The 70562-nt window shown below is 45.0% G+C and overlaps 1 protein-coding gene across 2 annotated transcripts; it reads right to left on the reverse strand.

Annotated features, from left to right (window-relative positions):
• Positions 1-38611: 38611 nt before the first annotated feature.
• LOC108493794 (protein LBH) lies at positions 38612-60456 on the reverse strand. Of its 2 annotated transcripts, none has more exons than XM_017807607.1 (5): positions 60325-60456; positions 51054-51154; positions 46932-47022; positions 42972-43176; positions 38612-41855 (listed from the first exon to the last, which is right to left on the reverse strand). In XM_017807607.1, exons 3-5 carry the CDS (start codon positions 47019-47021, stop codon positions 41779-41781), a joined length of 372 nt encoding a protein of 123 aa, XP_017663096.1. In that variant the 5' UTR covers position 47022; positions 51054-51154; positions 60325-60456; the 3' UTR covers positions 38612-41778. The 2 variants fall into 2 exon arrangements, with proteins under 2 accessions (XP_017663096.1, XP_017663097.1); XM_017807608.1 differs by lacking the exon at positions 60325-60456 and adding an exon at positions 60253-60271.
• Positions 60457-70562: the final 10106 nt, after the last annotated feature.

Consider the following 70562-nt stretch of genomic DNA (forward strand, 5'->3'; position numbering starts at 1 on the left):
AGAAGCTGCACATCAAGTGCTCTAGGTACTTATTTTAAAAATGGAAGATCTAATCCTTCAGTAAAAAAAAAAACAAACAAAACAAACCAACAAAATAACAAGACAAAAACTTACTTTTTGTGCTGGAGCCATTTTGATTTATGTGCTGTTCAGGCCCAGTGGCCCTGGCTGTTCCTCCATCAGTTCTGGGACCATTTGCTTTGTGCCAGGGCTGTGAGGATGCTGAAATGTCACTTTGTGGACATTTTAGTGCCTGTGTATCCCCATGAAAATTAATTTACTCTAGAATTTTGCTTACTGCTGTCTGCATACTTACTTTGGAGTTTATTTCAGGGTAACTTCTTCTATTTCTCAAGCCAAATGTTTTGCCGGAGATGCTCAGAATGTTCTGTGAATGAGCCCAAGGAACAGATTTCCTGGCTGATGGAAAACTGGCAAGGCTCCTCCAAAGTCAGGCAACATTGGGAGACAATAATTTTGGATTGCTATTAAAAAGCTTATGAATCTGTAAACTATTGTGTGAAGTTGTCTAGCAATATTATTTTGTGAAGTTACATAAGCTTGCAATAGAAGATACTTTAAAACTCATCTCCCTTCACTTTCCTAAGGGTAATGCTATACCATGAGACTCAAGGCAAAGTAACTCAATACTCCCATTCAAAGGCAAAAAGGCGGTTTTTTTAGGATTATATTTAACACTTTATATATATATATATATATGGATAAAATTAGGCCCTCTAGTCAGCCATATGACCAGCTGAGACCCTTTTTATTATGGTATCATTTGACACTGAGTGTCATGAGATGGGACACAGGACTGGGGCATCTCAAAGCACAAAAGCTATAGACGTAGCAAGCCAGGAAGGTCAGGCAGCATATAAGGGCTTTGCTCATACTAGAGGGATTGTGGTACTTGAGATCAGTTTGGTTCTGATGCTCCTGACGAGCTCCAATCCAACCTCTGCTCATCCTGACACATATATCACTGCCAGGTGCAGGATGCAGAGCTTGTCCCTGCCAGACAGCCCCACAGTGGACAAAAGCTTTTTGTTTTTTCAAATTGTTCCTATGTGAAATCACCGATGAAGGGTTTTTCTTTATTGCAGGGATGACACTGGACTGGTTTTCGTTTGGGGTTTTGCCTATAGCAGAGTTTGTTCAGACACCCTGTTGCCCAAGTTTTGCAGGACATACCCAAGAAAATCCTTCTCTCCTGTGCTACTCGTACAGCTGTGTGTGGACTTCTGTATTATAAGATCTCAGCAGTTTTCATTGTGTCTGACCATTCTGTTCTGAACACCTGCTGCAGGCATTCATGATAAAAGCTATTTCACTACTATTGGCTGGATTTACCTTTCCTCTAACATTCTGACCTGTGCTTAGGGCAGTACTGATAAAGAGCTGTAGCTTGGTGCTGAGGGAGTTGGAATTCCATTACTGATTCAGAAAAAAAAAAATGTGCTATCCACTGTGGATGAAGTCACCAGATTCAGGAAAACTGCTGCCTAGCTAAATAAATGCAACAGAAATTCTAAAGAATCCTGTTTCTAGGAGATGCTATGAGGACAAACTCACTTTTTCCCCTCTGATTTTAAGATTTTTTCATTGCGAGATGGTTCAAACCAGGCTGTTGGTGTGCTGTTACATCCTGTTTATCACTCAGGACATAAATATTGTTAGATAAGCCCAGATCACCAACCATGCTGTCCAAACCTGGAACTGTAGTTTCCGTGAGAAAGGCCAATTCCTTGCAAGAAGGGAGTATTTGTTCCAGCTCAGGGAAAGAGACACATTTGATCTTGTTGCTCAGTGGTAGCACTGAGCATTTCTTGGTGTCTGGATGGTTCCTCTAGGTTTAGGTAACTAAATATTTCTAGCATATCAAAATCTTCAGGGGAAATGTAAGAGAGGTCTATGAAATCACAGGAGGCGAGGGAAGAGTTGAATGTGTGATGATCATATCCTTTCTTTTGTCAGAATGAGAACTGAAGATCATCAAGTATAATTAGCAGGAGGTTGGCTCAAAATGTAGAAAAGGTTAATCATTTACACACCACACAGTTGATCTGTGAATTGCGTTGCCAAGGGATGTAGATGACAGAATTTTACGAGGATTCACAAAGTGAGTAGGTAGTCAAGGAAAATTAAAATCCACTGAAGGCAATTAAATACATTGATTTCTGGCTCAATAAAACCCTAAGTCATAGGTGCTTGGGATGGGAAATGAGAGTAGTACACCTAGGGAGGAAAAAAATAAATCACTGTGTGCATGCTCCATACCTGTGTTCCTTCCCTAAACATCTCTTGCTGGCTGCTGTTGGAGCCAGGTTGTTGGGCTAGATGGACATTCCATCAGACACAGTGTGACTGTTCTGGTATTGGAGAACATCTGTCATGTAAAGTCTCTGTCTGCCCTGTCAAAGACTTTCTAAAAGCCAATATAAAATGGACACATGATAGCTGCTATTCTTCCATTTGTTTAAAAGATGTGGAAAATATGGTCAATGCAAGAATAGAACAAAACCCAAGTTGCATTCAAAGCCTGTTCCTGACAGTGTCAGTTTTGCTTCACGCTGGTATGCCAAAAGAACATGCATGTTTTGCTGGTCTTTTTGTCTCAGTGTCACTCAGGGGCAGGGCAGTGTCCCATCTTCCTCCAGCCAATGTGTCTCAGAGGTTCATCAATTTCTCATTCTTCAGTTTGATGCAACCTGCTCCTGGTTGTTTGTGCTCACTCAAGCAGAGCAGATCACTGTTCTCTCCATCTTGCCTATGACTCAAGCTGAATTTCCAGCTGGTGTCTCTGTAGGTATACAGTGGAAACTCATCTGTAATCAGTCTGTTTCTCCGGGTTTGCTCTCCATGATACCGACTTCTGGTCAGACAGTTTGTTTAGGATCTGTCAGTAGAGGACCACTAACTGGTTCAAGGATCATAAACAGCCATCAGCAGGCTCTTCCCTCCACCCAAGAAATACCTTGTGACAGGCTGAGTTGTCAGCTTTGTCCTCCATCCAGAACCTCCAATCCTCGTCTCCATTTCTAGACCTGAGAAATCAGTTTTGCCTGGCCTATACTTATATCTCCTAGAGCCCTGTCACTGTCAGAAATCCCCCTGGTCCTGTGCACTGGGAGTATGAAGAGGGTGAGGCATCTTGCACTGGAATGAATTAAACTGTAAGTCCCATGTGCTCCCTTCTCATGCTTACAGTAAGAGGAAGAAGTAGCAAAGAATGTGCAAAGTTAAGGAGAAATGGGCACTCAGTCAACTTCTTTGTTGTGTGAGGATGGTACAAAAATTGTTTTGTTTCTAGCTTTCACACGAGCAGTACAGGTCTTATCTCTCTTGTTTGTTTTTTTCTTCACTGTAGAACTAATAGTATTATGACAGTGCAAGTAAAAGCTGATGAATTTTGAGTAGAATTGCTTTTCCTACAAAATGTTTTAGGCCGTCTGTATTTAGCTAACATTTATCTAACTTCACTCCTAACCAACAGTTGGAAGAAAAAAATCTTTGCAGTTTGACACCTCCTCCTCTCCCCATTTCACTAGAAACTGCAAAACCTCCCACTCCACTTCCATAGATCTTCCAAGGAGACCTCTGCCAAAACACAACTTGATGTTTGAATTTTTTTTTAAGTAAGAAAAAGCAGAAACAAAACACTCCATCTTCTCATACACAAAGAATCAGAACAGGGCACGAGTCCAATATGTTTCCCTTCATATATTTCCTGGACATATACTCACAGAGGCAACCAAGGTGCTCTGCTTCATGCTCTACCCATCAGCCCTGCTATGGCTCTCTGGCAGGAGCTGTATCAAGGATATCTACAGTGTGACCTGTTCTTCAGGATGGGCATCAAAGTAGGGACTTTCCCAGGCTCCTGAGTGTTGGGCACAAAGGAGATCTTGTCTTTGTCAGCTTGGGACGAACCCATCAGCGATGACACCAGCCTACAATGAAGACTGGTTCTTCCCTGTAAACATTGTTTCTGCAGCCATTAACCATTTCTCATGCAATTTGTGCGTGTAGAGGGATTTTCTTGGTTTTTTTTTTTCTTAAGTAGAGCATGGACAGGCTTCCCAAGATCTTTTCCAGGAGATGTCAGGCAGAAAGCATCTGCCTCACAGTCTCCTGGCAGCATCAGGGAGATGCTGTACTGGAGCAAAATGGGCTGTGCCCAGGGCTTGGGATCTGGCCTCCTCACTCCACTGTGGACAAAGTCTGCATGAAGGAAATGAAAGAGGCTCCCAGTCCTGGCTCCCAGCCAGCCTGTGGGCGAGGTCTCAGCTGGGACAATTGAACAAGCCCTGTGTAACTAGACCCTGGCTGGCAAGGGACAATGCCTGTGACAGGGCCACTGGGCAGTCTGCAGGGCACCAGCCTGCACATACCATGTCAAAGCCAGTGGCAGGAAACTGGAATAATAGTCTTTTTAAAAGAGCTTCTCTTTCCTGTCTAGAAACTCTTTTCCTTAAAACCTGCTGATCAAATGGGACACTTTACTGCAGGCTCCTAACCCCTAACAGCAGCCAAACCTTCTTTTTTCCTACCATGCATGAGAAGCTAAATCCTGTTCCCATTGATGTGTAGGCAATGTCAGTTCCAAGAAGACCTCTAAAAGCTCTTTTTTTTTATCCACAAGTTTCTTTACCTACAAGACCACAGCTTCCAGAAAGGCTGTTACCTCTCTCCAGCCTTTAGCAGCACAGGTGAGCAACAGCTGTGGTATCTCACTCATGCTGCACAACTGGCCCCTGCTCAGCTGAAGCTGCAGGTACAGTTGTGGACAACTCAAAGCAGATTTGCCTGGGAGGCTTGTCCCTGCCTTGTTTTCAGTCTCTAGACATCCTGTAGGATGTCATAGGATGCTTTCTTGCATGAGAAATCTCTGCTGCACACCTATGAAATGGCTTTCCAAACTCATTGTCTTCCTGCTGTTCCCTCATAGGGCAGCTGCAACCATAGTTTGATTGATGGTCAAGAAATACCAGTACTTCCAGTTAACTCTTAACAAAGTGGTGTGAATTCATCAAATTCCCACGAGACACTCATCAGGTGCTGCAAAGTAAAATGAAAGTTTCAGCATGTGGTAAGCAAGGGAATGCTGAGTCCTGGTGCATCTCTGAATTGAGCACATGTCCAATTAACTGTGCTTCTACTGCTGGAAAATGAAATGTCAGCACCTCCTGCTCTTCTGCTTTCTCCTGAAATACGCCTTGATCCCACTATGTGAAACCTGCTTCAAGCTTGAATTCTGCAACCTTTCCACAACAATAATGGAACCTGCCAAACATCCCACATCACCCAGACCTGTCCCAGGACAACTTGGATGCCACTCTAATGCTCCCAGGCTAAATACACAAGTGTTTACAGAAATATCATTACTTTAGGAAGCATGGGCAAAAAATCCCCCAGTCACTGATAGCTTACACCAGTGGTAGGACCCTTCTTCCACCTCACAAAGGCTGTACAAAGAGCCCCTCTCCAGAAATGCTTTCTCTGAGTTTGCAGGTTGGAGGTGGTGGCTGCTGCCTTCCTGAATTGACTGTTCTCTGGAAATCATGCTGGTAACTTGCAGGTGTAGATGCTGAATTTCCTGATCTATTCTGCCTGCTAGGGAACAGAGAGAGAGAGAGATTAGAGACTGAGCTCCAAATGTATGGCCTGGAATCTTCTTGCCTAGTATTAGGCACCAAACTAGGGTCTCAAAACTAGGAGCAGGGTTCCTTGTATAGTTGGTTAAGAGAGAAAGGAGTCCCCCTGTGCTCAGCCCTGAGCAGGTATAAGGCAGGCATAACTCTGGCTGGAACACCCTGCTCAGCACTATCCCAAAGCACTCGAAGCAGTTAAGGGAAGATGGAATCACTCTGCACATACACCTTTACCAGGATCAGGCTGCTCAGTGGAGGTGGTGACAGATGAGCGTGTGACTACATCCATCCACTGCCACTGCACTGCCCATGGTGTGCTGCAAATTGAACTGCCATTAACCTCTGCCCTGTTAACTGCTGCTCATCTGTTTTAATTACACGTAGAAGAGATGATGGTGCCTAACGGAGGGGGAAGTGGTGCACACAGTGGTTATGGAGCACAGAACTGATGTGCACTCCACCCAGCATGAAACCAGAATGAAAAGGTGATTCCCTTATGAAACAAAATCAAGCTCTTTAAAAACAGAGGGGACTGGAAAGCAATGAGAGTAACCAACCTGTCTGGCTTTGATGGGAGATTTTGTACTGGACTGAAGGTGAAACTTCGTCAAGAACTTTAATGGCCCCAACCAGCAGTAGAGCATTTGCTGGGAAAATGGTGTTCCATGACTGCATTAAGTGCCTAGTCAGTTTTTGGTTGTTTAATGTTATTATTTTATTGGATAACACAGATTATCCCCTCTCCCTGCTGTAGGGGGTGTACTGTGGAAACTACATGACATGGAGACGGAGGGAGGGAAAATTCTGTCTGACCATGTGGTTCTTCACCTGTTGACTTTCTTTTTTCATGAAAAAAAGTCAGTTTCAAACAAAAAATACCGTTTAGTGCTTTTTGCTAGTAATGCCAATATAAAGCTTTGTTCTTTTTTTAATCCTTTTTTTTTTTAACAGGAATTGTTGTGTTGAACTTGGCATGTTGTCATGTAGAGCAGCACAATATGTCAAACTTACAGTTCACTGAATTAAGTTTTTGTGACCTGCTCTGACTAAAGAGCCTCCATCCCAGAGGCAATGAGACAGGTGAGCAGCCCTGCCTCTGGGACAGCCAGGATGGGAGTGCAGCAAGGCACAGCACACCACCAGGACAAGCTCAGGGTGCTCAGGGTGATAGGAGTGAGAGGGGGTGTCTCATGGGTTCATGTTCATCATCTTGAGGAGTGACCACCAAGGGAGGGTGAAGATGGAGCTGCCAAAGCTCTGCACCAAGGTTAATTAGGGACTAAATAAGACACTGATCAAATTCAGCATTGAGAGAGGTTAACCAATAGCTCCTCAGAAATATTTTGAAGTGTTTGTACTGTGTTGGATTTCCCAATTAACTGTGACAGCCCAAGGAGAGAATAAACCAGTTTGTTGCTGCAGACAACCAAATCCAGGGGTGCAGCAAGCAGGGTGTTAGGCTGCCCAGGAGACAGGGAAAATGAGGCTGGAACGCCACCGACTGCAGGACTATCTAATATCTGTGATCAAGCGCGTCTCTGATCTTTATTCACAGACTGGTAGGGGTGACAGATGTACTGAGCACCTCTTTCCCCTCTGAGCGCCTGGTATAGCCAGGTGCTGTCACTTGATGGCCAACATGGCCAGCTAGCATAGCCTTGCAAGTCAAGCCCAGACCAGCAGGAGCCTTGTCCAGAGGAGCAGTGAGTGGTAGGATTTTTTGGGGATTGTAATCACGAGGCTAGAGGGATTAATTGGCCATAGCCTCGAGAAGGAAGGCAATATTTCTGCTGTCCATCAGGGATAGAGCTCATTGGAAACTCAGACCTGCTAACAGAGTACAGCTTCAGACAGGTGAGGCTGATACTCCTATGGCATCCTGACATCTATGCTGGCATCCCTTCCACCTCCTTCCTGATCCCCTTGGCAGTCTGATCAGATTCTTCTTATCTTAGACAAGTGAGGCAGCCCTGCAGCACCAGGGGCCAAGGCTGTGGGGAGGCAGGGTGGCAGCAGCCTCAGCTATAAGCTGCCATGGCAAATGGTACTTTTGGCAAATGGGAGGAAGAAAATTGCTCTTTTTGTTGTTATTGCCTTTTTTTTTTTGTTCTTCCACACTTGACAAAACAAGGCTTTGTGCTCAGTTGCCATAAATAAACAGAATTGCACCTGGAAACATCTTAATTAGAGTCTCAGTTTTTCCAGTGGAGAAACAACCTTATAAAGTCCTGAGTATTAGCTAATAGTTCACTCTCAGAAAGTAAGACTATAATAATGCTATTAAATGTGTTGCTTTCAGTGTTTACCTACAACTAGGTGTGCAGCTCTGTGACCATGCTCTCCGCAGGAGCACCTCAACCAGCCTCCTGGAGGTAAATGGGGTGATCCCAGGCTTTGCTTCAGACCAGATTTCTCTCCAGATTTGGACACTTGTGAGTATCAGTGGAGGTAGATAATGTCTCTAGAGGTGAGGAAGGACTATGCTGGGAGGCTACCTCGTGTCCCCATCTCAGAAGGCAAGTGTAAAAAGAGGTCAGGACTGCAAAGCAGCAAGGCAGGCAATAGGTGTGTAAAGCCAAACGTACAGAGGAAGCAGGTCAGAGATAATTAACCTTATGTAATGAGGCTGAAAGGTAATACACATAAAACCGTTGAAGGGAAAGTCTTTCCCTGATCCGTTGGCTGTGGAAGTCATTAGCTCAGTGCTGTGGTGGCAAGTCTGAGAGCTGAGAAGGTATGTGCAGCCACTCATCCCTGCTGCAGGGGTCAGATTCAGGCTAGATGAGGGAGGAATCCGTTTGAAAGCATTGCCTTATTTTCTTCTATATAACAGAAAAAGATAAATAACCGATATTTGATGCTAAAGGTTTCCACACAAGTCGCTCTCACTGACGCACAACTTTCGAGATTCAATTGCAGTTGCAGGAAGGTGGTTTCCTGGGATTTGTTGGTAAGGTTAGTAGTCAGTAGGGACATTTGAATACTAGACCTAAGAAGTGATGATGTGTGGCTGATTTAGGGCAGGTTGGATAGCTGCTCCTCCTGGCATGTTGTTACATCGCTGGGTGCTCAGCCTTGTCACCACTGTGCTGGCCTGGAGGGGTTTAAGGGTGATGCTCCCTGCCATGCTGACATTTCAACTGGGTGCAAATGGCATGAAGTTGTCCTCTGTTTAATAGGGAAGGTCATGCCTGGACACTGTTTCAGGCTCTCTGCAATTCCCGGTTGCTTTAGCAAGTGGAACAGCTTGGGAATGATGTTTCCATTGCAGCGTGGGCTGCTAAAATAGCTGTCTCCTGATGCCCAGTGGAGACAGGGCAGCAGGCTGGGGGTTAATCCACAGTATTTGAGGGGGGTTATTTTTTTTAATTACCTTATTTTATATTTTATTTTATTTTAGGTTTTTTTCCTGCAGTCCCCTGACATGGTGTACCTGGTTTTACAGGAATGTGATGGGGCTTTTAAAATATCAATGGCAGAGGTGGAATGGAGCTGTATGACTGGGTATGGCTCATGTGCAGACAAAGCTGGTTCAAAAAACTCCAGAGGTAAATCAAGCATGCGAAATTTGAGGTTTTGTAAAAAATTTGGCTGAGTTTGCAAACAGTATAGCTAGCTCTAAAAAGACTTGAGGGGTTTTTGGTCGTCAAAATAGCACAACCAGATGGCAATAAGCTATTTTTGAACGCCGGTTACATAATTTTGCTAAATATTTTTCTTTCCCCTTCAATTCAAAATTATCTGTAACTCAGACTGTGCTGGTGCTGTGTATGGCACTCTCCTGATAGAAAGGCATTCCTGATGTGCTCCCTGTGTTAGGGAGCAGCCAGGGCCGGTCTGCCTCAGAGAGGAGTGGAGCTGGGAGCCAAGCTGGCCCCAGGTGGGTTGTGCCTTCCCCAACAGCGTGGTTCTCTAAGGACTAAAGGGATGGACAGATGGTCATGGGGTCCACAGACAGTCCCAAACACAGCAGGTGATGAGTCATGTCCAGGCAGAGCGTGGATGTGGGTCCCAGGTAAGGAAAGTTGGGGCTAGGAAAGAGTTTTGGTGTCTAGGGAGAAGGCGCATGGACATCTGAGGGGAACAGCAACACTTGGGAGAAGAGGTGGTGGATATGCAACTACAAAGGGCCCTGAGGGGTTCACAAATGTGACCAATGTAAAGGGTCACTGCTTTGAGGGAAAGCATGAAGCTGTTTGTGCTCCTCACACCGTTCTCCTGCACCAGAGTATGATGACTTTTGGAAGAAAAAGCATTTTGTTTCCCTAGTCTTAGGGATCCATTTCCATAATTTGAATGGTGAGAAGGGAAGAAACTGCCTCTTTCCACCTCTCAAGTGACAGGACTGCAAAGCCCCAACTGGAGCAAGCCTTGCCTGAGGGCTTAAGAGCCTGCTGATGAGGCAGAAATCTCACTTCTCTGAAAACAATGTAAACAGATTTTATAGAGCTTTTTTCATCTTTGAGAGACCCCAAAGGTCTTTATGAAAGAGGTAAGTATATATTTTCTTGTTTCAGCCTGACAAGAACTGAGGAGTCAGTTCAAATGAGGAGGGGTTTTCTATTTTTCAGTTTGTTTTTTGCATGTAGCTGCAGTGGGTGCAGTTTGCTTCACTGCTTCCTTGATGTAGTTGACCACCAGCTTAATTTTTCCCATGCTGAAGGTTCTTGCAGACCTTCAGAGGAAATGAAAATGCAGTTATGTTTTTAAAGGAAATGACTGAAAAAAAAGTTAATAAATACCGGTCAAGGGGTGCTTTCTAAATTTTGCTTTAGTAATGTAAAAAAAAACCCTTAGGTCCTCAGCATCCTATTGCTTCATAAAAATAATCACAACTCAGGATAAGACAAATAAAATTAACAGCTGTTTTTCCCTCTTCCTAATAATATTTTCATGTTGACTAGGTCATATGCATGCATTTGCCATGGGTTCCCAGTTCCTCATAGAGAACACCAAATAACTCCTAGCACTACACCAGCTGAAAAAAATACCAGTAGATGACTTTCTACCAGAAAAATGACTTTTTTTTTCAGGAATACTTTTTTTTAATGACAGTATTTTGATAATCTAACCGAAATTACTGGAAGGAAATTGGTGAGGATGGAGAATGGTTCAGAAAGGCTTTGTTCTCTAATTTGGGGTTTTTACCAAAAAGGATGCACGAAAACTCTGTCTTAGGTATTTGACTCAAATTTTGGATTGAAGTCTGGTCTATTCTCGAGATTTTTAAATAAAACATTTGCTACAAAGCAGAATTTTGGTTTTCAGCCCAGTACTGACAAGTTCTCTTCCTCAGGTGCCCCGATTTTTACTTCTTCACACCAGTACTTCTATATAATCACTCAGTGATGACTCCTGGGTCATGTCAGTACAAACCCTGTTGGTTTTTGGATTAGTGAGACAAGGGACTCCTTTTAAGCATGGGATCAATCTTGATTTCTCCCTCTGTCTAGACTCCCTAACAGGTTGCCATTACCTTTTGTGTGCTTGTGAGTTTAGCCCTAGCTCTAGTGTTCCTGACCCTGATCTACATGGTGATAAAATCTTGATAGGACCAAGAGCCCCAAGACACCAGCCACTTGCTGACAAGCCACTTGCTGACAAGCTCAGGGAGGGAAGTCTCCTGCAGTTATTTGCAGTATGGGAGAAGGCAGCCCTCTCTTTATTTCTTTTTTTTTTTTTTCCTTTTACTTCAAGTGACCCAAAATAAATGCTTCCATACAAAATATTTCTGCAATATCACTGGAGAGAAGGAGAAGGATGGGTGGCTCAAACCAGTCTACTTAGCCCAAAACAATAACAATCTTTTTCTCAGGTTGTTCTGATTCTGATTTCTTAAAATATTTTGATTTGGGATTAAAGCCAAAAAAACTCATCTCTTTGCATAGCCCTAATTTGTGCTCTCTGAAGTGGGGTGTTGCCTCCGTCCACTGGAAAGAGAGATGATTCATCAAGCTACAGAAGTCTCAAATCTCCTCATAACATGTCTCTGCTGTCATCCACAGTGTAATATTACCCCACGCCACACATCATGTGTGGATCTGCCAGTCTCTCAAGGTCTTCTGCCTTCTTCGTATCTTACAAGACTACTGTCCCTCTACAGGTTGGGCTGTGTTTATATTTGCATCTTGAGCACCTTGTGAAAGCTGAGGGCATGGTAAGGTGACCATGCAGCTATGAAAATCTTGTGTGGATGTCTAGGTCTGTCCTCTTTCCTCACCTCTTCCCATTGTCTTCTGTAGTTTCATGGCCCAGTTCTGCCCATGCTGCCAGTGGCTGTGCCAGCTGCTGGCATTTATCTCCTGGAAGCAAAAATATAGACCCTCTGGAGCTGATTTGGCTCAAAAAGGTCACCCAAAATCGGTGGCAGCCACATGTGCAGGAAATTCTCTCTAGAAAGGAGGTGGTTATGGTTGGTCCTACTGCTGGCACACCACGGCTGCAGGAGCAGCTGAAGCAGCGTGCTTCGCTGCTTTTCCAGCTCTCCTTGCTCATTTGAGTCATTTGGAAGGTGATAAGCAGGCATGCCTGCTTCTTCCCCTTGCATTTCCTACAAGCCCTTTGTCCCTATGTCACACTTAGGCTGGACCTTCCTCCTCCTTCCTTTTATACGACAGGTAGCCACAGCCACAAACCAAAATAATAGGGCTTGTGATTGGCCAGAAAATTTAAAAAGGAAAAAATAATAATAATAATAAAAAAGTCAGTGGTGCTGGATGGGAAAACAGGGACAAAGACACAGGGATCTACAACAGCATGGGAGGACCACAGCATGACACACTGTTTCTGGGATGCTGATGCGATCAATCTTGCAGCCAAAGCAGTGGGGATTTGCACTGGAGAAAGGAGGGCCTGGTCCACTGCCTTGGGGTGTAGGAGGAGCTGTGTGAGTATCAGCACCTTCCCTGGGGCTGCTCACCCCAGTACCCAGTGACAATCAGTTGGGGCAAGGGAAAAATTTGGGTAAGAGCGCATGACAAGGGTAGGACTGGGACTGCAGAGAGGCTGAACTGGGAATGCAACTCCTCCAACACAGGCACACTCAGAGTTTTGGGCCTGGTGGATGACTTCTCTTGTTTTAGAATGGGGAGGCTCATAATTTTTTGGGTTTTTTGTGTTTAAACCTGTAGATGAGATGAGAAGACTGCTTATTTTCCAACTGTGAGATGTGGGCTACCTTCTGTCTGGTGAGGATGAGTGTGTGTGGCAGCAGCAGTCAACATCTATCTCTGTGAGGTCAGCAGTAAAACAGCAAGAGACCAAGCTGTGTCATGAAGATAATGGCTGGAGATAATGAACGTGGTCCACACTCTTTCCCCTCCCAAATACAGATGCAGTCAGTCCTTTGTGGAGAATGATGGCCAGAAAGCATCAGAGATTTGCAGCTCTGAGAAGCTACAGGGCAGAGACAAGGCCCATGATCAATATTAATGGTGGCCCCGGGGAGTTGCTGGGTCATCAGTAGAGCAAGTGCTAATAATATTCTCATCTTTATGCTGATGTTTGCTCTTTCATTCCTCCATCAGCAACACCTCCCACACCACCTGAGCTCAGTGTCCTGAAGAAGGGAGTGTGTAAAGGTGAGGTCAAGGTAATTTCAAGAGGTGATAAAAGAAAAAGCAAGGGCAGGCTGGCAGCCAGGAAAGGAAAATTGGCCCCATTGTTAAAAGAAGAAAAGAACATCAGAGAGCTGTTTAAAATGTCAAGAGTGGAGTATTGCTGTGTGCTCTTTGCTTATTGAGTAGAGTTGGAGGGACATTTGCCTTAAATATACCTTCCATACAAATATACAGAAACATGTTTTTTAGTGTACTTTAAACATAAGCTATAATAGTCTTTGGATAAAAAGGCAGTCATTATTTCTTCGAGCACACTCTCTACTGCCGAGCAAACGTTCCAGTGTGGCAGGATGGTGGCTTTAAAAATAGCTGTTCACTCCCGAGCCTCCTAGTGTGGCTGGGAGGTAAATTAAATGTTTGACTGTGAGCAGTCATTGATGTGGTCCAAGAGCTGCAGCCAGCAAGTCCTCGTTTCACTGAAGCCAGTGGAAATACAAGGCAGTGGGAAAAGCTTGCAGAAAGAGAAGGTTTGGGCGTCTTCAGGAAGCTCCAAGTCTTTTGGGAGATGTTTTTAAAAATCATTACTTACTGAACTGCTAAAAATCACAGAAAACTGGGTGGAAAGGCATTGACAAGGTGTTATCTTGAGTGGCATACCTGTGACATTTGTCAAAGTACTTGTCCAATCTCTTCTTAAATATCCAGAGACACAGACCCACGTGTCTCTGCTCAGCAGCTCCAGCACCACCAACCCAAAGCTCTGCTGGGTTTTGTCTGAATCTCCTCCTGCTGTAACTTGAGCACATTATTTTTGTCCTACCCTCAGCTGAAGTGGTGAAAAATGTATTTCTTCTTTTCTTTATGTTCTTTGAATTCTTCTTTACTTCTCCAGGAAGAACAGACTGACTTATTCTGACCTTCCCAAGGTCAAGTTGTGGTTTTGAGTCCTCGCTCACCCCAACTGTTGTCTCCTCTGAACTCCCTCCAGCAAATTCAAGACCTTAAATTGTGTCCAAGCTGAACACAGTAGCTGAAGCTAAAATCATACTTGTGTTGAACAGACTCGAATTATTCCATGTGTCTTATCAGCAGCAATACTATTTGTATGTCACATTACAGTATCTGACTTTTTTGCAACAGCAATGTTGATTTGCAGTCAAGTTGTGACCCACTAAAACCTTTAGCTCCTTTCCTACCCAGCTGATACCAAGGGGGCTTCTTATCTCCCATAAACAGGAATGCCTGTTCCTTCCTACAGTTGAAACTTTGAATTTGTCCTCGTTGAATTTCATCCTACCTTTTTTTCAGAATATTTCTCTAATTTTGGGGGGTTATTTTACATTCACTTATGATCCAGCATGGAGCAACCTGCCCCATGCTAGTACTATTTGCAAATATAATAAGCAACTTTTCTATCCCATTGTTAATGTTAGTGGTGAAGATACTGAAGGATAAAAGTCCCTGTCTTTTGGGCTGTAAATACCTCCAGTCTCCCTGTGAGTGCCTGATCACTGAGTACAGTTGAGTACAGTCACTGAGTACTGTTGTACCCCTTATTTACAGCTGTTTGGTTACCGTGCACTGTTTCCTAATGTGGAGGGTGTCTCCTGGACCCCAGCACTGCCAACCTGTCCAGGGAAGCTGTGAGCCCACCAGCACTGGCTGTGGTCATGGCAGCAGCCCAGTTCCCCACTGCACCCACACCTTGCCCTGGGCACAGCACTCCAGCATTAGTTTGTTCTTCATCCTGGATTAAATATATATATTTTCCAATGGAAATATACTTTACTGTGACACGAGGGAGGGAGCTCACTGGAAGGTTACTTTTGGAAATTTCTTGAGAGATTTCAGGAAATGTGCAAATATTGATTTTGTCTCCACTTGTCAATTTTCAAAGTAAAAAAATCTTTTTTTTTTTTTATTTTCAGTCAAGTTTTTCTTTTCCACTCCCTGCCCTCATCACCACCTCCCCTCAACTTTTCCTCCATCTGCTTGCCAGGGAAAGTACAATGTTCAGATAGTCTTTCCAAATCTTCCTTTTTCCACTGTCTAACCTTTCAAAACTTCAATTTAGAGAAGTTAAAGAATGGAAAAAAACTATGAAAACAAAATTGTCGATTTTTCTAGGACATCTGTGGAGCCATTCTTGTGCAGGGGCACAAGTAGGAGAGTCCTAATTAAGAAAAAACTAACATTAATGTCACTCAGTGGCCAAGAGCAAGCATCAGGGAAGAAGGGAAAGCAGTACAAAAGCAAAATGCATTAAAAGGCAGGAAAGGGGAGGACTCAGACTTGGCAATGTCTAAACACCGTTTGAAAAGGGTTGATATTCTCCCCTCTCTACAAATTTCTTTGTCCTAAGCAGGTTCTTCTGAGAGACTGTGTCTCCTCAGTCTGTTTCTGCTTCCCATGGGGTGCCTGACAGAGAGACAGGTCTCAGTCTCAGGCATGCTGTCCCTTTCTCTTCCATCTTATCAGGACTAGATACATCATTTTCATACCACAGCAGCAGTAAGCATTTTCAGTGACCATACCACAGTACAAAAGCCAATCCTTCCTTTTTTTTTTTTTTAACATTTCATGCAAAGAGCCAAGAAAGAACTGATTACAAAAGTACAGGGGATAAACTCTTCCATAAATTTAAAAAACAGGACTATTACTTTTGGAGAGGGCACAAAATGTGAGTCAGAGCAGGACTGCTGACTGCAGTTCAGCTGGCCAGTGTGTCATCCCCAAGAGCAGCAAGGCTGCTAATCTCATCCGCTAGATAATCCCACTCCCTGCTGAAGGCAGTAATTAAGGGCCGTGTTTTCAGCAGCCCTACAAAAATAGGCTTGTTTGACTGCAGGAATTGGACAAATTGCAGCATACATAGATAGCACCATGGCACAAATACTGATTTTCCACATGCACCCAGAGACACCAAGGGTTTATTCTGGGCAACCTGCTGGAAATGTGGCTGGGGCTGCCTGCATACCCGGCACTAAAGGCTGTAGCTGTACCTACAGCCCACACTCCCACACTGAGCACTCACCACGCTTCCCTGGTTGCCAGGATAACTGTAGGGGGTAGCAGGATTTCAGGGCCCCTCTTGCCACCCTGAAACAGGAACAAATTCTTTTACAGTGAGTGTTGAAACCGATTGTCCAGAAAAGCTGGAGATGCTCCATCCATGGAAGTGTTCAAGGCCAAGTTGAAGGGGGCTTGGAGCAATCTGGTCTAGTGAAGTGCCCCTGCCCATGGCAGGGAGTGGAAACTAGATGATCTTCAAGATCCTTTCCAACACAAACCATTCTATGGTTCTTCACATCCCCATGCTCTCCACCCTTCCACAGGCTCATGTAGAGGCTACTTATGGGCTATTTTATTCCTTTTCCTTTCTTGATTGCTTCTTAGGGGATATTTTAACTAGAAACATTTTCTGGTTAAAAATTGAGGATGAATGTGAACATAGAAGCTACATCTCAAGCTTCCCTGAAATCTGTGCTGGTTTTGATCAAGGTCTTCCTATGCTCTTGAGAAAAAGAGCAAACGAAGGATCCCCTTCCTTTTCATGGATGCAAATGCCTTCCTTGTTCTGACAAACGGGAAGCAAAGAGGTAAATCCTCATGTGCAGAGGGGACAGCGGAAGAAGGAATGGAACATATAATGGATTTTATCCTGGTTCATTGTCAGCTTCTTTGAAGACCCTGTTTTGCTCAGATGGGAGTACAAAAATAGGATGGCTTTTCTCTTTGTACCTCACAAGTTCCAAGGTGCAGAACTGCATGTTTGAGCTTGTGAACGGTGTTTTGCACAGAGCCACCTCTTGTCCCAGCCCATGGCCTCAAATGTTGGTTCCCAAGTGAGCTCAGTTTTATCACAGACTCCTATGGGGTTTTGGGAAGGTACCTCAACTACCTTTAATCTACCACTCTCTCACCACATAACAGAACATCTCTATTCCCCTTTCATTTACGTACTTGAATAACCTCTGACCGTCAGTGGTATCATCACCAGTTGCATTTGCTGTCCAGGCTGCTGCTGGGCCAATAGAGCCTCCCACAGTGACAAGCCTCTTTCGGCATATCTCTGCTGGTATCATTGCAGCAATATTTGTCCGTGACCAGACGAGTTTGAGTAGGGGACCAACACAGTAGACCATTATTCCCAAAATAATAAGCCTCAGCTGGTTTGAACTCTGTTGCATATTCTGCCTCTTTATTTCTCTGCAGCCTTTCCTGACATGACCAGAAGCTATACCTTCACCTCTGGTTTCACCATTGCATCTCCAGGACAGTGTGTTCCCTTCAGTGCCCATTTTGCAGTCAGAACCTCCACAGAACCTCCATTTCTGCACACCCCACAAGTAGAAAATTTTAACTCTTTATTTATACATTTCTATCAAAAGATATCTTCAACACAAGGCAGCTGTTTCTTCCCACTCTCTCCTGAGCTCAGCCTTGACTGTGACTGAACATCAGAAAAGGTTGCTAAGGGAGGTTGTAGTGTCTCCAATCTTGAAGACATTCAAAACCTGACTGGTCTTGAGCAGCATGCTTTTGGTGCCCTGGCTCTGGCTATTGCCCTGCTGAAGGCACGCTGCCAGCTCTGTGGCTGTTCCTATGGCTTGTCAGGCAGTAGAGAACCACAAGCTCTGGGTTTTTCTGACACTAAACTACTTGAGTTTCCATCACCTTTTTTCAAACAAACTGATGGATTTTTTGATGACCGTTGATAAACTGCACTTATTTCAGAGTTGTTGGAAATGCCCTGGTGATTTTCTCTCTTCATGTCCCTGTTAGAAATGTTTTATTTTCCATTTCTAGGTAAGCAAGAAAAAACATGACTCCCCCAACTCTATTGTCAGAGTTGGTATAATCAAGTTAATTACTCACATTCTTTATGATACTCAGTAATTTCAGCCTAAAGACATGTCAAACTCGACAGCTCTGAATACACAGGTAGAACAGAAGGGCTAATCCACTCTCAGATCAAGGTGGAGGCATGGTGACAAAAGAAAACTTTAAGTATTCTGCTTCATTTAACTATCTCAGTAACCATCTGTTTACCACCTGGAAAGCATTTTGTAAGGTTTCTTAAAGGTTTGTCCAAAGTTTTGGGCATCTTTCTCTTTTTTTTTCTTGTTGAATGAAAACCTCATTCTCTCATCTCTCAGTTTGATGGAGCTAGAGACTCAGAATAGGTAATCATATACTAATTGTGCAAGACAACATTTACTGAATAACCTGAAGCAGAGAGGTAAGTGATTGCAGACATCTTTATCATCTGCTATTAATTGGCATACCTGTTGCACAGACCTGTTGGTACCATGGGATGCAACAGTGAAAGATGAAATCATGGTAATTGCAATTTCCCCGCAAGCTATCATTTAATTTACATTTTAATTAATTTATGTTGAAGCAATTAAAGGCATGAAGGAAAGAATATGCCAGTGTCAATTAAGGGCTGTGAGTCAAAGAGGAGAGTTTGGTTCAAGACAAAGTTCATATGAAAAATAATGCTTTGTAATTTATAGTTCTGTCCACGTGACTTTTCTAAGTTGTTTGGAAATAAAAGAAGAATGTAGTTTTAGAGTCTTGGCCATTTTGAGAGATAAATAGTTTACTTCACTTTCAAATGGGGAAACTGAAGCAGAGAAAGTTTAAACATCAGTTCTTTGAGCTCAAGGATAAAAACTGCAGCAGAGCTGGAAATCAGATCCTGAGCTGTTGAGCAATCCAGGTAAGTATCTTCCTTACAAGAGCATTCTTCCAAGTGGCACACAAAAGGAATTATGAAAGACGTGTATGTTTTTGTGAGTAGGGTGACGCCTTTGCTACACAGATCTCATAACCTGGCCTTTGGCTGCCCAGCCTTTTGGTGTTCTCAGAAAACGGCTGTTACTGATGAAGGTTCTGATAAGTCTTGCGATTTTAATATTTGCTTTCTTAAAATCTCAGATCCTATATGCAGAAACTTCACTTCTTTTTAAACGAAATTAAAAAGAACTTAGATGTATCTTTGAATCACACGCAGTGTACCATACATCGAGTTTTTCAAGCCCCTTCCTCAATTCTGAAGGACAGATTTTGGACTTTTGGTGTTGTTGATGTTGCCCATCAGATGGGAATGAGACTGGAGGAGCTGATCTTCGAGCAGTTGTGACCACACCAAGAGTATATCATCTGGAAGATGGCAAGAAGTGGCTGCCCATTGAGCAGGAGGGTAGCAATGCTTATTTCAGCTCTTTGGGCTATATATTGGTTCATCTTTGAGTGCTAAAGAGGGGAAAGAAAGGAGGAGGTTTTGTTATCACGGGAAATGCAAAATTAAGTGTTTGCAATGCAGCAGCAAACACAGGTGAGGGGACTTAACCACCATCAGGTACCAGGCTAAATCTGTGCTGAGGTGCAGCAAAGATATGACAGGAGATTTATGGTCTTTTCAAAGGGAATTGTCTGTTCCCATGTTATATTCTTATAAAATCATGAGAGGCACTGACACCAGTGAGAACTGGTCTGCTGGGGGGTTGCTAGGAGCCCTGTGAGCAACCAGACTGCAAGGACACTTGTGCCACTAGAATGGACATGCTTGGGGCTTGCTTGGCCACCCTGTGTGTGTTTGCTTGGACACAGCTCCAGTCCTTCGGGAAGGCAGGATGTCCGTGCTCTCAAAGGGGGCTTGCAGAGCTATGGGTGTAGGAGCTAAATGACTTTTTCCTGGGTTTTCTCACTGCAGTGTACATGCAGGGCGCACATCTCCATCCCTCCCTGCTGCTCCTTGTCCTGGGCAGACTGCAGGTCGCTTCACCAGAGTTTGGTCTCTGCCTTCTCCCAGAGCCTTAGGGATGCTCTCTCCCTACCTGGCCATGGCCTGGATTGGACTGCTCTGGCTGCTGTGAACCTCCAGTTAATCAGCATTTTCACACTATTATAACTAGAGAGATGTGAGATTCCTGAACCAGTCCTGGGTGGGGAGAGTCTGTTCTTTACCTTCACAGCACGGTGGGACAGAAAGCTGCTAAAAACAGGCAACTCCCGACTAGCGAGGGATGGGAATGGGCGTGAGCTTCCTGCGGGGTTTCAGGTTGCGTCCCACTGCTGGTGGCTGCGCTGGAAAACAGGGGCCGTGGTGGCTCCAGCAGGGACACCTACGTGGCACCAGCAGCTGGGGGGACAGCGAGGGCAACCGCAAGGAGCAGCCAGAGAGACGATTATCTTTGTCCTGGGGGGAGGAGGTCGTGTGGAAAAAAAACATGAGAGATGGCATGAAAACCAACCGGGAGAGCAAAGTCTGTTGGCCAAATCTGCTGCAGCTGCCAATGTCATCAACGGCAGGGCTGGCGGCAGGGCGGGAGCCACCCTTTCCAAACACGGCAGAGGACATTGGATGCTCTCCCAGAAGCAGTGCTGCAAACCCACCCAGAATGCTCACGACACAGGCAAAGAGAAATATTATTCTCCCATTTTAAAAATAAAAAGTCTGATAAGATATTGAGAAAATGGTGCCGGCTCAGCCCTGCTCCCGCTCCCGGGGCACCCAGCATGTTACCCCACTTTGGGGACAGAGACACAGATGTTGCCTGGGTGTGGCAGTGCAGGTGCCCAGGGAACAAACAAATGCTCTCTGCCAGGGAGCTGCTGTGAGAATGAAGGCAGAGTGGGATGCATGAGGCCTCTTGGATCCTCCATCTGTAGAAGCAGAGCTGTGGCTTGGCCTCACAGCAGTAACCATCAGGCTCCAGCTGCCTGGTGAGCTTTGGCGTGGGATGGCGCAGCTCCTCCTGCTAACGAAACACCCGTTTCTGATATTGCTCATGTCCTTATCCTGTTTCTGAGTAGACAGTCCCAGGCCACTGCTGACCTCCCAAGACAAGTCACGCTGGACACAGGGACTGAGGTCCCCTCACATGACTTCCCAGTTTGCCCCGGATCTTAAGCCATAAAAAGCCATGTGCTGCCAGGCCCTGAGCTGCAGGAGATGTTCCCAGGCTTTTCTGTTCTGCCCCTGCTCTCATGCCATTCTGCCCATCACCTTCCCTGCTGCCTGTGGAGGGAACTCTGCAGTTTCCAAGCTCCAGATGCTACAAGCACTGACGTGTTCAAATCTAACCGTGCAGACCATTAACATGGGAGAGCAGTTTAGTGAGGAGCAGTGAAAATTTTATTAACGTTCTTTTCATGTTGAAATTATAGTTCTCCATAGGCTGAGTGATGAAAGAGAACAGCTGTGTCAATAGTCCATAATGGGACGGAAAAAGATTTGTTTATAACCAAATTGGCTCTTAGAGAACGTTCACAGGCTTTGTTTGAAGATGCGTGTGGCTCCGGCATTAAAGTATTGAGGGGTTTGGGGGTGCAGTTGTGCTCAGAGCATCCCCCAGACGCTGTAAGGCACAGGTAAAACTGAGCAGAAGGAGAGTCCTAGAAGGTGAGGCCAAAGTGTCAGTGAAGATCAGAGCTCAGATGACAATCAAGATTTCCCGGCTGGGACTTTTGGAATGCAGAAGGTGCTCATCTGTGCTGCTGATTAAGTGCTGCTTATGGAGGAAAAGGAGCAGATTGGGGTAGATATCACAGAAGGAAGAAAGATGAATGTCCAGGGAAATCTCATGCAAAAGGTTTATCCTTGTGCTGGCCAGAAGGCTCTGGACCATATGTCCCAGAGTAGAGGTGAAGAGCAGTGGCTGCTTGGTCCTGCAGGGATGCAGACTGCGAAAGGGAGCTGAATTCACATCCCCTGCAACTGATTTGTGTAAATTGAGGAGGATTTTGAAAATAACTGAATTTTTTTCTTTCTGATTTTTCAGCTCCGTATTTACCCACTTGTCCCCTCAAATGCTTACCCTTGCAGTAGATACTCTTTCTTTATTTACTCCTCCTACAATTCCAGGGTAATAAGAATTGCTTATATTGGAGTTCAGGTTGTTTATTCGCTGAAGCTGCACATTCTAGGTAAGTTGGCAGGTGATACAGAAAGTTTTATTCTGAAATTTAGCATGTCAAATTAAAAAGGTCATCTCTCTCTCACCTAAATGAATGTTTTTTCATGTAGTGCCCAATGTGATTATGCCAGAGAAGGTAGAGAGAAAATATTTCTCTGTTCTTTTCAGGTTTCTGGGAAATCCCTCAAGACCCCGATATCATAAGTTTTGCATGCAGTTTTCTTTGTGTCTTATGCAGATAGAGGCTCTTTGTTTCCCTGAGTTTTAAACACCTACTCAACAATGAGATGGACCTTTCTCTAAAAACATCTGGTTTTCTCCATTAACTAAAAAGAGAATAGCTTATTGTGCACAAATCACTACAGTTAATGCCTAACACAAGGAAGGGGGTGGACACCTTCCCTCTCTGGGCTCCTTTTACCTACTTTCCAAGAGCTCTATCCATTATCTCAACCATCAATTTTGCCAAAGGCACTAAAGGGAGGTTGACTGCTTTGCTGTGTGTGTGATTTGGGGCCATCTCTCACTGTTGAGGACATCTCTCACCGAAATTACTGTTTGAATGTGCTTGGACCTTCAGTAGCCTATTTCTGTCCCTCCCTAGGCAGCTGTTGAAGGCAAAGCTCACCCCAGTTTGTTACTTCCAGCTTTCCGGCCTGTCATTGCCTGAGCAGCAGGTCCAGCAGCAGCCTCTTCCCAGCTGCTGGTGCACTGTGTGTCCGCAAGTGAGCACTGCTGGATACAGCTCAGGTGGTGGCCAGGTCCCTGTGTGCTGCTAAGGCAGATCACCATTGGTCAGGGAGTGAGAAAACAAGGTGCGTCTGAAGACTTTGTTTTGTGTGTCCTTTATGGAGCAACTTGGAAGTCCTATTTTGGTAGTTAAGCTCCTCAGTGCTCCTTTAGGCAAATCCACACCACTCCTACACAGGCTGAGAGAAAGACAGGAGCCCTTCAGAACATAACAGTAGAAATTAAGAAGCTCGTCAACGATGGCACTTGATTAGCGACCTCCTTCATGCCCTATCCTCTGCATTTGATGTGGGCAATCAGGAGGTGGTGTTGCCAAGGCTACAGGATCTTGTCAGTCTGCCTTCCAGGTCCTCTGTGGCTTCTCTCTTCCCCCTCTAATTGTGCCCAGACATTCTGTTTAAATACCATCTGCTTCAGCTGCAATTTGCACAAGTGTCCCAAGGGGCTTTGCTCTTGGTTCTCTGATAATCTGCCCTTTGTATGCTAACCCTCTACAAGATGGTCTTGTTAGAGGGAAAATACACTTGTCTTTGAAGAATGATGAAATAAGTATGTGAAGCAACAAAAGACAAGCAAGTCAAATCTGAGATCGATGTTGCCTGATCCAGATTCTGCTGCAAATAATTCCTGAAAACAACTTGTGATCAAGCAGTAAGGCAATAATTTGTCACAGCCTCTGAAAGGGTTAATAGAAGATCCAGTCTGTATTGAAGTACCTATCTGCTGCCCACTCCTGCTCATGTTCTGCAAGTGAAATCCCTACTGGTGTCAGCAGGATTGTCAGATGGGGAGTAACAACTTTGCCAGTGATGTGAATCAAAGGAGGTTTGAAACTGTCTGAGTTTCAGCAGTTAGATGCTGATCTGCTTCTGCTTTCAGCCTCTCTTTCCACAAGTTTTGTCTCTTTTACATAAAAACAAATTTGAGGCAGGCTAGTGGGGTTGGTGCTTGCACAGAACATCCTTTATACAACCAGTCTGATCCCAACATCATTAGAAAATTATTTAAAAGTAGTACTAGTCCCTTCCCAGCACATTCATAGTAAGATATTTTTCGCAATGTCTAACAAGTACCTAAGCATTTCTCAGAGTATACAGGAAGAGTATATAGTATCCAAATCACTAGAATTTATTATTATTTTCAGGTTCCTCCTTTTTGCTGTTTCTCTTGTGCTCCTACAGCATGTTTAGGAATACTTTTGCTGACAGCATCCTCTTTGGAAAGGTACATCAGAATTCTGCTATGGGCTGTCCTGCTAACACTACCTGTAATTCAAGCTGCTTGCCTGAAACTTCCAATTATAATATCTTTTTTTCCTCTTTGTTTAATTTGCAGCCTTTTCCCATTTGGGCTAAAATGTAACATTAAGAGAGACAGGTCAGAATATATTTACTGTATACCTAAAAATGTCAACATAAAGTGGCAGTTTCTGAGAATAAAGCATAAGAAAGGGTGGTGTTTTGCCCATTTTATGAAAAAATTGCAGGAGTGATTTGAAATTTGATGAGTGTTTTGTATCAAGGCTGTCTTACTCTGTGAAAATTCCCCTAAATGGAGCTAAATGCGTGAACCTTCAAAATATTCAGTTTGCATAGGAAAGGCTTTCAGGAATTTCACAGGTCATTTCTTCAAGCCTCTCCTTTCCACAAGCTCTGTGCACTGCAGGGAAAGTTGCCCCAGAACTGTCAAAGCAACATTGCACACTCATCTCCCCACAGTCACTTCTGCACATCACCAGAGCTCTGGGTCCAGATTGGATCTCCCCTCAAGATCCAGCATGAGCAGATGTTTTCTTCAAACATAGCCAGCAAAGATATTTTCTCTTGATGCTCTGCCTTATATCACTTTGAATCCTGCAAACCAAGTGTTGTGCCTTTTGGTAAGTCAAGGAAGGGTGGTTAGGGAAAAGTTGGAGCTGCTTTTCACAAAGCTTCTCTTCTGAATATGACTCAGTCAGCCTGGCAGGGTCTTCCCTGCCTCTTGGACTTCACCATGGGTGACTCCATGAGTCAAGACAGGAACAATCCCTGGACAAGAAGCACATCTCCCCTTTTCTCTGGCTAATGCATGAACTTGCTCCTGATGTCTCTGCACATTCACTTGGCTCCCTGATTTATGAGGTGCCCTCATTCCTATGTGCCCTGGGATTTTTCTCTCAGCTAAGCAGGTGGGAGAATGGTGAGAAGGAGTAATAATGGACAGAAGACCTGTGAGAAGGAGTAGAGTTGAGCAGGTGGCAACTCTCTCACAGCCATCTGCACGAGGAGAAGAGGACATGAGACCTGTAGAAATTTCTGGAGTCTTTGCTTTTTGGTGTGGGACTGTAGATTTAGAGCGAGACAGATGATAAAATGGTCCCTGAGCAAGGGAGGTTCATAAACCACAGGGGAAACAGAAGAGTAGAGGGTTGGTTATATAGGAGTAAAATAGTTGCAGGGTTCGGGGCTTCATCGGGCCTTTGACGAACACCTTTGACAAACACACTTCTCTTCAGGGGTGTTGGGTGTTTGTTGGTGTGTTGGCCAGTAAAGTCCTGCGCAGGATGGAGAACTGCAAACCAGGGAGGAAAAGGGCAGAAAGCTGGACACCCTGCCTGAGCAGAACCAGGAATGGTGTCCTGACTTTCATCTGGCATCCAGGTCCAGGTCTGTCTCTGTGCTTGGGGGATGAAACAGGTCAAAAGACATTTAGGATTGTGACTGGCTCTGGGTCACCTAAAGCTGTCACAGAAGTGGGGCAGGTGGTGGCATGCTTTTATAGACCCCTCCCTTCCTAGAGGACTGAACAGTCTTCCCAGATGGAGCTGACACCTCTCTCCCCTTCAGCACACAACCTAAGGCGACTGAAACAAATAGGACTGGACCTGAGTGACCCAAGTTTAGTAGGAGTCAAACACTGAAGACATGAGTGCAGGGTAGTTTGCTTGCACACCCGGAGCAAAGGGATTTCTGGTGTTGGCGGATTCTGCTGGGTGTGCTGAAAGGTCAGCAATGGTTCAAGTCAACCAGCCAATAGCTATTTTTGGCTCCCATTTTGCAAACACCACATCAGAAACAAAGAGTTATTTTGGTCCGTCAGGATTGCTCTGATAACTTTGCTCAGTACAATGTTAAATAACCAAACCCCACAGGAATAACAGCACTGTTTTATAATCCCATATTATCACATATATAGAGGCACACAGGGCTGGGTGGGTGGGTGGAGGGGAGAGTTTAAATCTTTTAATGAGTACAAAGGAATATTTATATTATTCATATCATCATAGTCCACATATTGCAAAGATTTTGAGTATTGTGTAGGTGTGCACAGAGGTTTGGATTTTTAAACAAGGGTGTACTTGTCCCAACAGGAGAAAATAGCAATATTGTCATCCACCACTTTTTAGCAATGCCAGTGCTCAACGTGGCCGGTGTGACAAGGAGCAGCTGAGGCGCCTATAGAGCCCCACTCCCACACACACTGTCACCATGGCTTCCTCCACATCTGTGTCGTGGAAACACCTCCTTTACCCATGAAAAGCCCAGTGGAAGTGGAGCATATTGATTTGTGAGTTGCTACAGCAACAACCACGGAGAGAAAATCCCACCTTTTTACTTTCTATGGTTTATGTCACACAAGACCCAAATAGAAGCAGTGTTGACATTGCTAAACACTGTATGGACTCAGGAAAGACAGCCCTTACCCAAAGACCTTGAAAATGTCCCTGGTAAAGACAGATAAAGGGAAGATAAGGAAAATCTTACAATGTCTTGTTTGTGACTGGAGAGGTTAAGCACAGAGACCTCACAGACCATCTGCTCCACACCTATCAGATCTAGTGTGGCTTTTTCTAAGTTGCTATTTAGGTGTCAAGGAAACACCTGTATTTTCAAGCATAATCTTCATGGCAGGTGATCACCACATGGAAAAAGTCTATTCTAAAGTGCCCAGAGGGTAGGAGTGAGAAACTGACCTCTTCTAGGCACACAGAGTTGTTCATCTAAGAGCTGGACACTTTGGAGCCACGTTCCTCTGATTACCTGACAACGGTGTCAGGCAGTCTGGTTTGGATGAGTCACTAGGCCAAGATATTCTGAGCACCAGATCTGGGACAATGGTTTATCTTTTTGTTAACCCCACCTTTCGAACCCTCAGAGGGCTAAAGGGAGATATCCCTTCTGTCTTGTCTTGTCTAATCAGCAGTGGATGGTTGTGGAGAAGAGGCAAACTCTTCTCAGGTGTGTGCAGTGAAAGGGCAGAAGGTACAATCACATATTGTGGAAAGGGATGGGACATAAGGAAAAAACTTTTCCAAGAGGGTGGTCAAGCAGAAGAGCAGGATTCCATCCTTGAAGGTGTGGGACACAGCCATGATCAGCCTGTCATGCAGCATGCAGCCATTCTTTGAGCAGGGTTAGACCAAAAAAAGTCTGCAAATCCCTCCCAATACAAATTATTCTGCAGTTCTTCTAAGTTGAAAAAGGTCACTGGCGTGCTCCCCATCCTGCTTGCTGCCATCACTTCCAGACCTGGGAGCTCAGCTGTCTGGTGCACACAGTGGGATGTGAGGAAGCCTCAGGAGTTTTCATGTCTGCCGGAGGGATTTGACCTTGTTTCCTGCCTCAGAGGTGATTGCTCTCTAAAGCACTAGGGAGTTGTGAAGCTGAAGTTTATTTTCAATACCTTAAAAAGCAAAAAACCCACTACACTTTTCATGCAACATCAAAGAGCTGTTTGTCCATGAAGAGAAAAGAAAGACCCTGTATGCTGCTGCTCAGGACAACCAGCTGGAAGGTAAATGTGAGTTAAAAAGTATTTTGGAGTGAAAATTCATTAGAGCAAGGGTTGAAATCCTGGAGTCTCACTTTTCCTTGTCCCCAAATCTCCCCAGCTACCAGCCCCTGAGCTGTGTGCTTTCCAGCTGACCTGGTGAAGGGGTGGTCGAGATTCCTTTCACTGCCGACAGGGCTGACTCCTGCCGTGGTGGGAGGAGGGGAAGGCTGGGATAGACCCAAGAAGGGTGCTGCCTGTAAGTGCTGAGCAGAGGCAAACACCCCTTGACACCGGCTTGTAAGTCACTGGGAGAGGTTGGACCAGAACTACCTCCTTCCTCAGGATTTCCTGTAGCCTAACTTGAGCTTCCCGGTGTGTGTCAGGCTGGCTGTAATGAGTCCTGCTTCCCAAGCACTTCATCTTCCCATGTACCTCCTAGGGAGCTGCCATGACTCCTTTGGTGAGTTTGCAGGTTGCTCAGGAGTCTGGCCCTGATGCTGATGTCTTTGCGTGGGTTTAGCACGAAGGGACTCCGTGATTGGCCCAGCACGACAGAGTCAGCTTGAAATGGTGGCAGAACATGGGTTTCCAAGGTAGTATCAATAACTAGGGTTTATTGCTCACTAGATCACATTCTCTCTCTGGAAATCTAGCACCTGGAGTCGTGCGACTATCAGAGAATCTCCATTTGGGGATTTTCTAAAGGTTGTTCTTAGCCCTTTGTGCTGCAGAGTAATGACTGAAAATGCAGTATCTCTCCTCTCCCCCTGCTGTAAAAAGCAGTCAGGGAGCCCAGATCCACTTGTTTTAAATCTTGCACTTTTGAGCCAAAATTGTAGAACTTTTGAATACCTGGAGCTGACAGTCCTACAGCCCAGAGGCCCTTGTGCCTAGACCACCCAGCCTTTGCATATGTCTGCACAGATACACGTGTCTTCAATTTGTAATGTATTTTGCAAAAGCTGTTCCAATTTCTTGAAACAGGCACTTGATATCTTGAACGTTCACATTCCTGAGTGCTGGCCTCTTTTGAAGTATTCATGTGCTTTTTGTCTGTGTGACGGAGAGGCTGCTGTCACTCGGTCAGAAGGAAGATAATATATGCAGTGGCATATTTGGGTTGTTCATCTTCAGGAGTGTTGGACAGACTTCCTAAATGACGCCTCTATCCTTTGTTCAACTTTCAAAATTAATATCCCAGAGAGGTCTGCATTTTCTGGCTCAGAAAGACTTTCAAGCACAATGAATCAAAAAGGGCATGATTTTCGAAGAAATTGCATGAGAAAATTATGTCTTTGCTTTTTCCAAGATGAAAATCGTGATGTAGCCTATAAATTTACTAAGATGTTTGCCTGCAAAACTCAGCTTGTGACTTCTTGTGGGAAACAAGAGGACTGCTAGGTATAAATCAACCTGTACTAAATGGAATGAGTAAGACTTCAGAAAGAGAAATCTGGTCCAAAGGACATGCTCTTTGTGTTGGAGTTAAGCTGAACTTCCACCTAGTGCTGCCATTTCACTCACCTGTGCACACAAGACTGTCTTGGCATGAGGTCAGTGGCACATTCAGCCGGGTGAGATGGTGTGAGTAGGAGCAGAGTCAGCTCGAAGAGAAGATTCAGGCTTAAAAAAACCTTGCTTGGAGCACTTCTGTAATTTTCCACCCGTGAAGAAAGAAAGAAAGGTTTTCTCAGCACTGTTCAAGGGAAGGAACAGGGTAAGTTGGTTTGGGGCAGCTCAAGAGGCTCATTACCCCATGACTTACACCCAACCTTGGCTACCCCACAGTCAGTGATGGTCATCCAATGTAGCTGATGTGAAAGAATATCCTGAACAGCTCTGCTGGGACAGAGAGAGAGGAGAAAAAAGTAAAACTGCAATGGAGAAACAGTCCCATGTATATTTCTGATTAGTTTACATTGAAATATGGCTACTGACAGGTTATTTTGATGGAAAAGGCAAGAGCTCATTCTGTCCCTCATTCTGCTGCCTACTCCACATGGGTGGAGTTTCACTGAAATCAGCTGGAGCCCTTCCACATATAGCAAACGGCAGGATTAGCAGTGATGTTTTGCAAATATCCCTCTTACTCAAATAACTGATGAACTAAAATGCTCCATTGAGCTGCAATCACCAGTAAGATTGTTTTAGTTTATAGTTTCTAGGGTGAGCATTGTGTTTCTGGAAAATGGGCTGCATACATTTTTTTTTCACCACCTGGAAACATTGTGTTGAAAAAAGTGGAGATTGTTAGGCATTTTGAAACACGTTTTTCCGCAAAACTTTCCCTTTTGAGCAATTGATAATAAAAATTAATTTGCATGATATTACAGGCTGCGGGCTAAATTGCATGGCTGAATGATTATTTAGGGACATTCAAAGCTGCTAAAACTAGATGCAAGTTCAGAAAACCTGGCATTGCCTGATTTTGCAGATCAGTAAGTCATCAGAGAACAGAGAAATTGAAGAGCTTGTGGCACCACACAGGATACTGGGTAGTGGTGGGACTGAATGCCATATGATGCAGATCTCAGTATTAAGTCACAGAATTATAGAATAACCAGAGTTAGAAGGGGCTCATAAGGATCATTGACTCCAGCTCCTGGTTCTGCACAGAGCAGCCCCAGGAATTGCACCATGTGCCTGAGAGAGTTGTCCAAAAGCTTCTTAAACTCTGGCAGGTGTCATGGCCACTTCCCTGGGGAGCCTGTTCCAGTGACCAACAACCTTTTCCTAATATCCAAGCTAAACCTTCCCTGACACAACCACAGGCCATTCCCTTGGGTCTCGTCACTGGTCACCACAAAGAAGAGATCTGTGTCTGCCCCTCCGCTTCCCCTCATGAGGAAGCTGCAGACTGTGAGGAGGTCTCCCCTCAGTCTCCTCTTCTCCACAGAGTGACCTCGTCCACTCCTCATATGGCTTTCCTTCTAGACCCTTTGCCAGGTCCCTTCACAGGACACAGAGTAAAGAGACAGGTCCCATTGATAGCTCTGACAAAAGGTTTGCCTGTCCCTCTGATCTTTACTCCCAGAGCAATAGCTCAAGCCGACCCCAGAGGGACCCAGAGGTGTTGCAACATCTGCCAATGACCTTGGTAGCTGGTGACTGTCTTTGTGTCAACCCCTTCAGCAGATGGGTATGAAGAGAAGACAGAGTAGGAAGGTGTTAGGTACATGTGGGCTGTGAGAGGCCAGTGGTTCAGTTTGTAAGTGTAGATTTGGTGGCACTTGAGGAGGGCTGAGCACTGACATCTGCTCAGGACAGGCAGGAAGGTTACTGCCAGCCACAGGGCTTGGCCGACCATCACTACAGCCACAGGTTTGGCTCCTCAGCTCTCTCAGCTGTTCCTGTCCAACAGAGGCAGCTGTGTCCTGGGGAGGAGGGATGGGTGTGTAGCAACATCAGGTGAACTGCTGATAGGAACGTAGAATATTTGAGCTGTTTCACTTTCTGTGTATAAAGCTCAGTGTCAGCACCAGAAATGCAACACAAAAGCAAATGTCAAAAAGGAGAAGAGGCAAGAACTGAAGAGTTACAGCTTCTGGTAACTACACGCATGTTTCCACCCATTAGTTTGAAGATGTAATCCCTAAATCATGCCAGCCTCGATGATATGCATTATGCAAACCACTACTGTCTTCAGGAGCTGCAAGTAAAAATACTGTTGTTAAACTCATACTCTTACATCATGTATGATTTTTGTCCAATTTGTTAAGCAGCAGTGTACAGTGTCATTTTGTGTGGGCATTATTTGGAAGTCTTTTGTAATTTTAAACATTTCTGAAATGCTAGGCATATAAATTGCTGCTTTTAAGTTTGGGGTGAAAAGGGAAAAAAAATAGGAGCGCCACTGCCAACGTATCATCTCAATGCCATGCTCTTAGCAGGGGACACTTAAAAGCTGCTCAGAAACATTCTTCCTGCCCTAAGAAGAGACAGCCAAAATCTGTCTGTGAGGACACTGTCTCTTGGAACAGATCCCACTGGTGAGAAACTTTGTCAGTCCCACCAGTGTACAGAAGTGTGGATGTCAGATGTCAGATGTGGAAAGGTAGAACACTTTACTGAGGAAAAGGAGGTACTCTCAGGACAGTAAAGATGGAGGGGTTCAAATTTTGGGGACTGAGCATATAAATCTTCTTGTGTAACTTCAGCTCAGACAGATAATGTGGCTATGCCTACGTTTGTGGTGGAACAAGAACTAGAACAGAAGTCTAGGGTCTCCTACAACCCAGCAAGAGACACTTCTCCCCCTTGGTGAATCCATCCTCTTCTGAATCATTTATGGATGTTTTGAGGCTGCTTATGAAGTTCAGAGGCATTAGGCTGAAGAAGGAGAGTGCAGAGAGGCATTGCATGTGCTGTCAGCCCCCCGGGGTGTGTCCATCTGCTCTCGTGCGCTAACGAAGACCTGCTGCGTGATGCCTTTCAGGAAGCTCCAATCTGCAGGGTCTTTTGCATTAATCTTTAATATGCACTCTGTGTGCTAGTCATGTAGGAATTCAGACAGAAACTAAGTTGCTTAGCAAAGATGGAGCATATTAGCTGACTTCTTCTCCAGACTGTGGACTGAATCCAGCAGCCTCTGGTGCAGAAGAGACCAACTTGGGCACTCTTTTGCAAAATTTTCTGAGCATGTCACCACTGTAAGGGATCCCATCCTGTGTTTTTTTATCTTGCCTTTTGTTGAGCTACCTGATCTCTCCAAGAAGACACAGGAAGAAAGTTCTCAATGGAGATCCAGCAAAGCTGTCAAGAAATGCACACCAGAAGAATGGGGTCACAAGCACTTCAGAAGTAAGCTCCAGTAACAGTCCAAATGTCCATATTCAGTGTATTACCCAGGAAGAATCAGGTCTACAAAGTCAAAGGAATTATCTCTGTACATACCTGATCTTAGAGGAAGATCAGTTTGGAGATTCATGAGCACAACTTCACCAGATCTGGTCAAGCAGCATGGATACAGCTGGGGCTGGTTTATGCTTTTGTGATAAAAGTTGATTATGTGTTAGTTTTCACATTAGACACTAGAGATTCCTACTCTTTCACATATATTGTTTGCAGAGCATTTTGCTTTGAGTTGGTAGCAAAGCATTACTCAGAGGGTAATCGTATCCTTCTAAATAAAAAAATAAATCCACAAAGAGAAGATACAGCTTAACTATAGGATAATTGAGCGTACAAACTGTTACATGTTCTTGGCAGCCTGTAGGAAGACTGGTAGATCAAAGAAGACTGAAATATCAACATGAGTATCTTGGGTGTAGTGACAATCACAGTAAATTTGGAGGGGAAATGAGATCTTCAAGTTTCTTCTGAAATTTTCCTCTGGAGCAGAGTTGATGGTCAGTCTAGAAATGTTTAGTATTTGATGTTTGGCATCATATGCTCTGTGCCTATCTCTCATTCATTTTGTGTGTGTTTAACTGTGTAAATTCACTACTCTGCAGTGGTACAGTATTTACAAACCTACCTACTGCCATGCAACGCCTATAGCATATGTTGCTACAGAAGCTCTGTTGTTTATGAACACTCCAGGCACGATCGCATTATAGTGAGAGCTGTGTTCTGCTCTGGTGTAAAGCATGGACCTTATCCTGCCATCTGCTAAGAGCTCACATTGTCCTGTGTTAAAGACACAAAACAGTTGCCTATAGATTTTTCTTTCCAAGTAAGAATAGTTCTACAAGCGGAAGATTTTGTTAAAATGTAGCAGCATCTGGTTCTCATTTTTGGAATCAACCATTTATCCAATATTCTAAGAGTGAGACTCAAAAGGTCAAATGACTTCAGTTCACACATGGAGCTGGTGGACCAGGTTGATTTACATCTCAAGATGCTCTTCATTCTCTCCTTTGGCCAGCAGATGTTACAGAACAATAAAAGAGAGAATTTCCAACATTAACGCAGTATTGCCTCTCTCTTCTCATGTAACCTGTACCCACCTATATATTAAGACTCTGTAAGATCCTATCATGGTGTTTTCCCAAGCCTGTAGATGTTTTCTGATTAGATATGTGTGCTGGATTCAGCCAAATCCCCACTTAAGTGCTGTACTCTATGTATCTAGGTCATTTGTACAAGATTTTTATTGTAAATCTGGAATAATAAGCACAGCTCTTGGTAGAGTTCTGCATGGCAGAAACACTTAATGTCTTTGAATAAGTGCATGCAAGCTTCTCTGGAGGGGAAAAAAACCCCACCAAAAACCAAATTAGTTAATTTGTCTATAGTTTTTCTGGCAACTCGAGAGTAACCAGGAAAGATAACTGGAGAGACTCACAACTGTTGCTTTTACTCTACTTTTAGGCAAATGTGTTGTGCAGTTCTTGGACCATTTCACCTGATTCCTTTCATCTCAGCCCACTCTTGGTTTGGTCCTGCAGTCGTGAATGCAGCTAAAACTTGCTGGTTTTGTCCTTGCCAGAGCCAGCTCACCCACGCAGCTGGGATCCCTGTGAGGGCTATAGGGGGAAGCAGGGCTGGTGGCAGAGGGGAGAGGGGCAATATACAATAATGCACTCCAAAGTGGGGCAGGCACATCTTGAGCCTCAGGCAGGGTATGGACCAGGCACACCTGTGTGGGTAAAATGCTGCAGGCATCTCCTGTTGATTTCCTCCCAAACCTCGTGTTTTCTTCTAAGGTATTTCCAGTACAAAACAACCAAAAGGCAGTTGCTACTCTGAAGAGTTTAAAATTGAATCACTTGGAAGGAAAGCTTTGGCTGGCTTACAACAGTGGTTATCATGACCCGGGCCAGATGCTGGGTTGTGACAAAATCACCTATTGCAAAAACAAGGTAATTACACGTCTGGGTTATTTGTGAGCTGGATCAGTTCTTTCCTATTTGCTGGAATGAGATGCAAGCACCTAAGCAACGCTATTCACACAGTGAGGCCTGGCCAGCAGCACTCCTGCCCAAACTCGCTGAGGCTCTGCACGTGAGAAGGGCACACACCACTGTTAGAGACCAGAAAAACTTTGGAGAATGCAAGGAAAAGTGTACTGACTCAGCGAGCTGGCCTTGACTGGGACAGCAGCTTAGCATGAAGGACCATCTCTTGTTCTGCTTATTTCAATAAATTACTGAGCATTTCTATAAAGCAAGTGCTTAAAATACCCTCATTTTATTCCTTCTTTCTTCCCCTTGGTACCCAAACTCATCCATCAGCTACAGTGGACTCTAAGCAATGCCAGGAAATTGAGAGGATTACTATCAGTGGATCTGTAAGCACGGTTTGTACCCACACCAAAACTTTACATTTTTTAAGAGCTTCTTTTTCACAGAATGCATATGAAAACTGTACAGATGATTTCTAGCAGGACAGTGGTTCATGCTGAGCCAGCAAATAATTCTCTAGTCTTATTTTGAATCACTCTTGGAACAAGTCTGAGCTCTGCGTGTACAAACTGGGCCAAAAAAATATGGGTGGGGAAAAAGACACAACGCCCTTTGTCCTCTCTGGAATTTGTTTAAAACCTCAGGGATGAATAAGGCACTTTATTTAACCCATCTGCCTATAAATAGGCAGCAGCACCTTAGCCTCTGTGTGAACTAGGGAATTCAGATGTGCCTGCTCAGTTACAATCCCACTTGAGAGCACAGCTTCAGTCTGAGATGTATCCCTGGGCTAAAGGGTCATTAAAGGGAACTGAGGGCACCAGGTTTGGTCCAAAGAGAGACCTTCAGCTAAAAAGAAGGTGCTGAGGCCAGCAGGAGTCAACGGCCTGCTTTGCTTTTTCTCATGTTTTCTGGTTGCTTGGTGCTTTAAGCACCAAGTCTTCCTGGCATTTAGCATCCCAAAACCAATCTTCATTTTTTTCCTTGTTCCTACTGGAGCAAAATTGGTTTCAGTGCTGTGGGAGTGACTGTTCATCCCTGTGGTACCTGGGGGGCTTCATGATGGAAAAGGCACCAGGAGCTGCTCTTCCCCCTGTGCAGAGATCCTTCACGGAGTGGGGTTAGCTCCTTCTCTGCCAAGGGATGCTGTCCAAGCATCACAACTCTGGGCCACATTAACCAAAACCAGGATGGACAGAAAAACCTGAGATTTAGAGAAACCTCTTCTACAGCAGAATCCAGCCCTCAGGTTCATTAGGAGGGGGAGGATGACCTGCCCCAGCCACATGCATGTCCTGCAGGGGAACAGGAGTGCTAGTGGCTGATCATGGCCATTTAGAATTAAAAAAACAACTATGCTGCTTCAAGAGCCAGTGCACTCTACAGCTATGTGGAGACCATTCTTGTGTCTAGTTCACTTTGTCTTGTCTCAGTTGTAAATTGTGGGGAAAAAAGCTAGTTGCTTCCCCACAAGCATGCAAGTTAGGAGTTAAAGACCAGTACCAGTGAAAGAGCAACTGAGTTGCTGGTTTTCCAGCCATGTTCAGTTTATTTTGTTCTGCCCCTGTGTTGCAGTTCTGTACTTGCCATATCTCACCACCCTGAAGGTGCATGTATGAGGCTGTCAAGGGAAGGCTGAGCTGATGAGAGAAATTCCTGTGCTTTTACTTCTTGTTCAAATCATCATCAGTGAATAGCTGACAGCAACAATAGGTTTTTCTGAGGTTTCTGGTGCTGGAAAACTGGAGCTTTGCCCAGATCTGGGGTCTGGCTGTATGTCCCAACAGCATTCCAGTCCCGAGGGTTTTCTTGGCTTCATCACCTACTGAATAGTAATGCGTGGGGGCACAGTTGTCAGGGGTATGGAGGACACGTGGGTATGTGACAATATCCAAACTATCTTTCACAAATTAAATGACTAATTCATAAAGACAATTTGTCACACTCCAGGAGCCATGCTGAAGCTGAATGCTGGCTTGATTGCAAACATCCATTTAATGGCCGGACTCAGTGCAATCATGGGCATTTTAAACAGATTTTCTTTGGTGTGTGGGCGCAAATTTTCAGGCAGGATGAAAAGATCCCTGTCCTTTCTGGTGTGAGGTCTGGGGTTTGAAAGCTGAGCGTGAGATCAGCCCCTAGTCCATGGCTCCACCTCCATAGAGACCCCTGCTCCTCTGCCCCTGCCCACACCCTCACTGGGCTCAGGGAGGGTCTCCAGAAGGGAGGTCTGCTAAGGTTGGATGGGAAGTTTTTGGGCTCTTCATGGCAGAATTGTTGGAGAAAATGAAGGAAAGTATCTTATGAGTGTTCTTAAGAGGAAAACTGCAATTTTTAAATGTTTTAAATTTATTTTTCAATTTTATTTTTTTTTTAAGAAAGAAAAAGCAAAACAAAGAAAGAATATGTTAAAATCCTCATTTTCCAGAACTGGGTGAATTTAAACTATGGAGACTTACTGTCTCTGAAACAAAAGCCATAATATGTGTTCAAAGACAGAGGAGAGAAGGGTGTCTTGCATTAATTTATGGTGGAAGCAGTGCATATGACATGAGCCTTTATAACATAAACGTGAGGGATGTGCTGTTTGTTATGGGAATCATGGCTCCCTGTGGCTGTCAGGGATCACCTTTCTCCCAAAAGAATTCACAAAAATACTGGATTTGGAAAAAACTAAACAGATGATAAAAACACAAATTAGGATTGATTTAATTTAGACGTGACATTTTTCGGTTTAACATCATAAAAAAGTTAGTTTCATCTCTTACTGGTGGTTTAAATAAAAGCTTATTCCACTGAAAACATTACTTGCTTCTTTAGACAGGAGCATCAAGCAGAATACATCTAAAAGAAAAATTACTAAGCAGATGTCTGATTAAAAATAAATGAAAATGTCTCAAGTCAATGGAATAACCTGAGGATCCAGTGAATATAAGTTTAAAATACAAATGTTAGGAGTAAGACAACAGTGTTCCCACACTCATCCTGTTTAATTAATTACAGATAAACTCCCTATGCTCATTCTATTTAATTAATTACAGATAAACTCCCCCTGCCTTCTGACTCAAGGAAAGAGAACAGCCAGGACTCAGCACGGATCTCACAGCAACATAAAATAGGCACCAGTTGAAATTGCATCCTCTGGAGCCATCAGGTAGCACCTGTTGCATCCTTGTGTGGCTGAACACCATACACCACACAGGAAAACCACAGGGGGAAGGGACAGTTTCTACGGAGGTGAGGAGAAGGCAGTGTCAGTCCCTCTGTCATCCCACCCTCAGAGTAACGTATGCCTGGACACGACATTTTCCATGCACGGTGCATGGAAACTCCAGTACTGAGTGACATTAAGCATCAGGTTTGCAAGCCCCACGGTGCCAAAGCTGGGCTCACTGCCTCCAGCCTGGGATACAGCCAATTTCCCTTGCTGTGCCACCACTGCCCATCAGGCACAGCCCCACAGGGGCAGAGAACTGGCTTTGACCCCAAGCTATGCATTTTTGCTATGCTGACTTACCCATCTCAGCGAGCAGCAGCAGCTTTTGAAGGGGTAAGTGAGATGCAGCCTCACCCTCCAGTTATCTGATCTTTTGCTTTTTGGTAACTTGACATTTGGGGAAAAAAATCAGTTGTTCAGCAGCAAGCTATCTCTGCCTCTCATCTTCTCTGCCACATGACCCTGCTCCCTTTGCACAGGGTATAGGTTTCCAGTAATGTGAGTTCCTGCTGGGCTCTACAATAGCCTTTCCAGAAAATGTTAAAAATGTGCATTGCATTAAAAGGTGAATGAAGATGAGCCAACTGGCTTGCTGCTAGCACAGCAAGGCAGGGTACCACCAGAGTGAGCAGGGCAGAGAGGAAATCCCAAAACAGAAGCAAGGGGTGTTGAGCTGCCTGGTCTAGGAAGGGCACAAAAGAAAGAGATGGTGATGGCAACTGCCATTGGTGTAAACCTGAATTTGTCTGTGTAGGAGCATGTGCTTGGAGGGCCTGGGTGAGTATTTACATGCCACAGGATGAAGGCAATCTTAGAGTGGGCTTTGTTCCCTGTACTGGTGGTAGGACACGCCCCACCACAAATAACCCTTTGCATTTTTAAACCAAGAAACTGTGGATACAACCTCTTCTTCCAATCGGTCCAGTATAGGCATTTAATAGGCTAAATGGTGTAATACATCTACAGGACATACATTAGTCAAGTATTATGTACAGGTGGCATTTTACAAAATTAGAAAGAACTGAAATAGAGCAAAATCCAACAATGTCTTACTCCATAAAACTTCCTTTCTGCACTACATGAAGTATTCTACAAGCCAGACTAGAAAAATATGACTGAATGTTTTTTTTTTCTTTTTAGTTTCTACAAAGCTTTTAATCCAGAAAAAAATACAAAACAACTATTGAGTTTATTAGAGAGACAACACTTGCACACAGACAAAGTAAGTGGACATTCATAGACCTGCAAGTTCAATAAATAGGGCTTGTTTGTATAAAACAATTTTCTCTCTATCTTGCTCTCCTGTTTTAGGGCCTCTGGCCCATGTTCAGAAAAATAAAAATGGGAGGAGGAGTTTGGCTTTGCATGGATGTTAAACTGAGGCCACACAGCTTTAGGAGAAAGCTTTAGTTTGAAGCAACCACTTCAGGTAAAATAATTCAGGGGAGAAGTGCAAAAGAGGGAAAAGGAAAGAGAGCAGTAATTAGGCTGGAAAAAGGAAATCTGGGATTTCTATATGGGTTATAGCTTTACATACACGGATGAAAAAAAGTAGTGCTGTTTGATGGTGTGCTTTCAGGGTGTATGTAGAATTTTGTTGTTTCTTTGGGAAACTTGTTTAGGGAAGTGCCATTGACCTCAGGTGGAAATAGGATAAGGGCCATCCAGAGCAGGAAGGGAGGGAGCGTCTGAAAGCAGATAGAGAGCACATAAAATTGAGGGAAGTGTTTCAAACAACTGTTTTTCCTTTTATAAAGCAAAAAGCAAATTAAGTGATACGTCTAACATCATTCCTCACGGAGCTGGGCAGATGCAGATTGGAAGGAAATCACAGAGCTAAAAATATGTCGTCACCGCTGTTGTTTTCTCCCCAGAGCTTTGTAAAACTTCTTGACATTCGATGCAAAAAGCAACATTTAAAGAACACCTCCCATCAGCCTGGCCACCTCACCAGCATGGCTCTTCTCCTGCCCATGGTGGGTCCGAGCTGGTGACCTCCCCTCACTGCTCCACTGCTACCCCAACATGTAGCTTGAGCTTGTTCTTGCTTCATTGGCTTTGTCAGAAAACTGTCACCAGTGAAGGGCGTGATAGCAGCCAGATTTAGGAGGTGTTCTTGAAACCTTCAGTTACTCTGGTGAAATTCAGTGCTCTGACCAGAATCCCACTCACCTGACAAAATAATTCTGTGACAGTGTACTCAAGAAAGTCTACATCAAGAAGGCAAAACAAATTGTTTTATAGGTTGAGAGAGCAAAGTTTAACTTAAGTATCACATTATACTGTACTACACTGCTTATAAAAAGGGTCCTAGATCCCAAACACCCCAAAGAATGAGCTATAGTTTTGTACATAAATTAATGTTGCTTTGAAGTAAAATAGTCTCTTCCCTTTGTATTAAACATTCATTGCACAGAATTCTTTGTGAGTAAATATATTAAATTTGGTTGCTAAGAAGTTATAAACTTATTAATACATCTGGCCAGTAAATTTTATTGACCATCACACAATTAAAAGTTGCCATTAGAGAAAATTATTACTGGAGAAAAGAAAGTACTTGGAAGTCAGCTTAGGAGTTAATGCTGGAAGGAATCCTGTTATTTCGTTCCATCTACAGCAAGCGGCTTCTTCTGGATGCAACATTAATTGGAAGTACAGACCCCATCCAGCCCTGCAGAGATGGAGAAAGCCAACCTCACAGCTTACGAGACACTCATCACCAACACAGTTAAGTCCCTCTGAGTACACACATTCTCTACCCCACCAGGGTTTTAAGCTGAGATAGATACTTCTCCTGGGACACTGGGAGGGAGTCTCTTGGAGGTTCCCGTGCAGAAAGGGGTTCACATCTGTCAAAATGACCCCCAAATTCCCAAGGAAAATCCACTGGAGGCCAGAGGTGTCCAGAGACAGCTTGTCCTACTGTGAGCTCTGGGCTCCAGGAGGTGACTATGCATCCAAAGCCAAGGAGGCTGTGAGGGCACCCCTTGGCACATGTGCTCCCGCCAGCAGTGCCACTGGGGCAGGAGGGAGGCAGGAGTTTGTCCCACCACCGCAGCTCTCCTCCACCCTCTCCTACTGCAGGTGGCTCAGGGGGAAACCTGAAGCCAGACAAAATGAAGGACAGGTTTGGGATGTGCTAGGGAGCTCCTACTACCTACCCCCTACTACTGCCCAGCTTGGGCCAGGGGAGGAACAGATGCATCTCTGCACTTGGGTTATACACCAAACATACCAGAGAAGAAATGTCACAACAATTTCTATTAACAAGGTGGGACAAAACCAGCCCTGGGGGGAGCAGGAACCATCTCATTGGCTTTAAGGGAGGGAAGTGCTCCCCACCTGGCCTGAAGCGTGCACGAACAGCACAATCCACCCAACCAAGCCCACCCCAGACAGCCCCACTCCACAAACACCAGCGACTAGCTCATCGTTTCATCAATGTACAGAGAGAAAGCGCTTCCAAAAGGCATCAGCCTTACTGAAAAGGCAGCTAAGGAAAGGCTGGTTCATCCAAATTTGCACAGGTTAGCCAAAGGGAGAGAACTGCTCTGGGCTGCCCTGGGGCAGCAGCCAGGAGGCAAACCTTGCCCTTGCGTCTCTATACAAAAGTTACAAAATCAACTGGTGACATTATATTACATCTATTGTCCATAATATCACAGTGCTAGTTTTAAATGGCTAAAAATAAAAGAAAGGTTTTAGATTTAAGACATCCTTCCTGCAGAAACGCAACACCTTTGTCCTGCTGTTGATATCTGAAAGCAGCCTTTCTTGAAAAAGGTAAAACCAATGCAATGCACTAATTGAAATGAGGAGCATCTTTTCCTTGACAGTCTCATATTTCCTAACACATCCCACTGCTTCCCAAGGGAAAATTAAACAAATAATATGAATCCCAGCCTGAAAATCAAAATGTTAAAAGAACAGTTCTAAAGCCCGGACGCTTCTTTAGGTACTAACTAAATAAAACCCTTGCAGATTTAAATACAGATTACTTTGACATGTCTTCAGAGTGTGTTAGCTTTCCAACAACGTTCACAATGAAGTTTCACTTCTGAGGCCATGGAGTTCCTATTCATGCTCTTCAGTTCTGCTTTCCAGGGTATCTGTACTGTCTTCCACTTCTTGAGCTGGGTGTGCTAAAGTATCTGCAAAGAAATGGCTCGTCAGTATTTATTTCCCCAGATAGGTCCAACCTTTGTTTGATTCCCTGCTCCACCCAGCAGTTGATCCATTAGGGTGTTTAAACCTGATACAAGCATTTTTCTCTGCTTGCAAACCAGTAGTTAAACCTGGAGTAGGGAATTCTGAGTGCATCACAGTCTGACTTTACAGAAAACTTGAGACCTCAGGTCAGATATTAGTGAGGTGAGGTGATCCCTATGGATAGCCACTGACACAGGAACACTACCTGCTGTCTGAAATCTGCTCAGACTGTCATAGTGAGTCTAACATCAATGCACAAAAACAACACAGAGGCCACAGTGTGCAACCTGGAGGTCAGAAATAGATTTGGTTCATATTTCTACCTGAGTGATCAAACTCTGTGGTTGTCACCACCCAGAAACGCCAACTGGAGTAGCAGGTGATTTTACACTTCAAGACCATTTGTCAACACCCCTTTGAAGGGAAGTGAAGGTGCATCTTGCACCCCATCTCCTGGATGCTGTGTCTGGGCGTTTGGGTGGCAAATGCTGGTACACTGAAATAGAAACCGGGTCACTTTTCAAGAGAAAAGGATAGCGGCTGAGATAAAAAAAAAAAAGGGAAACAAATAGATCAGATCAACACTGGAGCACTCCCTGTGCAAGTTACAGTCCAACAAACTCTTATATTTACCACTGACATATTTACAGTGACACTGCTAGTCATAGCTACGTGTCTATGAGCTCCTGCTGCACTAACACACTCCTGAGACATCACAATGCTTCGAAAATGTGCAGCTGTTAAACACTTTGCTTCTAGGATAGGAGACAGGGAGGTAGATACATGCTGTTGACCAGGATTTCTGTTTCTGAGCATGAACTGCTAACATGCAGTGAACTGTCTGTTGGCCATGAAAGTGGCTGAGGTGGATGAAAACACCATGTGCTTAAAAGCTACAAGGAAATTTTCAGTCCACAGGGCTCCTTCTCCAGTGCAGGTATTTCTGGACATCTTCAACTACCTGCAGTTCTTTGGTTCGCTGTTAACTTCAGTGCACGGCATGGTCTGAAACAGTTATTTTCCTATGGGGAAAAAGGATGAAAATTACTCATTCAGACCTTCCAGATCCATCTGCTGCTGCTGCTGCTGCTGGACACAGACTCTTTGGTCACCATGAAGACCCTTGTCCTCTGCTGATTTCAGGTCCTCAGGAGGCCAGCGCAGCTCCCCGCTCTCCACCTCCCCAGACTCGGTCGGCTCCACCACAATCGAAGGCAGTCTTTTAGACAGCTTGGGGTACTTCTCACGTGAGTCTGGGAAGGCCTGGGGAGACATTGGGAGACATCAAAGCCTTGCCCAGGGATGCATATTCAGAACAAGCAGAGTACATCCTTTCTGCATTTGACATGCACTCACATGTCCCTTAAAAAATCCTCTTCAAACTGGTGCAGGGAAACAGTCCTGCACAGGGAGGATTTCAAAAGCAGCTGAACCCAGATCCTTGCTGGACAAGCATGCATGCAGAGGGGCTATAGATCTCATCATACTCTCCCCTGTACATTCTGTCCCTTCCTGAGCAAAGAACACACTCTGCTTGTCAGTGTGTCGAGCAGACAATTGCCTTGTGTGATCCAACATGAGTAGTAAAAATGGAGACTTTGGAGACAAAATTTATTATGCTGCCAAACACTCATGTTTCAGTTCTGATGGGTTTTTAGGACACAGAAGTCATTGCTATAATGCTAATCTAAATGGCTGCTGCAGCCCTTCTGGCTGCTGTCCTTTCACTTTGATATGATATTCATGTTTTCTTGCAGTGACAGTTTATTAAGAAGCCACCATTCTGTAGGGCTATTTTCTGTAATGTGAAACACTATATTTTATGATGCATTAATGCAAAACAGGGAGCCCCAGAGATGATTTTTACACAGAGAATGGTGCCAGCTGTTTATTTTCATTTGTCACATTGAAGCTGCAGGTCAAACACTACACCGTGGTTAGAGCTTGAAGCTGAACTAGGTCTTTTTAGTGAAGGAGGTTGTAACACGTAAAAGTGCTTTCCTGTTTTCAACATCGTTGGATCACTTAAATCTCTCAGGGTACTTTGTTTTGAATTGGGTTTTTTTCTCGGTTTTTCTGAGAAAAATCATTCCAGCCCCTCCAGGACATTTCCGCAAGAAACTCTGTTGTTGCCTCACTGAAACCTTATCTCTTGGATTCTCAAACTTCTGTATACCTTAGCTAACAAGCTGCACATCTCTCAGTGCTAGTTGAGTTTTATTTTTATTTTATTTTATTTGTAACAGTAAAATCAAGATGCACGCAAGGAGATCGAACTAGCAGTTGAGAGCAAGAACAATCCCAGTTTAACTTCAGATGCTGCCACAGGTTTGCTGTGTGCTGGTGGGAGCCTCCCCACACACCTGCAACATATTCACCACTGAATCTGGGTCTCTGGTTGGACCAAACACTGCTGGTTATGTGAGCCAGTCTCAGCACAGCTCCCGCTATGAGCACAGGCAGAAACATGCAGATATTCCCTAACCACCACAAGAGTGGGCACATCCCCTAGGACACTGACAGGGATCTGGGGATGTCATAACCCACTGGAGGTGTTTGCTCCATGGTTTTTGAAACCTTCCTTCATCTCAGCAGCTGCACTCCCTAAGAGCCTGGGGTTTAGCTGTCCCACTTAGCACCAGAGCTGGCATGGGGAGGCAAGCCCTTGGGAAGGGCTGTGCTTCTAGGAAGAAGCAAGCACAGTTTTAATACTGTTGGGATGTCTGTATCTGACTTCTGGAGATGGGGAAGGACAACAAACCTTATCCTCACGCCCTCACTCCCCATGGTAGCACTGTGAGGATTCATGACTTTTTGCAAATCCAAACAAAGGTGAGAAATGTTGTGTATTACTGTTAGTGTTACAAAGTGAGATACAATTAGGAAGAAATTTCTTTTGTGAGAAAGCCCCTTCAGTACAACTAGACCAAGTGAATCACCAAAGGTAAACCTTTCTGATGCCTCCCTGAGCTGGACTCACAGGGTATAACTCATCCTGACCAAGCAATGCCACTCATACTGCCTATTAGAAAAGTTCCTCCCAACTTCCTATTACACAGCCTCCTCCTGACCTGTTTGTAATTTGAAAAGACATTTCCATGGCAGCTGTCTTGACTGGAAGGAATTTTTAATAAGTGTCTAATACAATCCTGCTATTTCCAAATATGAGACAGGATAAAATCTCCTTGGCCAGGACAGGACCAGAGACGCCCCTTGGGACTAGTGCACTGCTCCGCAGAACCACAGACCCCAGATCCCTGAGCCTCACAGCTCAGCTGGCAGAAAATAACCATAAAATTAGGGGCAAATTGCTGAATTTCCTCCCATGGCTGCACATGCAGGTGACAGTGACCTCTTTCCCTGCCTGCTGTGCAGCCTGTTCTGGTGGCAGAGGGCTGCATGACAGCCACCCCATCTCCAAGCCTGCTGGTAAACCCTGGATGGGAGATCCAATACAACAAAAATTCTGCTTTTTCATCTGCTTTCTGAAGCCTGAGGAAATGAAACAGAAAGATCTAAAAATGTGCTGAGAGCCGATTACTACGGCTGCAACAAAATTTAGGAAAGGCACCTGTACGGCCTCAGCCTGACTATTTTTGTTTGTGTCATCCTCATATGGTCTTTCCTCACACCAATCACATGTTTTTTTCCAGCAGAGCCCAGTATTTACCATGTCCCTCCAGGAATGAGTCAGGACTGGCAGGAAGCAGAGCTGCCTGTCGGGCCTCACTGTGTTTTTCTGCGGAAGCTGGAGTGTATGACGAGTGGGCAGGAGACTGCAGGAAAAGAAGGACTGGTCTCCTGGACAAAGTGCTTGGAAGTTGCTGGAAGAAGCCTGCTTTTCCCACTGAGTCACTGACTTTGCACTACATCTCATTTCTATTTGATTTTTTTTGCCTTAGGTGGCCACCACTAAAGTGTGGATGGTAGCACCTTCTTCCAGAGGTGAAAGGTAAAGGGAGCTGGGGGAAAAACTCTGGAGCATATGATCAGAGACACCATAGAACAGCCCTGAACACATAGGTGGAGGCAGGGCTGGGACAGTTTGGGCAGCATACAGTAACACAACAGTGAAAACCTGGAACTCAGTGAAAATGTGCTCCTTAAGTGAGCAGCATTTATCCTGTGCAGTTGCTGAGGCATGGGAAAGCCTTTGGTACGCTCTTTAATTGCACAAAGGCTTTCATTACATGCACAAGTGATCCAAGCAGAATTTGCAAAATTTCAGCTCTGACTTCCTTGGCTTTCAAATCCTTGATTTCCACCTGGAATAGGCTGCTCCTAGAGTAGTTTTCTGAGTCCGCTTTCAATGTTACACCTTGTGTAGAGGAGCAACTCAGGTCCAACCAGAACACATTTAGGTGGTTTGTCCCTGATAGTGGCACAGAATCATGAGCACAACCACAAAGAGCAAACTGGGACATGGGAGCTGTCACAAAAGGGGCTTGGGACATCGTGATCCACCCTGCTGGATTGAGCACCGCGGGCAGGTACACGAGTGGGTGTCTGAGACCACCTGGGGACAGAAAATGCTCTTGTACCTGCCAGCAAATGGCCCTGACCAGTGCTGCTGCTATGATGCCACAGCCATTTATGTGAATTACACCATCATTTCAAATGGTCTCTGTCCTAAAAAGGGAGCTCCCTCTGAGCCTGAGGAAACTCAGCTTATTACAAGGATGCTGTATAAAAGCTGGCTGTGGCACAGTACTGGCTGGATGTCTTCATTGCACAACAGTTGCTCAGATCCAAACTCTTGGTGACAAACAGCCGCTTTTCCTGCATCCCTGCAGGATCCAGGCATCGCTGTCACTGTGCCCTGCAGACCTGACAAAACACTCTTGCCAAACTTCTACCTTTTAATAATAAAACCTAAGTGGGATCAAACATGTATTTCAGGGCTTGTTTTTCCGGCAGCTGTTCTTTACGATTCAACATCTACCTCTATGACAGTTATTGGTTGCATTAAATTGGTTTTGATAAGCAACTCGGATACTTTCCAGTTCTGCTAAAGTTACCTGGCTTGAAGGGCCTCCTTCTTCCTCAGGAGTCTGGCTGAGTGCGAATTCCTCCATCACTGGTTCTCGTGTGTTCATCACCTCTGTCATGCTGTGAATATTAAAATGGAATGGGAATACTCAGCTCATGTACCATGGGATAGCAGAGAAGACCCCAACAGAGCCCCAGAGTCAACAGCTGGAAAGTAGGAGTCCTCCAATTTTATTAGTACCCAGTTTATTACTGATAGATGAGCTCAGAAATTGCATCTGTTGACAAAAAAAACTTACTGGTGGAAATATCAGCCTTGAATTAAATTCTTATTCTGATTCTTCATAATGTCTTCAATATTTGCTCTTCCCAGATGTCTATTCCATTTAGTCATGAGCCAGCACTTCTTTTTAAACTGTTAATTCCAGACAAACCAGCTGTATTGGTGTCTAAGGACCAGATTTTCAATAGTCTTTACTCGCCTGAGTGTTCAGAGAGGTGTTGAGTGGGATTTTCAAATGCATCAAGGAATGTTTGGCACCTAAATCTCATTTAAATCAGGGACTTAGGAACCGAAGCTGCTTATGTGCTTACTAGGCATTCCCCTGTGCCATTTGGCACCCAAGGCACTACAGTGCTGGCCCTTGAGCTTGCCTTGTTCTGCTGGGCCTTGCAGCACTCCAGAGCAGAGGGACAAGAACTGGCTGCAGCCCTTGCTGCAGGGAGCTCAGCCCAGCCCGTGCATGGGTAGCTGCACATCTCTATGGCATTAAGATTTTCCTCACATTGCAATTTATAGCTACAGCATTCTACCGGAAAATTTGAGGATGCCTGAGAACTCCAGAGTGCATATTAAGTGCGTAGGAGCAAACAGAGCCTGACCCACTCTGACCTAGAGACTGAAAGGGCCACGTTCATTTTAAATGTGAATATATCAGCCCTGGATAGATTTGGCACCGGGCTTTCACTCTCTTTAGTTGGCATTCATCAGGTAGAGCAGTTAGTGGCTGCTGGAGCCTCCTGCGGCACGCAGAATGTAGGCATCATCAATTACACCGCCCTGCCACCTGCCACAGCAAACACCCCTTTAGGCACGACTAAATGCTGCCATTAATTCTGGTCCCGCTTCACACACAAAAGCCTTCTTTGTAAAGGCTGCTCATACTGAGAAATGCCAACTACAACATCTTAAGGATAACTTGTTTCAGGCTTACATTACCAATTATTCCACAAAACTAAATTTTACAATATCTGCAATTACTACAAAACCCTTCACAATGACTTTAATTAGCTGTAGCACGGAGCAGCATGATAGCACAAAGACTTTAACTCCCACTGCATCGTATTTAAAAAAGAGCACGGCAGACCCAGAAGACACTTAAGCTCAGCTGTGGACCAGGACTCAAGCCCTTAGGCACCCATCAGCTTAGGGAAAAGCCCTGAAGAGACAGCCTGGGACCCAACCAACACTGAATTAATCCACACACTTCCTGGTACACAGACATGCACACAACAGGAGAGCAGAACCCGGCTCTGAAACTTCACAAAAGGCTGAACCAAACCCTGGTCTGGGCACCCCCCAGCTTACGCAGCCTGAATTTTCCCACAACCATGGCACAGTAGAAGAGGGACAGATTCTGCCTGCTAGGAAGAGAATTTTGACTCCTTGCCCTTGCTTGGACCTGTACCACTCCCCAAGGACACCACAAACCACCTAATCAGTAAAATACATAGATTTTTCTGGACACATGCTTTTATTCTTGAAGCATCCAACAGGCCATACCACTGGGCACCTGTGAAAAATAGCACTGAGGGAACGGTGATCTGAAATGGGTGACCCCTTCCCAGGGTGGTGACTGTGGGGCCAGCTGTGCCAGCTGTTCTTGCCACACAGGACAGCTCTTAAAGGAATAGAGATGTGCCCTTGAACTAAAAAGAAAGTAGCACTCCCTCCGATACCTCCTGCCTCTGATCACCCCTGGTGCTCATGCCGTTCTTGCCTTTTTTTTTTCATTCTGGTCCTGGTCTCTTCCTTGGTCCCAGAGGGATCCTTTTGCATCCCTCCTGACACCCCTCCAGCGCTGCCTCTGCGAATGACCTCACTAGGCAATAGCAGGACTCTGCTCTCCCAGCCTAACTCTTTAGGAAGAGTTGGTTTGGGGGGCTTTCACACCATGTGTTGACAGACCCAGTCATGAGCCTGGAGGAGCACTGGGCCCATCACTCTGACCATGTCCAAGATGCACACCTTTCTTTTGGCATCCTTTTTGGGGTTCAGTGCCCCATTACCAGCTGTCCTGGATTGCAGGGAAAGGGAAATGAGAAAGTGTGTGTCTAGATGGAAATAATCCTGGAGCCTTTGTGTGGGGTTGGTATTTATGAAGTGTGGGTCTTGGCAACAACAGATAAGACATGTCCCACTGTTGTGTGTCCCAAGGGTTGGTCTCTGCTAGCCAGCAGCAGACTCCAGCAGTCAGTCGTAGCTGGCTGGTTTATTTTAGCAGCCTTTCAATGCATAGCAAGGGTTTACAATATTTTTCTGTCCTTGTTCCGTAGGACATTAGAGATATACATCCACACATGCACTGTCAAATGTGTCATATGAGCTCAAAGATGTTGTTAAGACCTCACAAATTTCTATTATTGAGCAATAACAGGCTCCGTGCTTCCCTAAGACCACATTATACCCTGCAGATTATTTCTAAATGACAAAGACAAACGATTCGGGCTAGAAAAATGGTATAGTCCTGCCAGTGTTACAGCAGATGCCTCAGTGAATCAGCTCCCAAGCTGTTGAAGCCCAGGCCATTTCACAAAATCTGTGCAACTTAAGGCTTTGATTGAATAGGATGGCAGAAGTGATTGTACTTGATGTGTTTCAGAAAAGAACATGAGGCCATGCAATTGGCAAAATAATTAGGCTTTAACTGGAATAGATTAATTGTTCCCAGTCTCCACTTAGAAACACTAAAGGAATGCAGAAGAATCTATATGGGCTGTGAAAACAGTGATGCTTCTAACAAACCTAACTAGGTGTTTAACATTAAAAATAACTAATGCAAAATAATTGTGAATGCCACTGCAAATCTTTCACCTGAAACTTCAAAATCATTTGTAGAACATCACTGAACTGTTTATAAACCCACATAATCTGAAAAAAAGGGGCTTGGTGCTGCTGCTTAGGGCTTTTTAAACTGTCGTAAGGTTCATGTGCAGAATTTTTTACTTTTCAGCCAGTGTTGATGGAAAAATATTAAGCTGCTTTTAGTGCTGCTTTTATGTTAAATGTACTAACATACAACAGAAAAGTGGGTGATACAAACAATTATAATAACTACAGCTCTTAAATTCGGTCTTGCATTCATTTTATGTATGATAGATGCTGGTATCACCAATGACATACAGTAGCCATAGTGATGCAAAACAAGGCAATAAATAGCATTTACAAACAAAGAATAAATTCTGTTCTGGCAGATGAGTCATCTACTCTGAACCTTAAAATTCTTGTGGCAGTGAATTAAGAGATACATTACTTCCCCTAGGTTAAATTAAGCACAAATATACCAATCAGGAGGAAAAAAAAGCAAAATCTCTTCTTGCATTTCTGTGAGAAAACTACATTTAGAGAAGACTATCTTAAATGCAAGTGCTACAGTTGCAGACCCACATTATGCTGATCTTTTTCCAGAGGCATGGAGGAAATGCAGAGCTCACTTTCTGCTGCTTGTGATGGCACTAACAAGGTCAGTAACATACAGAGCAATATACAGGCTGACAAGTGCCAAATCACCTCCCATGAGAAAGTGCTCATTTTTATTTTAGGTTTTGAACAGAGGGCAAAACTGACCTGTGAAATTCCTGGGGGCAAAGAAGTATTTGAATGAAAACCAGCTTCAGGACTCAAAAAAGTGCAGCACTTATGGGGCTATGGAAAATAGGCAGGTTGTGTGATGCAAGCAAGGATTTCCTTAAGGAGATGGGAACTAATACATTTTATGGGACAAGCTAAGCCATGATTTGGAAGAGCTGTTACCCAAAGCAAGAGTCAGTTCTTGACATGCGCCAAACTGAGGCCTGATCGTGGTCAGAGCACGAGGCTCTGTAGAGGATAAATGGCAAGTAGAGAGCAATGACAGAAGAGAGCACGTTACCTTCAATCACATCAACGGATGTCGCCTCCAAAAACTGTCCTTGCTGCAGGCGCTTGCGTCGCTGATGAAGTGTCCTGCAAACTGTCAAATCCTAAAAGTGCCTGAAAGAGACAAACACAACAGAGTCAGAGCTTGTGACCAAAGGGACAACGCTGGCAGGGACTGGTGTGAAAGAGTACTACCAAGAGCTTGCTGCAGAAACTCCTGCTGTCAAGGTCTGTATCATTTTCTATGCAAGATGGGATTTGATCTCACTAAGGACAAAGCTCAGAGAGCATCTTGCGAATTACTGAGTCAATTAATGTTCCAAACCCATTCAAAGCTCTTAGCTGAAATAGCTCGCAACCTGACTCTTTTTGTGATGCTAAACCTTATTCCTTAGAGTGAGTTACACAAAAACTGCTGAAACTGGGACACTCTGAAATTCTCCCATACAGAAATTTTAATGATAGCTGGAAAATTGGAAAATAAAAATGTATCCCCATATCTGGCAGGATCAGTTTGTTTAGTGAGACACAGTTCAAAACATCAAAGAATGAGCCTCCTGCTCAAGAAGCTACTGGTCAAGACACAAAGAAGACAACATATGCTGAAAGAAGGATACGTTAAGATTACATTACTGCATGGTTCTTTCAGAAGTCACAGGAGAACTGATTTTTTCAAAGGTCTACTCCAATTTGAAGGTAATACTTTGACTGGTATCAGGACAGGGAGCCTGCTGAGCAGAGGTGAGGATCCCACCATTTCAAACTGTGAGTCACTGATTTCTGATGACTTCTCTGTCAGAAAGCCTTAGCTGAAAAGCTTGAGGAGTTACAGTGCTGAAATATAGTCAGTATCTTGGCCAGAGATGATTTTCTGAGAAATTTGTTTAGCCCTACAGCTTTCCAAATATATATTCATGCCAGCCACAGCTATTTCCTTGGATGGGAAAAAGGTGTTTTCAGTGAAGTGAATGGCACTAGTGTATATATTTTATATCCTCCAGTGGTTTGGATTCCAGCCCAAATGATTAAACAAATCTACCTGCTCTGGAAGCCTACCAAGATTTATAACACTGGATTAACTGCACACTGACTTTATTCAAAAACAGTGAGAGACGAAAAATTGTGCATAGCATTCTGGAGTTTCTTCTCATGCCACAGGCCATGGTTATTGCAAATTAGGGAAGCAGGAAATCACTTCTCCATCCCCAGGATTAAATTCAGAAGGTTTAATTCTTGTCTGGCAATTTTCCTTTCTAACCAACGACCAAACCAACTTCAGAGAGGCTAATGTTTTGTCCCTTAAAAATTCATGACTGCATTCAATGCTTGTCTCTTATGAAAATGAGAGAGCATCCGATACCATGTTTTCCAATACTCTGGGAAGAAGATTTTTATCCCACTACCCATTACAAAATCTCTGTTTTTAAACCTACAAAAATTCCGCATGAACTTGTCTACCTTCAGTGTCTCCTTCAGAAAAGACTGAATGTAATAAGAACAATTATTACACTGAGTCACCTGTAAATGAGAGACAAAAGGGTGTAAGAGATTATAAACCAGGCACCACATGGTCACTGGTTGGAATCCAGGCCAGGTCACTTGTTATTTAGAGATATCTTCAGATGCCTGGTTAGTAGCATATAAGGATCCATGCAGTACTGGATGAACTAAACCCACATCCGTTGCTTTCCAGTCTCAGCAAAGGACTTCTGGATTGAATTGACCCAAGCCCAATCCCCTCTCCAGTGTTTTGGGCAACTCTCTCCTATGGTGCATGCCATGGTGGAGAGGGGACGTCAGCCCCTGGTGCTCAGCACTTGAAAGCTGTAATAAAAAGAAAATCAATTCAGGACTGCAGCATGAAAGAAGTCCCTTATTCCAGCCCCACAGCCATATTTAAAAATAGAAAACCTTCTTCACAGTCAAGATTGTTGTAGAGTTCATTGTTTCCAGTGTATAGAACTACCAGAATGCACTTAATCTCTGAAAATACTCACTTTACCTACCTAATAGATGTGATTACCTTCTTTGGCTGACACTAGAGGAAACATAAACTAATACCCTTCCTCCTGTGATACTGCTTAATCTTTTAAAAACAAGGCACAGCTACTGAGACCATGTAACAAATTTTACTGTAATGGAAACAGTCTAGAAATTACTCAAGTAAAGCCTTTTTCTGCTTATCTCTTCTTGTCCCTTCCCACTTTTACGCACCTTTGCCTTCCAGCCTGTAGCCCACTTGCTCAATGCACCCTCTCCCAACCTACCTATCTTCTGCCACCAAAATAACTTGCCCTCCTTTGCCTCAGCTTGAGAACCACCTTCTTCTCTGGCTCCAGGAGTACCAACACAGCTGTGCTGCCATTAACAGTGATCAAGTCAAGTCTCAGAGACCAGTGACACTGCCTGGCCACCCCTACTCTGGGCTTGCAGAGCCCTGCTATACCTCCCAGCAAAGAACAGTTGATTTAGGGACTACTCCAATGAGTTAGTCATGTCTTGCCTTTTTAGGAGTCGTAGCACCAAGCAAGGTAATCATAAGGCAACTGTTTTCATCAGTGAGACCAATCAACATTTCAGTGGTGAACCCTTTGCCCAGACCAAGGGCCCTCAGCCCATACAAAGGGATGGATTTCCACATGTGCTGCTTGCCATGGGTCACAAACCCAGGCCCAGAAAGGTGCTCTCTGGGTTTCTCTCCCGCTTTGGAAAGCATCTGGAACACATCGCACCTTTGGAGCTTCTACATCCCAAGGACACAATCTGTCCCAGCAGCGTGGTTCCACAATGCACAGGAGAACAACTGGCACGAGAAGCAGAAGCAGGATGTTGGGCAGCAGTTCTGGCCAGCCAGGGTGTGTGGAAAGCCCAGCCCTGCTCTCTCTCCTCAGATATGCCTGGCCTTGCCATGCAGGGAGAGGACTCTACCATGCACAGCAGAAGAGGTCCCTTTCTGGGATAAATCCACTGTGAATTGCAAAGTAGATGTTTTCAAGGCAAGCATGCTTCACTGGGCAAAACAGAAATAGGAACTGGCCACAGGTTGCAATCCTGGAAGCCCACAGGTTGTCCACTTGATAAAGGAGCACTTTTCAGAGGCTCTGAGCCCCAAACCCTTCCCCACCTGGCAGCAGCACCTCCCAAATCAGGGCATTTCTACCTAGAGATTCCTCCTACTCTGCAAGCATCACATCTCCCTGAGGTGCCCCAGTGTTGGAACAATTGGGTGGCAGAGAGAGACCTGACCTCAGGGTGCCAGCGCTGGTGCTAGATTAGCAGGGACTGCAGGCTGGCCTCTTCCTCTCCTGGGCTTACCAAATCAATCATTCCCCCACTAAGCAGTCATGGAAATATTATGATAACATCCAAACAATACCACATTGAAGGTGCACCTTCTAAAAAGTAAGTGTAGATAGGAGGCAGAAATTGGCCTTGAACCACTGCTCCACTTGCAAATCTATCATTTTCCTGGCACGTCAGAAATGGGAGCCGTCCCCTCCTTATTTCAATGGGACAATCCCAAGGGCTTTACCAGCCCTGTACTTAAATTGTGCTGGATAGACGCCCCCCATGTGGCTCTGCTGGCTCAGCCTCATGCACAGGAGCACCACAAAGACGGAGCTCCGGGTGCTCGCCCGCGCAATCACAGCGCACACATGGCTCCCACTGATTCCAGATAGCGCCTCAAACAAACCGGGAGTTCAGCCTTGGGCATCCGGGCCCCCCCTCGTCTCACCCCGCCACAGCCTCTGGATAAATGCAAATTTTCTTTCATTCAAGGAGTCGAGCCTTTGTATGTGCTACAAAAAGAAACCCCTGCTATTGATTACCAGGAAAATTGGGGCAGGGCGTGCACAAGAACGGCGTTAGGCAGGAGGAGCAATGGTCTACTGCTTGCGTTCGGCAGAGTGGAAAATTTTGATGGGTCACAGTAAACCCTGCTCTGCAAGTCCCAGTAAACAAACAGGCCCAAGGAGGTTTTGCCACCCAGAAGAAGAAAGGGTTCCTTATTTGGGCCACTCTGCTGCAGTCAATCAGGCTGTCAGTTCAGCCGGGGTGGATGAGTGGGAGATCTAGGGCAGAGCTACAGTTGTTGTGGTGGATGAAGCCATGAAGGGTTCACGTCCATGCAAGGAAACATCAGCTGGCATTTTCTAAGGCCAGGTACTTCTGTGGATCCAACTCTTCTATGTCTCAGTCTTCTGCTAGTGTCCTAGGAGGACAGAACTCTGGTTTAGACCCTTACAGGCGGCCTGGATCATCCACAGGTAGGACCATGCCCAGTACCTCTGGATGGGACAACAGCTCCAGCATCTTGGCACAACCCAAAACAAGCACTTACCTCAGTGACACTCCACAGCCTCCAGTTTCTGTGACTGCTACTGAGCTCAGCTTTTGGACACTGTGGATAGGAACTTGGACAGGGCCTTTGTTTCTCCTGGTTGCACATTTTTAATGGATGCACTTTATGAAGTGTCGTGGATTCCATGGGACCAGCAAAATGTAAATCACCCCATGGACCACAGAAGATAAATGTATGAACTCCTATTTAAACCTCCCACTTCTTTTTGGATGCAAATCTCTTTCCTAAGCAACTGAGAAAAGTGCGATATGTGTCAGAGTCTGGAGATTAGAGATCTGTTCTGTTCCCTCCTTTCAGAAGCTCTTGTCTTTGGCCACCCACGCAGTACTTGAGTTCTGCTCTCCACAGGCCAAAGCTGCCTTCCTCTCCTCGGCAGCGTGTGCTCCGCAGAAGATGTCGATCTCTCTCAGGAAGCAGTGAGATGAAATGACTCTCAAAGTGGAGAAGCAGGCATTTCATCATGAGACACAGCACGTAGTTTGGGAGAGTGAAAAGGGGTAGGAGGCTGCTATTTCCAGACCGTGCTGCCTCTCACTGCTAACTTCGTGGCAAGCTGCAGTTTTTACTGTTCCTGCTCCAAAGAAGTTACTGGGGTAAATATCACCCTGGGGAATTTCTCAAACACTCATCTGTGGACTACCAACAGTACAAAACACAGGCTTTCAAAGGGCCAGTACTGGTAGATGACTCTAACTCAGCCTCCTCGACTCCTGGTGTTGCACAGTGAGGCATTAGGGAGCCACTGTTCTTCGTATGTCCTCAGCTCTTGTAGCGCCATGACTACACACAAACCTCAATTTCCAGTTTGCTGTAGTTGTCCAAGTTTCTACCGGCCCTCTTGGCAAAAAGCAGCTAAAAACTTGATTTGTAAATGGTCAGAGAAGAATTAAAAGGAACTAAAATGTGTCTGTGTTCAGCTATCACAATTTTTAAAGCAATCTCATGATTTGGGAGATGATTCAACTCAAAGCTTTCTCAAATGATGTTTGCAATGCTGCTTGCTACGGGTGCTGCCTTGGTGGATTCTTCTTTTTTTTCTTTTCTTTTTTCTTGCCTGCTTTAAAGAGGCTCATTTATTTCAGCTCTTTGATCTCAGCACTAAACTACCTGGGCTTCCTCATGGAAGATGCCACAAGGGATAGGTACGGCAGGGGAGAAGAGGGGGGGCAGCCAGCCAGGATGCTCGGAGATAGGGAAGGGGAGCAGACAGCCAGGAAGAATGTGTAGAGCAGCGGAGGGAGGAAGAAGCAGAGCAGATGGGAAGAATGACTAAGCCAGCTCCTCTGAATGCTGGTAGACCTCGATATCGTGGAAATCTCCATAGAGCCTTCATGGAACCATGTGCCAAGAGAAAGTTTGGATTTATTTTTCTAACATCAGATTCAGCAGCTAATTGATGTGAGAGGACCTCATTAAGAAAACAGCCCCATCAAAACTAGAGATAAGCCTCAACAAGTTGTTAAATGTTTTTAGACGTATCTCTTCTGGTACTTGCTGTGCAAATACTCTCTCATCTGAGAACCTGCTTTTGGTATTGGAAATGCCTGCGCCGAGCAGAGCGATTCTGAGCTCTGCTCACACAGTGAACCTTGTGTTGGCTTTAATTTCTCAAAACAATCGTACAAAGCCAGCACCTTACATGTTACTCTACCATCCCTTCTTACTCAGAGCAATCATTACTAAAGGGTCTCAGAAAGAAATGGTTTTGTTTCTGAGATCTTCTCTGAAAGATGTCATTTCTCTCATCCCTCATATTTCACACCACAATTGTCCCTCACCTTGCAGCACCCATGGGAACTGGTGGCAGATGAAAACTGGTTTCCTGTGCTTCTTTCTACTATTCCCTAGGTATGTCTGGATAGTCCTGAATTCATGCCACAGTCCCATGAGCAGATGAGAGGGGAAAAAACATCTCAGAGCATCAACACAGAGTACTTGATTCTTAGATTGAAATGTCATGGGAAATGGATTGTGAAATGTCCAATGTCTTTCCAGCACTGTGAAAGAATACTCTAAGTAGTCTATCACTGGGCTCATTTCTAGGTAAAGGAGTAGGATAAGAGGTTAAGTGCAGTCAGATAGAACAGCATTAACTTAAAAGATAAATTAATTCTCTCCTTATAACTCCGTGGAAATTAGAATACGGTGTTATCAGTGCTGTAACATGATACAATATCAAGCATTTCTAGAGAAGTTAGAAAAGCAAATGAAGTAAAAGTGTTAAGATTAAAAAAAAACAACAAAACAAGCAAACAAGAACCTACCAGACACTCCTAAGAGAACAAAGACAATGAAGTGACTATTAATATTTCCTCTTGGCAATTAACAGCACAACCGCAGGTGTCATGATATCACAACCTAACACCAAATATGCAGCTGTTTTTTCTCCAGGAATTAAAACTCTGACACCCAAATTGAATTTCCAAGCATGGGAAGTTGCCCCAGCCCAAGGTGGAAGATAGGAGAACACTGTGTCCTATCACAGTAGGAATGGGCAAGATGGAGGATGAGGACAACACACAGCTAAAAATAAAGGAATTATTAAAAAAATTAAAATTCAGGGGTTTTTTTAATGAGTCATTAACACTGAAAGCAGATAAGCATTAACAAGGCTACGAGTCTTCCTGCCAACCAATTAACATTCACCTTCTGGATCTAGAGGTTTCCTAAATATTTGCACAGAGGCAGTTTATGAATGTGCATGTCAGAGACAGAACTCAGCTGAAAATTCAGGTCACATCTTACACAAGTTGCAGTGGTCTCAGCAAAGAAGATGGACTTGGACTATTTTCTCCCAGTCCCATGGGGATACGGGCACTACGAGGTGAAACGCTGTGGGACCAATCAATGAATCCTGATGAGAAAAGAGGACTGTCCTGCTGGACCACAGCTTCTTCCAGCACTGGTATGTGCTTTGCAGAGGACATGCTCTCTTCAAATCATGAAGGAGAGGTGGTCCCAGCCCCTGTGGACTTGCAATCAAAGAGGGAGAAAGGCTGAAATGAGATTTTAAGGACCTGTTGGTATCAATCAGTCTACTTCATTGTACCTGAACATTATTGGCTGGCAGCTCTCCTGGGGTTTGCAACAAAGCCTTCCCTTGAAGACTGAAAATGCAGGAAATTGATTATTTTACAGAATTTTCCAGAAAAAGTACACATCTGAGGAGCAAAGGGATGGGCTATTGCTGAGGCAGATGCTAGTTTCCTTGAAGGCAGAGCTCTTCCTGCCTTGCATGACATGGGATCTGTCCCAGATCAAGACTTCTCTGACAGACCTCTCCGACACAGAAGTGGTTAAACGGGCTCAAACACAGGGACGTAATTTCAGAAATGAGAAAGAAGGAACAATTTCAGCCTGTGACACGGTGGTGTTGGTACCTGATCTATGGAAAAGCCTGTTGCTTAATACAAAGAGATCATTGTGAGAAGGGAGGGAAAGTAGTGACTAAATTTGCACATTCATTTCTTCTGCTAAAGTAACGTACCAAAGACGTTGGAGGAAATTCCACCTGATTGACAAATTGTCAAGCTAGATCTAGAAAGCAAGGAAACTGGGTCAAGTCATTCCCTGTTTGCTTGTTTTCTCCCTGTAATCATAATGTTGACTCTGAAAACATGTTTTTTAAATGGAATATTAATTATCGAAATCCCGAGCTGTGAGCTGGATCCTTTTCTGGGCACAAAATTTGTTGCTCATTAAAACTAAGAGATGGAAAACACTGGCTTGAGCCTGGTTGTGTGTAGGCAGATTTCCCTGTTTCACCTTCCTTTACAGGCTACTCATAAGGAGGCATTGTGCAGCAAGCCAGGCTACAGGGCAGGTGTGAACACCAGCTCTGGGTTCTTCAGTAAGATGTGAACCTATAGCCAGGAGGGCTTCCATTGCTGTATTGACTGTAGAACTGCAGTAAGGATCTCAGTCAGGAAAAGACTAATGGAAACAAATTTCTCTCTGTGTATTGCTTATTGTGGCTGGAGGGGTTAATGCTACATCCAGGCTAACCCAACTCCCCTCCACGACTGTAGCCATATTCAGAGATCTACAAACGCGGCTCTGTCCCAGATGAAAAGAAAATTTTTGTGGTATGTTCATTTGGCATCTGGAAAATACTCACACCCCTTGCTCAGAGTGAAACATAGTCCTCATTTACAGAGCAAAGTAGGTTCTTTCATTCTCTAAAAGTAGTCCGATGTGTGGTATTTGCTACCTGATGAGAAATGCTGGATTTCAGTTTTCAGTTCAGCTCGGCTGCAAGCAAAAGCATCATTGTCTTAAACTTGCGCTTTGTTAGGCGCTTCCTCGCCTCAAAAGTTGCCTTGGAAAAAAAACCCGACATAAACGAATAGATGAGGCGATCGCAGCCCACAAACCAACAACTCCCTCAGCGCTGCGCTCATTCATCAGGATTCCTTCACGCAGCCCTTTCGGTTGAGTGATGATGATTTTTTTTAACGAGAACCCTTTTTTTTTTTTTCAGTGAATTCTCTTTAACACCCTTTGCTCGAAAAAAAACCCCAAGCATCCGGAGAAACAAGCCGCGGCAGAGGCGCGCGCGTTCTCCCTCTCCTTCCCCCGTAACTCCCCGCAGCCGGGTGTGGGACTGACACCCTTCTCCCCGCTCCAAGCTCCCGCTCCAGGCTGCCGATCCGACCCGACACGACACGACACGACACGACACAACCCGCACCGCACGGACCCGCAGCGGGACGGCGCTCCGGGGGCTCCCGTGCCCCGCCGCCGCCCCGCACCGCACGGACCGGACCCGCACCGACCCGACCCATCGCCCCAGCGCCCGGCTCCGCCACGGGCGGCCCGGCCCCCGCGGGGCTGCGAGCGGGGCACTCACAGGTGGCAGCTCTCCCTCTCTCCGCACCCCTCCGATCCCGGCGGAGACCCCCCGCCCCGCGTCCCGGCTCACCGGCGGGGCAGGCGAGGCGAGGCGGCAGCCGCCCGCCGCCCATGCACGGCGGCAGAGGGGAGCCGGCAGCTCCGTCAGCGCGTCCGCATCCTCCCGGGCCGGGCGCTGGCACCGCCGCCGCGGCACCTCCCCGCCCGCAGACCGGCCCCGCCGCCGCCAGCGCGGGGAAACCACTCCCCCGGCAGCGCCGGCGGGGCGGTGCAGCCACGGCCCCCGGCTCGGCTTGGCTCGGCTCGGCTCGGCTCGGCCGCCCGGCGGGGAGGGGGCGCCGGAGGCCCCGCGGTCCCCGCACTTTCTGCGGACACGCGTGGAACCGCACGGCTCACCCAGCCCCGACCCCCGCGCGGTGCCCGCTCCGCACAGCGCGGGACAGAGGTCCCGCAGGGGGTCACTCTCCGGAGCAGTTCCCCCTCCCCCTGTTCTTTGCTCACGGGCGTGGGGATGACGCGGGGCTCCCGAGCTGTCCGTGCAGCAGCCCCTGCTGAGAAAACGTCGAATTCAGGAGGCGCAAACTTTTTTGTGGTTCTTTTTGGAGGGGTTCATTTTTTGCGGTGGGGCAGGTGCTCCACCCTGGGGTCAGTTTCCCAGCTGCATCCCCTGCCCGCGGCAGGGACACGCTCTGCCGTGCACTGCATTCCACCACCTGGCCCCCAGGGGCTGCAGAGCTGGGGCTGGCAGACAGTCTATGCCAGGGCTGTGATAAGGGGCTCCCTCCTGCCAGGGGCCTGGCAGGAGCCCACCTCAAAGCTGCTGGAAAGAGGCTGACAGGGGGGCATCTTCAGCTCTGCTTGTATTGGTGGCAGAAAATACCTGCAGTGGGGGAAGCCACTAGTGGCAGTAGCCTGGGGAGCAGTGATGGAAGGATGTGGATATAGAGAGGAGCATGGTCTTCCCAGCTGCTGGCCATCCTCCTGGGAAGCAGATCAAGTGCAGGCACTGAGGGATGTGAGGGGGGCCCAGACTTGTCTTCCTGCCTCTGCAAATTCAGCAATGGCAGCTCTGGGTTCAGACTGCAGAGCTGCAGCCCCTGGGGTCCCCTCTTTGCTTGGCCCTGAGGGAAGTGGGGCTCCAAGGAGAGACATGCACCACACTCCCAGAACAGGCCTTTCCTTTGATACCTTTCCCCAGAGTAGCATTTCCGGCACAAGCACACAAGCACACGATGGAGCAGCACTAAAGGGGAGATGGATATCGACTAGGAGAGACCCTTCTAGCATTTGGTTTGGGTGAGGTCCTGCAAAATGAATGGCGGTGTGGATGGATGGTACAGGGTGCATGGAGTGTCCAGGGGAGACACAGCTTAGTGCTGGAGCAGGGGAAAAGGAGGTGATGTGTAACATCCTTTTCAAGCTCCTCTGCTCCATCTAACACTGAGTTGTTGGGAAATAAGGATCTTGACCTCCATTTCAGGGTGATTCATGCTTGGCTGGTGGGGGGAAAAATGTCAGCTGCTGCTGATTTAAGGGAAGATCCCGCCTGTTTCTGTGGGCAATGATGGAAGGTAATTCAATTAGGACACTGGGACAGTGCTGGCACAGCTGCATTCAGCTCTTCATGCACTCAGGATGGTGGATGGGAGTGATCTGTGCTCGTGCCCAGTGAACCCATGTGAGACTGAAGGCAGCTTCCTTCCAAACGAGATATATATATATATATATATATATATACACTCTCTATATATGGAGTGTATCTTCTGGATTATTTTCCAGTGCCAGGATTATGGGCATGGACCCCAACTCGACAGCCACCCAAGAACGAGTTTTGTAGCCTCTCCTTTGGGACGTGCTCCTGAACTGTGAGCTTTTACACACTACATGCTTTTTACATGCTCCTTTTGCGAGTGTGTATTAAACATAACTATCAGCTTAATCCTGTATGTTCAGTGTACAGCTTTAGTGTGTAAAGGCCCAATGTTCTGAGAATGAACACGTGGCAATGGGCTGGCCAGTTGTTTCTGAGAGTTTTGTTCCCATACTCATGAGTTATTCTTGTCTGAGAGCAGAACAGCTGCAAGGGGAGATTTATAGCATAGATGCTAAAACCAACTTCCCAATAACATCGGGAATTGCAGGACACCTTTAAAAAGAAGGGATCCCTGGGACCAGATCTCCAGGGAGATATTAGGGTGCCTGGATACCCCATCAGGGTAGTATCCCCTGTGCAGTGCAGGTGCTGGCTGAGACAGGGCAGAATCTGGATATGGGGCTGGACAAACTTCTCTGCTGCATCAAATGGAGAAATGGCTGCACCTGCTTTTGCCACCTGTATCTAAGGGCACCAGAATCTTTCAGGGAGGTTGATGGGGACAGCACTATTCCTCCAAGGGACTTTTCCCTCTGCTTTCCCTTCTCTCCACAAGCAGGTTTCTGCCTGTGTTTTTCCCGAGCTGCTTCACCAGGAGCTGCAAAAGACAAGGTGGAGAGCAGAGACAGGCAGTGACTGCTGTCAGAAAAAACCCAATGTTTTAAAGCTATTCTGAGTTTTGTGGCAACAACTATTTATTTTGGTTTTGTGGCCCCAAGGAAGAAAAGAGCGAGCTTCTGTCTTCACTACAGGATCTGTTTGGTCCTGAGTGGCAGAATGCACCTCAGTGGCACACACGGGCTGCACCCAGCCCTGAGGGCACTGCGGGACATTCTTCTTTCTGTCAGCCCCCACGGTGACCACAGTGTGTTGGGGCTTTGCTCCTGCTCCTCACAGAGATTGCTGTGGGGAAGTGAGCAGTTGTGCCTCTTCCTGAGGGGCTTTCAGGTAACAGGTACAGCTCAGAGCCTCTCTGTCCTTCCTTCCCACCAGCATGTTGAAGCCTTTGAGGGATGGGCAACAGCCAAAGGCCTTCTTCCCTTCTTTGGATGTCACTGGGCAGTGAGCAGCTGCTAGCTGAGACTGATGAAGAGCAGCCAGCTGGGACACTACCCAGGTAGAGCAGCAGTGATAATAAGAAAGTTATGGACAACCAGAGGGAATGGATGATGAGAAATTCTTAGGTGTTTTTTGATGGTCCTCTTGTAGAAATATCTCCACTGTGTGTTTACCATGTATCTGGTGAGGAAATGGGATCCTTTTTTTCTCACACAAACACTTGTGATATGGCCCATGTCTCTGTTGGCTCAAGATGTGTCCATGGCAGATAGAGAAAACACTCAGAAGAAGCAATCGGCATCTGCCTGATGCTCTCCAGGAGAACTTTGGAGTGGTGTTTCCAACCCTTGAGGCCTCAAGTGCGGAATTCACTTGCCCTCCATGGGCAAGTTGATCAGACACCAGCTGGGAAAGCAGAGGATGTGGATGATATATCCTCTGTGTGGGCTCCTGGAGGCCCCATACTGGTTGTTTCTGAAGCCCACTGCAATTTCTAAAATAGGCTGTAATGGCAAAGGCTCTTCTGATTACAAACAGGGTGAGTACCAATCAACCAGTGTTATTCCTGTGGAACTGATTTGAACACTGAACAGACTGAATTTAATTTCATGATTAATTATACCAGGAGACCACAAGTATTGGATGGGTGCCTTTATTAAATATATATCATGGAAATAATTATTGGCTTCAGGAGAAGGAGGTCGCATTTTCAGATCCAGAGTAAGACTGGTGTGGGAAGGGCACTCAATTTGCACACCAAATCCAGATGAAAACCCAGCGTCAAGATGCTCAGTGAGACATGCCAGTGCTGAGGCCCAGGGTGGCACCAGCTGCACATGCCACCTCCAGATTCTTGGGAGGGGACCATGTGCAAGTCCTCAGTGCCAGGGGGGCACATGTTGCAAAAGAGAAGCCCCTGCCTTGAGCCTCTGCCAAAATCTGACTCGTTATTATGTCCAAAGACACCCAGGTTAGACATGCAATTTCCACAGCTGGATGTCTACAGTGGCACCTGCACACACATGTGCCCATCTTCCCTGTCTGCCTGTAGAGCTGTGTGCAAGAGATGCAGCTGTCACCTTGCTCCTTCATGGTGTGTGTCCTGCTGTTTCCACGTGCCTTGAAGTCAGTGCCTCAGATGAGCAGTGGCAACTGCCCATCCACACAGCATCTATGTAATGGTGTGTCTTACCACAAACCTTTTTTGCTATAGATTAAAAGGAACAAATTTCTTTTGCCTCTGTTGTAGGGTAACATCAGAATCAGGGACAGCGCTGCTGGCTCAGCTGAAGTGAAGGAGTCAGATGAATATGCATGATGCTGAGGCATTATTATTAACCTTGTGAATTTAATGTAGTAAATTTGACCTTTCTTCTCCCATCTCTTTCCCCTTTGTGGATCACTGTGCTTCCTAGACACACCTCTCGTTGTGAACCATGAGGTGTCATTCCTTGTTGTTTGCTGTGCATGTCACCTGTGAGTGCTCTGAGACAATTAATCACTCCAGTGCTGATTGAAAATTCTCAGTCTTTCAATTTTCTGGTTGCATTCGATTGAGTAATGTCCTGGCAGAGATGGTGGAGAGAATAGTTTCCAATTCATTTGAAGATACTTGATTATTTCAAAAGGTGTTTTGTGAAGCATCTGGTAATACATAAAGTCCCATGGCTACATATCCTGAAGGAAAACCCACACAGCACAGCTCCTCAATCCAAGCAGACATGAGTGAGCTGGCCAGTGACAGGCTCAGCTCTCACACAAATCAGGCAGCAGCTAAAGGGATTGATTCCCACCCAATATAAGGGCTTTTGGGTCAGAAAATCTGGTCACACTGTGGTTCTGTTTGAACCAGGGAACATAAGGTGTATTAACATGCACTGAGCATGGGAATCGCAGAGGCTTCAGGTGCCAGGGCTTTGGGCTGGGAAATAATGAAGAATCACACAAAGCATTCTGATACTAAGCATCAAAAACCTACTAGAAGGAGGAGAGTTCTTTTTATTAAAACATCTGCTGTTCCTTGGCTGCAGAGCTCCTACTTACATGCTTTCCCCATCCCTTCAAGCTTTACTCCCTGATACACTTTCCAAGCCACACATCTTCGTCCCTTGCCACCACGCAGGGAAGGGTGCCTACTCCACACGTGAGTGTGCAACGCTGCAGGGGTTGTTTGTGGGATAAGATCTGCAGGGATTGCTGTAACAGGGGCCTCCCTTTGTAATACCCAATGTCCATTGAAATTATTAAGCTAAATGTTGGCTATGATAATGAGTTACTATGTATTATAGTATTGGCTTAATTTCCTTCTCCAGATTTGGTTCCTTCTGGTATTGGAGCAAGGTTTTATCTATCTGAATCACTGCATAAGTCATATGTGGTCTATAGGCACAGGACTGTCCTCCAGTAGCCCATCTCCACTCCTGGAGGCTGTGGTTGGGAGTATGGTTGCCATGGTGGTAGCAAGACAATTAAAATGGCTTTATAATCAGCTGAAGTTACTGACTGTTTCCAGGATACCATATATCCTAATCAATCTCAGCTCTGACAGACCTTGGAGCCAAGCCAGATCCAATGACAGCAGTTGGTGGTGTTTAATTTTTTTCTTCCTCCTCCAGCCCCCTAGGGTTAGCTTTCCTGCATGGATTTGAAGCTGCAGTTCAAGGTGAAAAAACCCTCCATCCTTTCTGGATGTGGTATATTTCATTCTGCATCCTTTAATTTGGGCCATGCAGCACAAAAAACGTGTGAAGTTATCCCCATTCCTCTGACCTCCTGACCTACCAGAAGCTGAACTGGCTTCCTTGCATTGCCTGATGTGGGTGCTGCCCTTTCGTTGAGGGCAGGGAATAAGGGATCTCTTTGTTGAAGGCTCCTCCTAATAGGCTGTGCTGCTCCTCCTGCCAGGCCATTCCCTGTGGGTGGTGGGGGCTGGAAGCAATATGTTGGAAGTCACACTGTATCCCAACAGTTTGGGATTTAGAGCTGTCAAGCAGTGGCTCATTGTTAGTACAACTTCTTCCAGAACGCCAGAAAAAGAAAAGGCGACTTAAAACTTTTTATGACCTGCTGACACATGAGTCTGGTAGGAAACTGACTGTGAATCTGGAGAAGTAGCAGAGGGGTTTGGAGATTTGCTGCTGTTGCTAGTTACAGGGTTATTTTTTCCTACAGGTAGCAGTGTGAGCCAGAGGGCTCCTCCAATTTACATCGAGTTGTTCCAGCTGGCTTACATGAATCTACTTTGTGGTGTAGGTGCTGCCCTATGCTTAGTCAGCACTTCACAGGGATGTATAATATTTTTCTGAGGGCTTTTTGTATTTTTGCCGTGGTTCAAGAACACTTGGATTCCCATTTTAGAGAGTTCCTGACCTATATGAGCCCTGAGGTGACTATGTAGTCCCAGGTTGGGCCAGCTGTGTCCTGCAAGTCTGTGTGAGTTTGCAGTGTGAGACTGCGGGATGGCACAAAATGAAACTCCTGATTGCTACTACAGAGAGAGTAGCAGCTAAGGGCTGCTCTGTGTGGCACTGGACACTTCCCCAATGCAGATGCTAATGTGGGTTTCAATCTCAGGGCTCTCCTGCGTTTTGTGGTGACATTGTCTAGCTCAATGTTCTTAACTTTTCTCTTTCTTGAATCCTTGCTTACAGGCAGAATACTTGAAGCCACAACAATTATCAGCATTAAAATAAAATTAACTTGAATCTAGCTTAGATTTATGGCCCTGCTTAAACCTTCCAGGTTTGTGAAGCCTGTTTTGGAAGCTGCTGGTCCATGTCTTCGCAATCAATCAATCAATCAATAGCATGTCATCAATCATTGCAAGCATTTGGTTTAGGTTATCAGACCCTGCACAAATCTCCTGAATTTCTAGCATGGCTGGAGATTTGCTAGCTCTTCACTCTCTGTTGATATTTACCTGATCCCTCTAACTGAGAGTCTGCCAACAGCCTCCACTTCACAGAAGGGGCCCTCCACCCAGGCAAACACTCCTGGCATCTGCTGAGACAAAAGATTTGGAAGCATTAGCCTGCTCTATTAGTCTCCAGGTTAGAGGGTCGCTGAAGTCTCCAAGGTATACCAAAAACCTTGTTTGGAGACTTTTTCTCTCTTAGGAACCTGCTACCCTCAACACTTACCCAGTGACCAAAGACAAAATCTTGAAAAAGTCCTAATTTTCCAAAGATAAGCAAATTAGTGATGTAAATGAAAAGACGAGGTTTTCTTTAGAGGCTCTGTTTGAACATATTTTTTCCATAACTTGCCCTTGACACCATTAGGTCTTTCTGGCAGCTCATTTTGGATGATTTTGTTTCAAAATATGTTTAGAAACTTAGGTTCTAACGAAGGATAATAATTACTCAACTAACAATGAACTTAACCAACCACCCGAGGAGTCAGAATGATTTACAGCTTTCAAGGGAGCTGATGCTAGCTTGCCTTTTGTCTTTCTACTTAATGCCTCTCTAATATTTTTCTCTGGACACAATGCCTTTATGAACTGTTTTTTCTCCTTCTTTTTTTTTTGTTCTTGAATAGAATGCCAAGTCCTTCCACCACCTAATTCTCTGCATACAAAAGGAGATTTAATATCCTCTAAATGACTATAAAGAACAAACCTACCAGATGGCAGACTTCATTGCTCAAGGGGGATGCAGGCTGCCTCTCTTGGAGAAGCATTTCAATGTGGTTTTGAAAGAGAGAGTCACTAGATATATTCATCTTTCCCTTAGTGGGGTACTGTGATATAACTCAGGAAAGATGCAAAAAGAGGGAAATACATTTTGTGATCCAACAGAGGAAACAAACAGAGCTGCATGAAAAGCCTTTTTTGCTAATTTCTTCAGTCTCTGAGGCACATGTTGATCATGACCTTGAGCATCTCAGCAGAAGTTCTGAGATGTACTGTCTGGATGCTATGCATAACTTTTCAGACTCGAAGCAAGATTTAAGAAAGTTTCTAGCATTCAAAGACTACTCCAGATTTAAAACAAAGATGTTGCTGACATATAATCAATGCTCTTCAGGAAGAAACTGTTCTGTTTCATTCTGTTTCCATTTTTCCTGTGTCAGAAACCAACAAGATTAGTTGATTAAAAAGACTTCTTTAAGAACAAATGTTTTGCATCTCACTTATTTTCCAAGTATTTGGCTGAATAATTCATCTGACACATAGCTAAATCATTTATCTTCATAGATTATCTGAGAAGAGGTCACAATATTTACGTATGGACCTATTGCTCAGACTTATTTGCTAAATAATTTACTGGAATAATTTGTGCTCTGTGTCTCATTTGTGGCCAGTTCCTTGGGAGATGTTGATATTCTGATGATGTGATGTGTTTCTGTTCCCAAGTGGGTGAGTGTAACTTTCTGGAATTATTTTGTGATGTAAGTGGCTGTTATTATGGGTTTGAAATGTGTTTTCATGCTAAATTCACACTTGGTGAGTATTCTTTCCAGAAAATGTGTTCCCTAGGATAACTGTGGAAAGCAAACACAAAAAAAGGAAGGAACACAGTCAAAGCAAATCCATAAAAAGATTCAGATGCACAGAAATGTGTTTGCAGGATACACTTATCTTTGTTGTGAAGCAATGTGACAGAGGAGGAGACCTCAGATTTACGAGGCAAAGATCACTATGTGCCAACCATATCCTGTATGGACAGCTTGGATGACAATCAGCTGCCAGACCTGCTACCAAACAAATATGACCCACAATCACTTGTGTTCTCCTTGGGATGTAGGTTACACAGCAAAGTACCAAGCAAAGCACCAAGCAAAGCAAAGTGTAGCATTACGTATCAAATGAAAGAAAGGAAGAAAAGATAAAAAGGGCATATTAATGGGATGGCAACAATCTTTGTATTAAGGATGAAGAAAATAGGGTATTTTATGTGTCTCCAAACCGACACAATAGCCTGCAGTAATGGCCATTACCTGATACCTTGAAAGCAAGAGAATAATTTCCATCATGATTTAGTGATCAGCTTTCACCCTGAATTTGGAGATCTGATCTCCTTATCTTTGCAAGTGCTACTGGGAGACCTGCTTGGTAACAAGAAAAGAATTCAACCTAACAACAGCTCATTCATCCTGGTGCTGTGTCAGGCAAAATCCAAGCATTTAACTAGAATATTAATTCTCTACAGACCTTTGCTTCCAATCGTGTTTGCTGCGGCCAGTATGTATTTTAATATAGCCAGAGAGAGGCTTTATCTCACAGAAAGTCAATTGAACTGTGTTTTTCCCCACCATAAAAGAGTAGATTCAAATGAAACACCCATCACAATATAGTCATATAGCTCAATGGGGAAAAACAACTATTCCGGATTTAATCCCAGCTACCAGTTGGGAAAACAGGTTGCAGTTTTGTCCCTAAATTTTGAAGGATGTCCTTGGGCCATCTAGAAGTGATAGTGACTTTTTTAGAGCTTTGGCCATGTCTATATAGGGGTGGTATTTTTCAGAGTGTGTATACCTATACATATATACATATATATATACACATATATATACATTTTACACACTACATTAAACTCCCTGGTCTGCCCTTTTTGTTACAATAGTCTAAGGTCCTTCTCTTGACAACCTTTGTGCATATACTATTTTCTCAGTACTTGGGAGATATCCTGAGGTCCAGTGATCCTTTGCTCTACAATTTACTGACAGTACTTTGTAGGATGCCTTTCCAAGACTACAGGAATACTGATTTGGGGAGTTAAGTGTATTAAACCACCAAACTCCCATGATTCACATCCTTTCCTGCCATCCATTAGTGTTCCTGGCACCATTTTCAAATTACTATTGGGCAGCAGATGGAGGACATGCTGCTAAGTGCTATGATTATGAGATTCATTAATATGGATGGGATTATGCACATGCATTTGTAGTTGGGCAAGCAGAAGAATTTATGTCTGGGTTTTCAAAGACGCTGGATACTGAGGTGATACAGCTGTAAGAAATGATGGTGTAGGAAGATGAGATGAAATTTTGTGGAGCGCTTACATGCAGCCTTTTTACTTGATGAAATTTTTGTTTCAGGGCTTACGTAGACAGCAACAACTGCTGGGATACAGGTAGTGGTGCAGAACTGGACAGTCACTGCCAGCGGCAAAGCTTTTGGATAACAAAGACCAATTAGATATGTGAGCAGAACTCAGAGCTACTAGAGAAGAGTATAGCCATGAATGTCCATGCCACCATTACCTCTGGCATCTTACTGCTGATCAGGAGCTCACCAGCTGAGTTTGAGAGATCAGCTACAGCAAATGTTGTCATAGGAATTTGAAATGGGGAGGTTTCAGCTCCATCATGTCATAAGCTTGGAAATGTGCAAAAGTTGGAGCTGGCTTTAAAGGGCTGTAAATAACAGA

This window comes from Lepidothrix coronata, unplaced genomic scaffold (assembly GCF_001604755.1).
Source record: "Lepidothrix coronata isolate B3197 unplaced genomic scaffold, Lepidothrix_coronata-1.0 Scaffold19, whole genome shotgun sequence".
Classification (NCBI taxonomy): Eukaryota; Metazoa; Chordata; class Aves; order Passeriformes; family Pipridae; genus Lepidothrix; species Lepidothrix coronata.

Excerpts from the sequence above, each read along its gene's own strand:
- LOC108493794 (XM_017807607.1), bottom strand. The coding sequence starts at position 47,021 with ATGACAGAGGTGATGAACACACGAGAACCAGTGATGGAGGAATTCGCA. Across the intron at positions 43,177-46,931 it reads AAGGAGGCCCTTCAAGCCAG|GCCTTCCCAGACTCACGTGA; the intron begins GTAACTTTAGCA and ends ATGTCTCCCCAG. Across the intron at positions 41,856-42,971 it reads GCAGCAGATGGATCTGGAAG|ATACTTTAGCACACCCAGCT; the intron begins GTCTGAATGAGT and ends ATTTCTTTGCAG.